General features: G+C 43.7%; 3 protein-coding genes across 3 annotated transcripts; 1 reads left to right on the top strand and 2 right to left on the bottom strand.

The window, feature by feature from the left end:
• The first annotated feature begins 14670 nt into the window (after positions 1 to 14670).
• On the top strand, positions 14671 to 17574 carry LOC124014587 (neuferricin). Its single transcript, XM_046329755.1, has 4 exons — positions 14671 to 15074; positions 15257 to 15397; positions 15865 to 16051; positions 16596 to 17574. Exons 1-4 carry the CDS (start codon positions 14819 to 14821, stop codon positions 16762 to 16764), a joined length of 753 nt encoding a protein of 250 aa, XP_046185711.1. The 5' UTR covers positions 14671 to 14818; the 3' UTR covers positions 16765 to 17574.
• On the bottom strand, positions 17180 to 56236 carry LOC124014579 (rabankyrin-5-like). Its single transcript, XM_046329741.1, is given in 26 exon segments — positions 17180 to 19258; positions 19476 to 19566; positions 19795 to 19941; positions 20231 to 20355; positions 20468 to 20558; positions 22170 to 22317; positions 25062 to 25238; positions 25448 to 25648; positions 25886 to 26042; positions 27023 to 27141; positions 27353 to 27502; positions 27505 to 27523; positions 29433 to 29586; positions 32678 to 32776; positions 32891 to 33092; positions 33979 to 34076; positions 38051 to 38256; positions 39693 to 39761; positions 40220 to 40424; positions 43021 to 43186; positions 44669 to 44818; positions 52927 to 53050; positions 53317 to 53452; positions 53665 to 53783; positions 54141 to 54357; positions 56132 to 56236. Coding segments are annotated over 26 exon segments (3513 nt in total). The 5' UTR covers positions 56142 to 56236; the 3' UTR covers positions 17180 to 19125.
• Positions 56237 to 58156: 1920 nt separating this feature from the next.
• LOC123995172 (ubiquitin-conjugating enzyme E2 G1-like) lies at positions 58157 to 67072 on the bottom strand. The gene is made up of 6 exons (XM_046298588.1): positions 66885 to 67072; positions 61140 to 61242; positions 60694 to 60791; positions 60178 to 60356; positions 59804 to 59928; positions 58157 to 59600 (listed from the first exon to the last, which is right to left on the bottom strand). Exons 1-5 carry the CDS (start codon positions 66928 to 66930, stop codon positions 59842 to 59844), a joined length of 513 nt encoding a protein of 170 aa, XP_046154544.1. The 5' UTR covers positions 66931 to 67072; the 3' UTR covers positions 58157 to 59600; positions 59804 to 59841.
• Between the last annotated feature and the right edge of the window lie 5017 nt (positions 67073 to 72089).

The following is a 72089-nucleotide window of genomic DNA, read 5'->3' as shown; positions in this document are numbered from 1 at the left end:
TCTAACTCCAACAGTGCAGTAATGCTGGTGTTTCTAACTCCAACAGGGCAGTAATGCTTGTGTTTCTAGCTCCAACAGGGCAGTAATGCTGTGCTTCTAGCTCCAACAGGGTAGTAATGCTTGTGTTTCTAGCTCCAACAGGGCAATAATGCTGGTGTTTCTAGCTCCAACAGGGCAGTAATGTTTGTGTTTCTAGCTCCAACAGGGCAGTAATGCTGGTGGTTCTAGCTCCAACAGGGCAGTAATGCTTGTGTTTCTAGCTCCAACAGGGCAGTAATGATTGTGTTTCTAGCTCCAACAGGGAAGTAATGCTGGTGTTTCTAGCTCCAGCAGGGCAGTAATTATTGTGTTTCTAGCTCCAACAGGGTAGTAATGATTGTGTTTCTAGCTCCAACAGAGCAGTAATGCTTGTGTTTCTAGCTCTAACAGAGCAGTAATGCTGGTGTTTCTAGCTCCAACAGGGCAGTAATGCTTGTTTTTCTAGCTCCAACAGGGCAGTAATGCTGGTGTTTCTAGCTCCAACAGGGCAGTAATGCTTGTGTTTCTAGCTCCAACAGAGCAGTAGTGCTGGTGTTTCTAGCTCCAACAGGGCAGTAATGCTGTTGTTTCTAGCTCCAACAGGGCAGTAATGCTGGTGTTTCTAGCTCCAACAGTGCAGTAATGCTGGTGTTTCTAGCTCCAACAGAGCAGTAATGCTGGTGTTTATAGCTCCAACAGGGCAGTAATGCTTGTGTTTCTATCTCCAACAGAGCAGTAATGCTTGTGTTTCTACCTCCAACAGGGCAGTAATGATTGTGTTTCTAGCTCCAACAGGGCAGTAATGCTTGTGTTTCTAGCTCCAACAGAGCAGTAATGATTGTGTTTCTAGCTCCAACAGGGCAGTAATGCTTGTGTTTCTAGCTCCAACAGGGCAGTAATGCTTGTGTTTCTAGCTCCAAAAGAGCAGTAATGATTGTGTTTCTAGCTCCAACAGGGCAGTAATGCTTGTGTTTCTAGCTCCAACAGGGCAGTAATTATTGTGTTTCTAGCTCTATTCTAGCTCCAACAGTGCAATAATGCTGGTGTTTCTAACTCCAACAGGGAAGTAATGCTTGTGTTTCTAGCTCCAACAGGGCAGTAATGCTTGTGTTTCTAGCTCCAACAGGGCAGTAATGCTGTGTTTCTAGCTCCAACAGGGCAGTAAATGCTGGTGTTTCTAGCTCCAACAGGGCAGTAACGCTTGTGTTTCTAGCTCCAACAGGGCAGTAATGCTGGTGTTTCTAGCTCCAACAGGGCAGTAATGTTTGTGTTTCTAGCTCCAACAGGGCAGTAATGCTGGTGGTTCTAGCTCCAACAGGGCAGTAATGCTTGTGTTTATAGCTCCAACAGGGCAGTAATGCTTGTGTTTCTAGCTCCAACAGGGCAGTAATGCTGGTGTTTCTAGCTCCAACAGGGCAGTAATGCTTGTGTTTCTAGCTCCAACAGGGCAGTAATTCTTGTGTTTCTAGCTCCAACAGAGCAGTAATGATTGTGGTTCTAGCTCTATTCTAGCTCCAACAGTGCAGTAATGCTGGTGTTTCTAGCTACAACAGGGAAGTAATGCTTGTGTGTTTCTAGCTCCAACAGGGTAGTAATGATTGTGTTTCTAGCTCCAACAGAGCAGTAATGCTTGTGTTTCTAGCTCTAACAGAGCAGTAATGCTGGTGTTTCTAGCTCCAACAGGGCAGTAATGCTTGTTTTTCTAGCTCCAACAGGGCAGTAATGCTGGTGTTTCTAGCTCCAACAGGGCAGTAATGCTTGTGTTTCTAGCTCCAACAGAGCAGTAGTGCTGGTGTTTCTAGCTCCAACAGGGCAGTAATGCTGTTGTTTCTAGCTCCAACAGGGCAGTAAATGCTGGTGTTTCTAGCTCCAACAGTGCAGTAATGCTGGTGTTTCTAGCTCCAACAGAGCAGTAATGCTGGTGTTTATAGCTCCAACAGGGCAGTAATGCTTGTGTTTCTATCTCCAACAGAGCAGTAATGCTTGTGTTTCTAGCTCCAACAGGGCAGTAATGATTGTGTTTCTAGCTCCAACAGGGCAGTAATGCTTGTGTTTCTAGCTCCAACAGAGCAGTAATGATTGTGTTTCTAGCTCCAACAGGGCAGTAATGCTTGTGTTTCTAGCTCCAACAGGGCAGTAATGCTTGTGTTTCTAGCTCCAAAAGAGCAGTAATGATTGTGTTTCTAGCTCCAACAGAGCAGTAATGCTTGTGTTTCTAGCTCCAACAGGGCAGTAATGATTGTGTTTCTAGCTCTATTCTAGCTCCAACAGTGCAATAATGCTGGTGTTTCTAACTCCAACAGGGAAGTAATGCTGGTGTTTCTAGCTCCAACAGGGAAGTAATGCTTGTGTTTCTAGCTCCAACAGGGCAGTAATGCTTGTGTTTCTAGCTCCAACAGGGCAGTAATACTGTGTTTCTAGCTCCAACAGGGCAGTAAATGCTGGTGTTTCTAGCTCCAACAGGGCAGTAACGCTTGTATTTCTAGCTCCAACAGGGCAGTAATGCTGGTGTTTCTAGCTCCAACAGGGCAATAATGCTGGTGTTTCTAGCTCCAACAGGGCAGTAATGTTTGTGTTTCTAGCTCCAACAGGGCAGTAATGCTGTGTTTCTAGCTCCAACAGGGCAGTAATGCTTGTGTTTATAGCTCCAACAGGGCAGTAATGCTTGTGTTTCTAGCTCCAACAGGGCAGTAATGCTGGTGTTTCTAGCTCCAACAGGGCAGTAATGCTTGTGTTTCTAGCTCCAACAGGGCAGTAATTATTGTGTTTCTAGCTCCAACAGAGCAGTAATGATTGTGGTTCTAGCTCTATTCTAGCTCCAACAGTGCAGTAATGCTGGTGTTTCTAGCTACAACAGGGAAGTAATGCTTGTGTGGTTCTAGCTCCAACAGGGCAGTAATGCTGTGTTTCTAGCTCCAACAGGGCAGTAAATGCTGGTGTTTCTAGCTCCAACAGGGCAGTAATGATGGTGTTTCTGGCTCTATTCTAGCTCCAACAGTGCAGTAATGCTGGTGTTTCTAGCTACAACAGGGAAGTAATGCTTGTGTGGTTCTAGCTCCAACAGGGCAGTAGTTATTGTATTTCTAGCTCCAACAGGGCAGTAATGCTGGTGTTTCTAGCTCCAACAGGGCAGTAATGCTGGTGTTTCTAGCTCCAACAGGGCAGTAATGCTTGTGTTTCTAGCTCCAACAGGGCAGTAATTATTGTGTTTCTAGCTCCAACAGAGCAGTAATGATTGTGGTTCTAGCTCTATTCTAGCTCCAACAGTGCAGTAATGCTGGTGTTTCTAGCTACAACAGGGAAGTAATGCTTGTGTGGTTCTAGCTCCAACAGGGCAGTAATGCTGTGTTTCTAGCTCCAACAGGGCAGTAAATGCTGGTGTTTCTAGCTCCAACAGGGCAGTAATGATGGTGTTTCTGGCTCTATTCTAGCTCCAACAGTGCAGTAATGCTGGTGTTTCTAGCTACAACAGGGAAGTAATGCTTGTGTGGTTCTAGCTCCAACAGGGCAGTAATTATTGTGTTTCTAGCTCCAACAGAGCAGTAATGATTGTGTTTCTAGCTCCAACAGAGCAGTAATGATTGTGTTTCTAGCTCCAACAGGGCAGTAATGCTTTTGTTTCTAGCTCCAACAGGGCAGTAATGCTTGTGTTTCTAGATCCAACAGGGCAGTAATGCTTGTGTTTCTAGCTCCAACAGGGCAGTAATGCTGGCGTTTCTAGCTCCAACAGAGCAGTAATGCTTGTGTTTCTAGCTCTATTCTAGCTCCAACAGGGCAGTAATGTGTGTGTTTCTAGCTCTATTCTAGCTCCAACAGGGCAGTAATTTGTGTGTTTCTAGCTCTATTCTAGCTGCAACAGTGCAGTAATGCTTGTGTTTCTAGCTCCAACAGGGCAGTAATGATTGTGTTTCTAGCTCTATTCTAGCTCCAACAGGGCAGTAATGTGTGTGTTTCTAGCTCCAACAGAGCAATAATGCTTGTGTTTCTAGCTCCAACAGGGCAGTAATGATTGTGTTTCTAGCTCCAACAGGGCAGTAATGCTTGTGTTTCTTGCTCCAACAGGGCAGTAATGCTGGTGTTTCTAGCTCCAACAGAGCAGTAATGATTGTGTTTCTAGCTCCAACAGGGCAGTAATGCTGGTGTTTCTAGCTCCAACAGGGCAGTAATGCTGGTGTTTCTAGTTCCAACAGGGCAGTAATGATTGTGTTTCTAGCTCTATTCTAGCTCCAACAGTCCAGTAATGCTGGTGTTTCTAGCTCCAACAGGGCAGTAATGCTGGTGTTTAAAGCTCCAACAGGGCAGTAATGCTTGTGTTTCTAGCTCCAACAGGGCAGTAATGCTTGTGTTTCTAGCTCCAACAGGGCAGTAATGCTTGTGTTTCTAGCTCCAACAGGGCAGTAATGCTTGTGTTTCTAGCTACATCGGCAGTAATGCTGGTGTTTCTAGCTCCAACAAGGCAGTAATGCTTGTGTTTCAAGCTCCAACAGAGTAGTAATACCTAACAATACAAATTAAAAGTACAAACATAAACCAGAAGGTAAAAAGAAATTAAGAATTATCAGAACAAGCAATGAGCCCGGAATAGATATACACAGTACCAGTCAACAAAACACACCTCCTCATTCCAGGGTTTTTTCTTTATTTTTTAAACTAATTTCTACATTCTACATTGTAGAATAACATTGAAGACATCAAAAGGAATTAAATAACACAAATATAATCATGTAGTAACCAAAAAAAGTGTTAAACAAATGAAAATATATTTTTTATTTGAGATTCTTCATAGTAGCCACCCTTTGCCTTGATGACAGTTTTTCAAGAACTGCAACACTTCTGGGTTTTTCACGCTTAACATGTTTCCTGTGTGTATCAAGAACGGTCCACCACCCAAAGAACATCAAGCCAACTTGACACAACCGTGGGAAGCACTGGAGTCAACATAGGCCAGCATCCCTGTGGAACACTTTAGACACCTGGTAGAGTCCATGACCCGATGAATTGAGGCTGTTCTGAGGGCAAGGGGGGGGGGTGCAACTCAATATTAGGAAGGTGTTCTTAATGTTTGGTAATGTTTGGTATATATATACATATATATATTTACAGTTGCAGTAGGAAAAGTTTACATACACCTTAGCCAAATACAACCAATTAACTCGGCAAAGGAGAAATGCTCACCAACAGGGATGTAACAAATTTGTGCACAGAAAAATACGATTTTTATGCATCTGGAACATTTCTGGGATCTTTTATTTCAGCTCATGAAACCTGCGACCAACACTTTACATGCTGTGTTTATATGGTTGTTTTGTGTACATAGTCATTGAACACTTAAAAAATAGTTTACACACTATTTTACCCACTTCATGTGTATACATTGGAAAGTATTCAGACCCCTTTTGGGATGTTTTTCAGTGACAGGGACTGGGAGACTAGTCAGGATCGAGGGAAAGATGAACGGAGCAAAGTACCGAGAGATCCTTGATGAAAACCTGCTCCAGAGCACTCGGGACATCAGACTGGGGCAAACAACACAGGAGTGGCTTCTGGACAAGTCTCTGAATGTCCTTGAGTGGCCCAGCCAGAGCCAGGACTTGAACCCGATCAAACATCTCTGGAGAGACCTGACAATAGCTGTGCAGCAACTCTCCCCAATCCAACCTGACAGAGCTTGAGAGGATCTGCAGAGAAGGATGGGAGAAATTCCCCAAAAACAGGTGTGCCAAGTTTGTAGCGTCATACCCAAGAAGACTCAAGGTTGTAATCATTGCCAAAGGTGCTTCAACAAAGTACTTTGTAAAGAGTCTGAATGTAAATTCGATATTGAAGTGTTTTATTTTTTATAAATTTGCAAACATTTCTAAAAACCTGTTTTTGCTATGTCATTATGGGTTAGTGTGTGTAGATTGAGGGGGCGGGGGGCTGAATCCATTTCAGGATAAGGCTGTAACGTAACAACATGTGGAAAAAGTCAAGCAGTCTGAATACTTTCCAAATGCACTGTATATTGCAAAGTTGGCTAGGAGCTAGAAAGAGGGTGGCTGTGTCTGTTGGCACCATCTTGTCTTTGTTTGTGTGCTGATGGCATCTCAGGACATCACTATGACACACAGTATGACTGCATGTGTGCAAGTGAAAAGTACTACTGCCCCCTGCTGTTAGAATAATACTACTGCCCCCCTACTGCTAGAATAACACTACTGCCCCCTGCTGCTAGAATAACACTACTGCCCCCTGCTGCTAGAATAACACTACTGCACCCTGCTGCTATAATAACACTACTGCCCCCTGCTGCTAGAATAACACTACTGCCCCCTGCTGCTAGAATAATACTACTGCCCCCTGCTGCTAGAATAACACTACTGCCCCCTGCTGCTAGAATAACACTACTGCCCCCTGCTGCTAGAATAATACTACTGCCCCCTGCTGCTAGAATAATACTACTGCCCCCTTCTGCTAGAATAATACTACTGCCCCCTGCTGCTAGAATAATACTACTGCCCCCTGCTGCTAGAATAATACTACTGCCCCCTGCTGCTAGAATAATACTACTGCCCCCTGCTGCTAGAATAATACTACTGCCCCCTGCTGCTAGAATAATACTACTGCCCCCTGCTGCTAGAATAATATTACTGCCCCCTGCTGCTAGAATAATACTGCCCCCTGCTGCTAGAATAATACTACTGCCCCCTGCTGCTAGAATAATACTACTGCCCCCTGCTGCTAGAATAATACTACTGCCCCCTGATGCTAGAATAATACTACTGCCCCCTGCTGTTAAATTTAAACCAAGACTCGAATTGAGAGGATATGACACATGCCTACTGTTTTTTTATTGAAGAACAGGCCCTTGTTACCTTTAAGATTTTAAATACCATAAAACCAATCCAATTATATAAATGTATGTATAAAAGCGCTTTGGTCCGCAAAGCTTTATTCTAGAAACAAACTGTAAAATTCCCGGGAACGACGTTGATAGATTCATGCAATGCCTTTTCTATAAAGCAGATGTTCCCACCCCTACTCTTGTCCACGATGGTTTGCGAACCCAAAGCCCTGTGCGGTTTCAAAACTCCCGCGTTACCATAGAAGCTAATGCTTAAAGAATGAAGAACCGTTTCTTAAACGGTATATCTAAGGTTCTGGTCTGTCCAGGAAGTGAGGGTAAATGGTAGACATGTTCTTTGCTATACACTTTCTATGTTTTAATTATTATTTGGGGTATAATAATTAATAATTAAGTTTGGGGTATAATAGTAAGTTTCACCAACTAATTATTACAGATCTACAGGAGTATAAAGTTTCACCGTGGCACTGAACATGGCGATACGTTGGCACTTGAGAACTATTACGATATGTCAAATATGTAATCGAGTAAATAGTCACTTATTGCATTCTATCCATGGTGTCTTTCACGGGCTACAGATACATGAAACAGATGGATGGGAGGGCATTCAGGCTGTCGCCAACATTGTTGTGCGCAATTTGCCGAAATGGGTAACAGAAACACTTCAACCACTTCCATTGTTATTCGCATTTTCGCACCAGTGCCTTTTCCACCAAACTGCCTTGTTGGAGATTTTTTTTTAAATCTGTGCGTGATGATGTAGTGCACACGAACTGTACTTTTTCGCTCAAGTTTTAATGTACCTAATAAAAATCTAAAATTCAATGTGTTTTCATTGCATTTTCGACTCTACGGATAGTTTTCTTCCAAAACTGTTGCTTTAAATAGCAGAAGCGACTACTTTGGTTTTGCCATATGCAGTGCGGGTAAACTAGTCTACATGATTACATTATTATGGATAATAGCTAGAATATTTTTTATTTGTTACCAATACCCTCGATATTTATTGTAAAGGAGCATCAATATCACCGTGCATTTTCACCAACCAAGTTCATCATAATTTATTTTATCTGTAGCAATAATAAAACTGGCATGACAACTGTGGATGGAAACGCGGTTATTGGTCGGCTACGTGAGGACATCAAGTGCCCCGCGTACCTTCAAAATTATTCGGCGATAATCATTTATTCAAAAAACTCTTGTTTCCATTGTCATTTGTGGCAATAAAGAAAGTTAGAAAAATAAATCAAATAAAATCCACCCCTGTAGACGGATAAAAATGTTGTTGATCTTCATAACATTTATCCTATCGCCTCTCTGTCGTTTCCACTAGGCCTACACGTCACAATGTTGATCTTCAGAACATTTATCCTTTAGCCTCTCTGTCGTTTCCACTAGCCCTACACGTCACAATGTTGATCTCCAGAACATTTATCCTATAGCCTCTCTGTCGTTTCCACTAGGCCTACACGTCACAATGTTGATCTTCAGAACATTTATCCTTTAGCCTCTCTGTCGTTTCCACTAGGCCTACACGTCACAATGTTGATCTCCAGAACATTTATCCTTTAGCCTCTCTGTCGTTTCCACTAGGCCTACACGTCACAATGTTGATCTCCAGAACATTTATCCTTTAGCCTCTCTGTCGTTTCCACTAGGCCTACACGTCACAATGTTGATCTCCAGAACATTTATCCTATAGCCTCTCTGTCGTTTCCACTAGGCCTACACGTCACAATGTTGATCTCCAGAACATTTATCCTTTAGCCTCTCTGTCGTTTCCACTAGGCCTACACGTCACAATGTTGATCTCCAGAACATTTATCCTATAGCCTCTCTGCCACAAGCCTCTCTGATCGTTTCCACTAGGCCTACACGTCACAATGTTGATCTCCAGAACATTTATCCTTTAGCCTCTCTGTCGTTTCCACTAGGCCTACACGTCACAATGTTGATCTCCAGAACATTTATCCTTTAGCCTCTCTGTCGTTTCCACTAGGCCTACACGTCACAATGTTGATCTCCAGAACATTTATCCTATAGCCTCTCTGTCGTTTCCACTAGGCCTACACGTCACAATGTTGATCTCCAGAACATTTATCCTTTAGCCTCTCTGTCGTTTCCACTAGGCCTACACGTCACAATGTTGATCTCCAGAACATTTATCCTATAGCCTCTCTGTCGTTTCCACTAGGCCTACACGTCACAATGTTGATCTCCAGAACATTTATCCTATAGCCTCTCTGTCGTTTCCACTAGGCCTACACGTCACAATGTTGATCTCCAGAACATTTATCCTATAGCCTCTCTGTCGTTTCCACTAGGCCTACACGTCACAATGTTGATCTCCAGAACATTTATCCTATAGCCTCTCTGTCGTTTCCACTAGGCCTACACGTCACAATGTTGATCTTCAGAACATTTATCCTTTCGCCTCTCTGTCGTTTCCACTAGGCCTACATGTCACAATGTTTTTTTTCTTCGTTTACTTTTGTGGAATAAACCTGGGTCAATGGAAACCTGCATATTGAACTCCGTACAAAAACTCTTCACTTGGTGAGCGAAATAAACTATAAAAACGCCTCACGCCGTAGAAGACAGATTGTTGGATCCAGTTATCCCTCTCTTCCTCGCCTCTTCCTCCTATGGATTTTAGAGGGTTTTTGGACAAATGCAGAAATAAGGTCTGTGGTAAACACAGGTTTAGGAGATCTTATAGCCTACATTTTGTTCTATGAGAAACTTCATCACCTTTTGTGAATTTTGAAGCATTTATGTAACCAAAACAAGCACATAAAGGCTTCATAATTTAATTATTTTTGGTGTTACAATCCTTACAACCCATTAATTTCCCAATAGGCTTTGACCAATGATTGAGATGATTAATATGTCTAATAGAGGGCGAGGTGCTGAAACCACCACACCTCCATCTTTGCACTCCATCACCGTTATTTAAAAAATTGGAAGCTACATAAATGCATTTATTAATGTCTACATTCATTTTGGCATGTTTATTAAATTACGAAAACCTTAATGCAAACTTGTAAATTATATTATATGAGCTAAACAGTAAAAAAATATATATATAAAAACATTTTCCTTGAAATATACATTTGTTGAGATACTAATGTTACTGTCCCCACTACAAAAACATCAACAAAAACAGCAATACATGTAATGTTGTCCTTGAAACATTGAATTGAAATACTGTAGAATTCCATTCATTCCTATGGAGGACTGCTCCTACTGGGGAGTACCAATATGGCCGACCGATGGCTTCATAAGCCTCTCATTGGCCAATACATCATCAGCAATCCAGGGTTTAAAAACGTCATTGGCTTTGACCGATCAGCCATGGCTAACTCATTACATTCTATGCCCAATAATAAACGGATTAAGGATTGCTAGATGAGCTAGAGTAGATGTATTTAGACAAAAATATTTGATGTAACTATAAAATTAAAATATTAATGATATAGCTGTATTACAAAGAGATTGTTCAGAACAAAAAAATATCAGATTCACTAATGATTATAATGTGTAATTGCTGAATGGGCACTCTTTGTCCATTTGACACCAATCCAAACCAAAAATGGTGGCTAGATGATAGTTCACTCAGACTGTTTACCATTTAAAAACATTTTTAGTTCCAGTCTTCTTAATGGGGTGGGTCTCCCATAGATACCAATGCAATCGGATCTGGGTCTGGTCTACTAAGTTCATTGACTAAAAGAACGAATGGGGTGTCTCGCTACCTTTTCCATCTACAGTGCATTCGGAAAGTATTCAGACCCCTTAACTTTTTCCACATTTTGTTACGTTACAGACTTATTCTTACATTGATGAAATAAATACAAATCCCCATCAGTCGACACACAATACCCCATAATGACGAAGAAAATGTATTACAATTTTTCAAATGAAATACCTTATTTACATAAGTATTCAGACCCTTTGCTATGAGACTTGAAATTGAGCTCTGGTGCATCCTGTTGTCATGATAATTTTCAATCGCAATGATAATAACAATGAATCAATAGCTTTGAACAATCCCCGAGGTTTGTAAGACCAGGGCTTTAATAATAATTAGTCAAAGACTCAGCTTATGCAAAAGGATGGTACAGTTTATTCAGAGAACGTTCTGAAGTCAAGAATACAAAAACATCTATTTTATAGCTGCGCACAGACTTCCACACAAACAGTAGGTATCCTACACACATACTTCCACACAAACAGTAGGTATCCTACTCACATACTTCCACACAAACAGTAGGTATCCTACTCACATACTTCCACACAAACAGTAGGTATCCTACACACATACTTCCACACAAACAGTAGGTATCCTACTCACATACAGTAGGTATCCCACTCACATACTTCCACACAAACAGTAGGTATCCTACACACATACTTCCACACAAACAGTAGGTATCCTACTCACATACTTCCACACAAACAGTAGGTATCCTACACACATACTTCCACACAAACAGTAGGTATCCTACTCACATACTTCCACACAAACAGTAGGTATCCTACTCACATACTTCCACACAAACAGTAGGTATCTTACACACATACTTCCACACAAACAGTAGGTATCCTTCCACACAAACAGTAGGTATCCATCACATACTTCCACACAAACAGTAGGTATCCTACTCACATACTTCCACACAAACAGTAGGTATCCTACTCACATACTTCCACACAAACAGTAGATATCCTACGCACATACATCCACACAAACAGTAGATATCCTACGCACATACATACACACAAACAGTAGGTATCCTACGCACATACATACACACAAACAGTAGGTGAGTTTTATCCTTCTCCACAGTTCTCAACACTCTGCATCCCTCCCCAGCCGACAGGTCCATTCCCCTGAGATTAGGGAGACCTTGAGAAGTACTCCCTGTCCTCTCCCAAGTCTCTCAGAGGCCTAGCTGACCTGAGACCTTGAGAAGTACTCCCTGTCCTCTCCCAAGTCTCTCAGAGGCCTAGCTGACCTGAGACCTTGAGAAGTACTCCCTGTCCTCTCCCAAGTCTCTCAGAGCCAAGTCGGTCCAGACACAGTTTTAATTGTTCTTCGTTATTTTACGAGGCACACACACACAAGTTCAAGTGCTAAGCTACGCCTTGCTCAGACATTCTGTGTTTTTCCACTATAGATTGTTTAACCTAATTCCGACTAAAACTACACACATCATCAGATTATAATTTTATGATTCTAATCAATTTCATACAGTTATAAGGTTTCAGAGTGGAATTATTTTATCATTATATTTCAACATATACATTATTTTATCACCTGTTTTCATTGATTATATAAGGTCCCACAGTTGACAGTGCATGTCAGAGCAAAAACCAAGCCATGAGGTCGAAGGAATTGTCCGTAGAGCTCCGAGACAGGATTGTGTCGAGGCACAGATCTGGTGAAGGGTCGAAAAAAACATCTGCAGCATTGAAGGTCCCCAAGAACACAGTGGCCTCCATCATTCTTAAATGGAAGAAGTTTGGAACCACCAAGACTCTTCCTAGAGCTGGCCGCCCGGTCAAATTGAGCAATCTGGGGAGAAGGGCATTGGTCAGAGAGGTGACCAAAAACCCGATGATGACTCTGACAGAGCTCCAGAGTTCCACTGTGAAGATGGGAGAATCTTCGAGAAGAACAACCATCTCTGCAGCACTCCACCAATCAGGCCTTTATGGTAGAGTGACCAGACGGAAGCCACTCCTCAGTAGAAGGCACATGACAGCCCGCTTTGAGTTTGCCAAAAAGCACCTCAAGACTCCCAGGCCATGAGAAACAAGTTTCTCTGGTCTGATGAAACCAAGATTGAACTCTTTGGCCTGAATGCCAAGCATCACATCTGCAGGAAACCTGGCACCATCCCTACTGTGAAGCATGGTTGTGGCAGCATCATGCTGTGGGGATAATTTTCAAAGGCAGGGACTGGGAGACTAGTCAGGATCGAGGGAAAGATGAACGGAGCAAAGTACAGAGAGATCCTTGATGGAAACCTGCTCCCGAGTGCTCAGGACCTCAGACTGGGGCGAAAGTTCGCCTTCCAACAGGACAACGACCTTAAGCACACAGCCAAGACAATGGTGGTGTGGCTTCTGGACAAGTCTCTGAATGTCCTTGAGTGGCCCAGCCAGAGCCAGGACTTGAACAAGATCGAACATCTCTGGAGAGACCTGATAATAGCTGTGCAGCGACTCTCTCCATCCAACCTGACAGAGCCTGAGAAGATCTGCAGAGAAGAATGGGAGAAACTTCCCAAATACAGATGTGCCAAGCTGGTGGCGTCAAACCCAAGAAGACTTGAGGCTGTAATCACTGCCAAAGGTGCTTCAACAAAGTACCGAGGAAAGGGTCTGAATACATATGTAAATGTGATATTTCCTTTGATTTATTTTTATACATTTGCACAAAAAAAAATCTATAAACCTGTTTTTTGTTTTGTCAATATGGGATATTGAGGGGGAGAAAACAATTTAATCTATTGTAGAAAAAGGCTGTAATGTAAGAAAATGTAGAAAAAATCAAGGGGTCTGAATACTTTTACAATGCACTGTATGTCAAACCACTGAGCTACAAAACATCTAAACAGATGGTTTGTAAATCTGTGGTGTAACAGAAGAGTCACTGTCTGTCCTTTTCTGTTTTGATTCTGAGTCTTTACCTGACAAAGTAATGTAAGGATATATCAGTTTGTTCCAAACCCACTACAGTGTTTCAGGTGTCAAGCGTATGTTTATCTTGCATGTGTGTGTAGGAACGAGATTCTTAGATATGAGGAGTGTGCAAGGGGGGCATGGAACAAAGGAATGCGTAGTTTCAGCAAAAACAATTTGACCTTTATTTAACTAGGCAAGTCAGTTAAGAACAAATTCTTATTTTCAATGACAGCCTAGGAACAGTGGGTTAAATGCCTTGTTCAGGGGTAGAATGGCAGATTTTTTTGACCTTTTCAGCTCAGCAGATTTGATCTTTTAACTTTCCGGTTCTTAGACCAACGCTCTAACCACTACGCTACCTGCCGCCCCAAATAAGTGGTATGAGTTCACTGCCAATGTTGCTGGGCGTCGGAAGTATAAATTGTAGACGTACGAATGAAATATGCTTCAGTCAGGATGGCGTTTTAGCATTCATTGCCATGGTTATCGTCTGTACCGCAGAAATGGAATGTAAAAGCATAGAAAATAGGTGATGTGGTGGCAGCTGCAGAGAGGTACTTGGGTGTACAATATTTTACTGCAGAGGAGTTACAGGGAGTGTTGAATGGTCGTGTCCCTTCCTCCCAGGCTGTTGGCCTGGTGTAGAGGGTCAAAGTGGTGGAATGAGGTGGTGGGTTTTATTTTGTATTGTATTTTTGAATAAGTGAAGGGTCATCCACATACTGTTTGTATTTATTGACTTTTCTGCTCTTTTGCACACCAATATCTCTACCTGTACATGACCATCTGATCATTTATCACTCCAGTGTTAATCTGCAAAATTGTAATTATTCGCCTACCTCCTCATGCCTTTTGCACACAATGTATGTAGACTCTCTTTTTTTTCTCCTGTGTTATTGACTTGTTAATTGTTTACTCCATGTGTAACTCTGTGTTGTTTGTTCACAATGCTATGCTTTATCTTGGCCAGGTCGCAGTTGCAAAACTTGTTCTCAACTAGCCTACCTGGTTAAATAAAATTGGCAGGTTAATTTGATTTACACTCCAGTCCAGTTGGTGGCGGTAATTCACCTTTTGGTTGCCAGCCGCCATTTTTTTTAAATACAGAAGAAGACATTTGTATATCTGCACGGATGTGAGCATGTGCCGTGGATGAAATGCATACCCGGAAAAACAAAACAACAGAATCGATGAAACATTTTGTCAATGACTGAACATTGGTCAAAGAGTAACGGCAAATAACAAGGAATAGCCTTAGACGTAATGTTAGGGTTTATCATTTCGTTTATTTTTGTATTAGTGGCAATACTATTACTGCGTCAGGACTGGGCCAACATTACTGGCGATGCACCTCAATCGACAGTTCCACCTGCGCGTCTCATAATCAAAGATGAGTTATCACTGTACACCGGAGAGGAGAACAGCAAGGGCCTTTATCTGGCCATTTTAGGACAGGTGTTCGATGTAGAAAAGGGGATGAAGCATTATGGTCCTGGTGGTGGTTATCGTTTCTTTGCAGGTGATTTAAAAAAAAAAATAGTTTTAAATCTACGTGCCAGGGTCCTTTAACAGCGGATTTCTTAATTGTGAACATGCCTGTAGATTATATAACATTCCATACACTTAAAAATAAGAGACGCAGATTTTGTCAGACGTGTGAATACATCTTTATGCTGCTTTCTATTCCCCCTTGTTTTCAAGGTAAAGACGCGTCTCTGTCCTTTGTCACTGGGGACTTCACAGATACTGGTCTGACCGATGACTTGTCTAGTCTGTCCCCTGCTCAGGTGGTGTCCCTGTACGACTGGCTGGCCTTCTATCACAAGGACTACGAGCCTGTCGGTGCGTATCATACAATGACCTGTGTTCGAGCGAATCACCTCTATTTTAGTCTACATTCGGTTACTTTTGCTTTAGCGCTCAAATGAGCCCGATGACTGTATGCCAGGCCAGGGTATCTTTATGTGAGGATCCGTGGTCCAGTTGATCAATGAACATTTGTCACACGGTTGATATTATTGCACCCAGTACCTGTTCAATACATTATACAAGTGAAAATACATGATACACTTTTTTTTTGTTGGTATAAATTCCCTTGCGGACTGAACGTTTTAAATACATAATTTCTCAGAATGGGGAAACTATCCAAGCCTGTGATATGGTTTAGTGTACAAGGGACTTCATAAAGAGATGTCATGTATTTTCACTTCGACATTGTTAGCTCACAGGATAGGCCTATATAGAGAACCCATTGACAGTATAAGGAAGGTAAGTCCATTAGTGTGAGATTAAAGTCCCCTATGCTACAGGCAGACTGGTGGGACGGTTCTACAGTGAGAGCGGAGAGCCCACCGAGGCCCTGCTACAGGTGGAGGCAGCCCTGGAGCAGGGGCGGAGACTCAAGGACCAAGCCCAGGCTGAGAAGCAACACCTCCCATCCTGCAACTCTGAGTGGAACGCTGCCAGGAGAGGACGGGTCTGGTGCTCCACCAAGAGGTACTGGCATCATGGTGCACAGAGAAACATTGGACTTGTTCGACATTGTAGCTGGCGACTGCCGACTCTACGAATCACCTTGCATCTTTGCAAAATGAGTAACTGCTCATTTTATTATTTGCAGATCAGTCACAATGCACCATGGATATGATACACTCGAACGCGGCCATTGTATTTATTAGCCTATGTGGTGGTGGAACAACGTGTGCAAGTCCAAACGGTCCCATACTGAAAGATTTCATTACACTTGGGGGAGCCAACATACATCTGTATTGTTTTCCTGCTGTAAAACAGACTGGATGGAATATTCACAGCCATTATAAGCAGTGTTTCCCACGTTTAGTTTTCCCCCCTAGCACTACAGCTGATTACAATAATCAAGCTTTGGATCATTTTAGTCAGCTGTGTAGTTAGGGCAAAAAACAAAACGTGCACTGAGTTTGGGGGAAGGCTGCATTACAGATATGGTCTCTGGAAGTATTATTAGGGAGTGAACAGTTTTTTTTTAAGCATGAACCTCTGATTTGACTTATTTTCTCCTTAGTGGTGGAGTGCAGAGAGACTGGGCCGGCGTACCTAGGAAGCTGTTCTCTCCTGGCTCGGGCCGCTCTCGCTGTGTGTGTGTCCAGAATTCCTCCACGCTGGAAAACCCAAACATTCAGGAGTACGAGGACTGCCCCCCTCACGCGGACTCATGTCCTGTCAGAGAGTAGAGGGTTCTGGGAAGGCTGAGCCTCTTGCAAAAGGACGATAGAATGGCATATATACTGTTATTTAAAACTCAGGGACTCTTCCCAAGGTGTCCTAATCAGAATTACTGGCTATTTGATTTATGCCAGTTTGAAAATAACCGAAGTTGATTTATTTCTGTTTTAGTTCTTTATGCATGTACATTTAAGTTCTGTGTAATTAATGTGCAGTATGCCAACTAACTAATCGACACTCTAATAACTAGGAATAGAAGGGTAATGTTTACTACTATATCTGTACAAAGAGACTAGATAGACAAATTAAATTGTTTCATACGTGTTTTGGTAATTGTCAGATGGGATGTGAAGACAAGGACAGAAGGGAAGTTGTACTGAAACATCATCTTAGAAATAAGTTCATGTTTTGTTGTATGAAAAGTAGAGTGAAAAACAAGATTCTGTGTTTTATTTTTGATTAACTTTATGAAAAGTCGTCCTCCCCCTTTTCTCTAAAAAAGGACACGGAAGGAAGAGTGGCTAGATATCTGCGCAGAGAGAACGTTCAGAAAAGATTAACAGGCAAACATTTCAGTTTTGTCACAAACAAAAAAAGCACAAACTGCATTAAGTACAAAACAGTTGTAGTGGTCAAAAATATTATACATTTCTGTACAATTTAACAATGCTTATAGTGGACCACTGACAGACCAATGGCCACCAACTCCTCTCACATTCTCTCCCCTTATGTCAGAAATGTCATGTGATCTTTGATAAAGTGCACCTGTTAGGTTTTGAAATCCAGACGCATTAAAACATACAGGCTGGTTTTCTGGACTAAAGGTCTGAACATGTTCATTGAAAGTGCTTTTTTTGTTGTCCTGGACTCATCTTAATCTGGGTCTGGGAAACTAGCCTGGCAGGTCAAGACAACACTTGAGGCAATACCAATTGGAGCATGTGACATATAAACCCCCCCCAACAACACCACCTTACTAAAGACCTAGATTTCATGGACTTGGAATGTACACTTTGGTGGTCTGGGAAACAGACACAATTCACAATGATTATAAGACAACACAAAAGTATAGGCTACAAATTAAATGACATGCATAAGCATAATAGGTATTTTATCATAAGTAAAATTTCAAAGCAATAATTATTTTGCATTTTGGGACTAACAAATCCTCAATGGTAAAGATGTTCTCAGCCTCTCCAGTTCTGATAGAAAATACCTCACATGATAGTTGAGTGCCTAGTCCCACTTACTGATGCTATAAACCTTTACCATGTGGTCAAGAAACACTTGAGGTTGTTTTATTCTGTTACATTTCAAATCATGTGAATATAATCTCAAAGATGTTTTTTTTTTAAGCAGAGGTCTCACTTTTAAGTATTGAGAGTTAATTAAGCGATATATTCAGCAATATATTTAACCCAATTAGTGTTTCATGAACATTGGAATCATTAAATCCAATAATTCCATCATTGAATCATCAATTCAAATAGATGTATTTTTTTGTATGTGAAAATAGTCAACTCCATTCCCTTAAAATCCAACCAACCCGTCTCTTGTTCATATAGAACCAGCCACACAGCCAACAGTTAGAGAAAATACAGCAGTCCTTTTTCTTCTGAATCCATGAAGGGAAGTGAACAAGTGCACATTTCGGGACAAAAGGTCAGCTGATTGTAACGCAGGGCAGGTCTTAAGAGGGCAGGAAGCTCGGCTGCTGTTTCCTGTCTCACCAGCACAGTGCAGTGATGGGTTCATTTGATGAGTAGGCCAGCTCGGCTGCTGCACGCATGCTGTCTGTCTGCTCTCAACCGAGACCAGGGTTAGGGCTCTGACACCATCACATTCATCACTGATTCTCATGATTCAATCTGACACCATTACAGATTCATCACTGATTCAATCTGACACCATTACATGTTCATCAATGATTCAATCTGACACCGTCACAAGTTCATCAATGATTCTCATGATTCCTTCAAACACCTGATGAATAATATCAGGGGTCAAATCATGACAATACGATTAACATCTACCTCTCCCCAACCAGTCCAGGAGTCATTGAGTCAAGCCAAGCTACTTTCATTTTATCCAATTTTCACTACGTGATTAATTTGATTTAAAAAAAACAAAAAAACATGTACAATGTTTTTATATTCTACTTCTTAAATCCTGTTGGAACATTAGCGAACATGTTTTGATAGACTGGAATGAATAGTACAGAGGTTGTGGTCTGTCTGTAACTCTGTCCGATAACTATCCCTGGCTGCCACTGCCGAGTCACTCGATCTCCTGTTGTTGCCCAGCCTATGGTGTCGGGGTGGTGGGAAGATGGAGGGAGAGAAGGATGGAGGAGCAGGCTGTCCACTGCATTAGGACACCCCACCCAGAGTCAGCACGTCGAAGCAGACATCACAGACCCTCACGGGCTTGTTCAGGTCAAACTTAATGATGGGGATCTCTTTTATAGAACACTTGTGGCAGAGCAAGCGGCCGCAGTGACGGCTGGGGTGAGACGAGGGGGGAGGACAAGAGGGGGGCCAGGGAGGAAAAAGAAGGAAAACGAGGGAGAATGGCGAGAAAGACGAGCAGAGAGAACATTTAGTGAGTAAGGTCTGATATAATAACTTGTCAAAGACAACAGGACTTGGAACTAACAATTTCACTTCTCTCGGAAGGATAAAAACAGTCTTTATTAAGAAACTGTTTTTCCGGTACTTACCAATGATGTTTCCTTGTGGTGACTCCAAACTTGGCAGCACATTCATAACAGTTTGATCCATCACACCACGGGGGCTCTTTGGACAACATATCTAAAAAATAAAATAAAAACACACACAAAACACAGTGAGAATGGCCCCACCATCCTCTTAAAAATACCTTTTCAAAATGTACTGAATCCATTGGATCCAATGTAAACTCTTCTCTATACCTAAATGATGTGTCAAAGCAGGTGACCTAATGTGAACTATGTGCTGTAGGTCCTCTACACTGAACTACGGTATGTAACACCAACAGCAGATTCATTCCAGGTGTCTAACCTAGGAGGCGGAAGAGCAGTTGCTTGGTGGCAACTTGGTAGTTGAAGATGTTGATTCCCTGGTTGTTGTTGAGGCCCATACGTGCACCAGACCTCACGATGGCACGACACAGGTTAGCATTGCCCTTCATGTAGGCCAACAACAGAACTGAGGAACCAAAAATAAAAATAAGATTGATGTTATTCTCTAGAACATATATATACCTCTTGGTTCCTTTAATTTAGTATTATTCGCCATTGTAAGAGAATGTGCTCCCAAATCATTTACCTGGTTAGATAAAGAGGATAAATAAATATCACTAGAATGGCTTATAACGAGTCAAACATTTGAGACTAACTAAGCAAGTTGTTAGTCAGGACAGACACACTAAACCCAAAGGGGCCTTAATCCAATCAGTCAGCTAGAGATTGAAGCAGAACCCTGCTCTCCTTCCTACCGGTGTTCCCTTCATTGTCAACTTTGTCCAGAGGGTACTCGGGCATACACTCTAAGAAAAGCTCAAAGATGGCCGCCGCATTCTCTTTCCCATATTGCCCCAGGACGTGCATCGGTGACTGGCCCCTACAAAACAGATAAGTGTTCAGTGAATGAAAACACAATAAACCTTTTGTGTAATGGCTGTTAAGAGCAGCGCCATGGCTGATGTTATGAACCGGAGAGAACAGGAGCGTACCGGAGATTGAAGGCCTCTGCGTCGATGTTGGACTCTGTGAGAAGGGCTCGCACATTATTAAGCCGACCCTGCATTACGGCCAGGTGCAGAGCTGTGGACGGACAGAACAAGAGAAAACAAAACCGTGAGGAAAAACAGGGAAAAGGAGTTTAAAAAGAGTCAGGAAGTAAGCCCGGAACAGCCCACTTGGGGCAGAAGCCCATCACATGTCCCATTTTTGTAGTGCGCGACAACTTGATGTCCACTAGAGTTAAAAAGGCCCTTATTTGTCAGGCAAGTATCATAAACAACAGATTAGGGGTGCTGACCTGATAAATCAGGAATGTTTTTTTCCCCAGCATGGGTAATAGTGCAGCAGAGTTGAGGACAGTTAAGTAGTAAAAAATCATTGTAAGGAGGGTAGTTCTGTGGCTTGAAACAGCCCCTTCTAACATTACGGCTCAGGGCCATTACGGCTCAGGGCCATTACGGCTCAGGGCCATTACGGCTCAGGGCCATTACGGCTCAGGGCCATTACGGCTCAGGGCCATTACGGCTCAGGGCCATTACGGCTCAGGGCCATTACGGCTCAGGGCCATTACGGCTCAGGGCCATTACGGCTCTGGTTTCCATATAGTGACGGAACTTATTTTAACAATGTATCTTTCCTACAACGCTCGACGATGTAACATGCGTTTCCCCAAAAACACCACGCAGACAGAACGTTCGCTAAGAGCACCGTTGAGCCATGTGTCTGATACTGATAGGATGCACTGCTCTCAGATCAGCTTTCTCCCTTTCAAATCTTACCTTGATATTATAATTATTCCACAGTACTGACGACGAATCAGCTCCTAGAGAGATATTATCACCTTATTCTAATGCCTACCATATAGTAACGGACTAACTCAAGATTTGAGGCATCGTTGATCACGTTATACATCATGAAATATATTGAATTCAAAAATTATAGTACCGTACAAATAGCTAAAATAAAACTCAATTGAATGAACATGAAATGTATTTCAATATATAGATCTATGTAGCCTACTCTGTGTTTGTCTTTTAATAGTCCTCTTGGTTTTCATTTGTCATTCGCTTGTTTGTAACCGTCTCAAAGACACTGGCAACTTTGTATTTGTAGTCATTCGTTCTGAAGTTAGAGGTCACAGAGAGACAGAAACATCTTGATGTTGTGTGTAGCAGAGACCCCGTGCGTAGCAGAGACCCCGTGCGTAGCAGAGACCCCGTGCTTAGCAGAGCTCTCGTGCTTAGCAGAGCTCTCGTGCTTAGCAGAGCTCTCGTGCTTAGCAGAGCTCTCGTGCTTAGCAGAGCTCTCGTGCTTAGCAGAGCTCTCGTGCTTAGCAGAGCTCTCGTGCTTAGCAGAGCTCTCGTGCTTAGCAGAGCTCTCGTGCTTAGCAGAGCTCTCGTGCTTAGCAGAGCTCTCGTGCTTAGCAGAGCTCTCGTGTTTAGCAGAGCTCTCGTGTGTATAAAAGTGACGCTGAAGGACAAATTATTATTATTATTATTTTTAATCACCTAACGACGCACTTCTCTGTTCTACGATTGGTCTGAGTCAGTCGTTAAATAACAAGCCGTTTCAAGTGCAACGTTAATAACGAGGGTTTTGGGAAACGGCTCTGAGATGTAACGATGTTCCTTCAAAAAGGTTCTAACGATGAACTTAGCCATAAAAAGATTTTGGGAAACCGGGGGCCTGTACCGTTGTTGCCATTCTCGTCCACAGCGGTGAAGTCCACTCCGTTTTCCAGCAGCACAGAGCAGATAGTGGCCAGGTCCTGCTGGGCTGCCAGGTGTAGAGCGGTCTGTCTGTGTTTGGTCAGCTCATTCACTTTGGCCCCGGCCAGCAGCTGCAGTGGACATACTAGAGTCAGACACCAGTCTCACACACTCACGTTGCATTCCAGGTTGTCTCTTTTATAGTTGCGTATCTCATAAGAGGATGTTAATGTGGTTCCGGTCGTGTTAAACGCTTCACCATCTGACCATCTGCACACCGCGGCTGCAATTAAGATGAAAGTCCCAGACAGACGTGTGGCTCTAAGACATTGGAGTTAATGACAACGTAACGACTGTCAAAAACACACAACTTTTTTTTTATCAAGATAGCCCTTTCACGCCACCGCCAGCTATTTCGCCCACGATTCCCGCTGTGTGATAATAGCAAAAATATTTCTGTCACTCATGGGAGCTATAGCGCCACGTGAGAGCACCAGAACTCTACCGTTATGCTTGTTCAAATAGAGCCCACAGACAGTCAGCTATCCTGACAGAAGAACAGCTACAGTGGTTTGTCCTTTAAAAGTTGCAGCGTACTGCGGAACAGCTTGCATGGTGCTGCAGAATTATATGCCAACCACTGGTACCATTAATGCTAGTTAGTGCTAGTTTGACCACCAGAGGGCATCTTTGAGAAGCATTTGATAGCCTTCAATAGTGGTTGAACTAGAGAATTTAAGAACATAGTGTATGGGACTGATTTTAAGAAATTTTGCTTAATTAATTTCATTAATATTATAGTGTTTTTATTCCAAGAAAAAGGTAAAACCCTCTGGGTTTCCGTGGCACTGTACAACGTGACGGTAGGGAGTAGGCTACAATACTTGGCTATTTAGCTAAAGAATCCCCGTGTTATGCGGGCATGTGAAAGACCAGGGTTCAATTCCCCGATGGGGAATGAAGGAGTAGGCTGTTCTTGTAAATAAGAATTTGTTCTTAACTGACTTGCCTAGTTAAATAAAATGGTTACACTAATAGCATAATATGTCTACACCCTAATTGTAGTCTAACCAATATCCAAAAGGAGATTCAGTGAAAATAAAAATCTCATTGATTTATCAAGACCAGTCCCCATGCTTGTCTCAAAGCAGCTCGAAACGTTGCTAAAATAGTTGAGGCTATTGCTTCAAATCCAAATTGCTTCTAACTTCAATATGCTCTTTAAATAAATAAGACCTACACCACTTTTAACAGCACATTACTCAACACTAGTGAGACTCATGTCGCCTACGGTAGGCCTACAGTATATCGGAAAAATACGACATGACTCTCCGTCAATAATTACATAATGGAGGATTGGAGGATTCTAAATTAAAACCAAAAGCCGCCTCACGGGTCTCCCGGTGGCGGACGGCACGGGTATCTGTAGCAACGCATTTTGCATTGCGGTGACTTCGACAGCTGCACCACCGGGGAGGCCCCATCCACCGGGGAGGCCCCATCCACCGGGGAGGCCCCATCCACCGGGGAGGCCCCATCCACCGGGGAGGCCCCATCCACAGGGGAGGCCCCATCCACAAAGCATCAAAATACAGAGAGGTGTTGGTAAAGGTATATTGTCCTGCTACCAGCCCATAATGGGCTATGATAATACTGTACATGTTGTCCAGGTCAGGATAATCAAAACATTTCTTTATTAGAAGACTATCAGAAAGAATGTTGGTACTTATTTATTTTGATCCAAAGCCATGAATGAGTGACTCACTCAAGCCTTATGTAGGCGCCGGTCTATATGTAGGCGCCGGTCTATATAACTGTGCCATCAACTTAATATATAATGATATTTTGGAGGTCATTTCGTTTAAAAAAAATATATGAAAATCACAGCCGGTTGTGATACAGCCAACTTAACAAAAATATACATTTGACAATAGAATTTTGCTATGTAGCGTTAGCTATCGTCAGTCTGCTGTACCTGCACCAAAACTCCACTATTTTTCATCCAATAGCTTGTTCATCTTGTTTTTAAATAGTGAGCCAACATGTTTTCAGTACTTTTAGTTCCATGACTGATCAAAAGTCATTTTCCCATGCTCTCTCTCTCGTCCCTCTGAAGCAGACGTATAGTGAGCTATTTGTTTGGAACATCGGATCGCAATACATATACAAATGCTGAGAATCACAATACCATATCGCGGCGCGCAGGGGCCGATACGATAGTATCGCGATGCGCAGGGGCCGATACGATAGTATCGCGATGCGCAGGGGCCGATACGATAGTATCGCGATGCGCAGGGGCCGATACGATAGTATCGCGATGCGCAGGGGCCGATACGATAGTATCGCGATGCGCAGGGGCCGATACGATAGTATCGCGATGCGCAGGGGCCGATACGATAGTATCGCGATGCGCAGGGGCCGATACGATAGTATCGCGATGCGCAGGGGCCGATACGATAGTATCGCGATGCGCAGGGGCCGATACGATAGTATCGCGATGCGCAGGGGCCGATACGATAGTATCGCGATGCGCAGGGGCCGATACGATAGTATCGCGATGCGCAGGGGCCGATACGATAGTATCGCGATGCGCAGGGGCCGATACGATAGTATCGCGGCGAGCAGATGGCCGATACGATAGTATCGCGGCGCGCGGGGGCCGATACGATAGTATCGCGGTGCGCGGGGGCCGATACGATAGTGTCACGATGCGTGGGGGCCGATACGATAGTATCGCGATGCGTGGGGGCCGATACGATAGTATCGCGATGCGCGGGGGCCGATACGATAGTATCGCGATACTATCATATGTGAGGTCCCAGTCACTGGTGAAAAACCCATTCAAGCTCCAGACGAGGAAGCAGGGTGTCATTACCAGGTTACGGACGATCATTTCGGAGGCAGCGTGAACAGCTAGATGTAGAGGGGTCTGCTTGGCAGCGTCTTGCACACGGGAGTTCACGTTGGCCTGGACACTGATCAGGAACAGAACACTCTCGATGTCCGAGTTCTGCACCGCCACATGCAGGAAGTTACGCCCTTTGTTGTCCACCTGAGGGGAAAAAAAGAGAGTGACGGATTGGAGAGAAGATTTGGTTTATATAAACAGTGTCAGATGGAGTACTCTGTAGTAAATGGGCCACAAGAGGAAGCAGTGTGTGTGTGTGTGTGTGTGTGTGTGTGTGTGTGTGTGTGTGTGTGTGTGTGTGTGTGTGTGTGTGTGTGTGTGTGTGTGTGTGTGTGTGTGTGTGTCGCTCTCACCTGTTCGGCAGCCCCAGGCTCTCTCTTGAGGATGGCCTCTGCAGCCTTGTTGTTTTTGTGGGTCATGGCGCAGGCGAAGGGGGTCATGCCCTGGCGGTCACGTACGTTCAGACGGATGTCCGGGTGGGAGATGAGCAGCTGGATGATGACGCTGTGCTGGCTGCTAATGGCAACGTGGATTGAAGCTCGGCCCTCTGCGTCCTGGGTTACACAGCTCATATTAGCCACAATGAACGGGCTCGGATAGGAGACACGAGATGCTCCTTACTCAACAATGAATCATTCTTTTAAATCGCAACTCTAAGTGGAGGAATCTATCACAGGGATGACCGTGTAAGATACCTGTGCTTAGAGGAGTGACAGTCAGTGAGACTGGATATTGGCCCAGGAGGAGTAATGTCCAGGAGTAAGAGTCCTAAGTAAGCGAGCGAGACGTACCTGTGTGTTGACATTGGCTCCAAACTCCAGAAGGCACTGTACCACCTCCTCCAGCCCCCAGCTGCCTGCCAGGTGGAGGGGTGACTGTCCGTCCCTGGCCTCCTCACCCCCCTCCCCGTTAGGGCCTGGCCGCCGCGGGCTGTTCACATCACAACCACTACAGAGACACACAGGGTTAGACTAGACCCACATATCAGCACTATGCCAGGAGGTTACAGCGGAGGAACTATGATATAACATATGACTTGACTAGAACCTAAATCATTACTGAAAACACTGTAGATCACCATTTTATATACGAGTCATCAGGCACGGGTCACACTGATTAACCATGAAACTACCTCCATTTATATTTTAGTCATTTAGCAGACGCTCTTATCCAGAGTGCTTACATTTACATACCTTCCCCGTTTTTTTTGTACAGTGGGAAACGAACTCACAACCCTGGCATTGCAAGAGCCATGCTTTACTAACTGAGCCACACGGGACCACCTTCCTCTTGCAGACTCTTTCCGAAACAAGATGGATTCCTGAACTAGATTAAACCAAGATGGATTCCTGAACTAGATTAAACCAAGATGGATTCCTGAACTAAATTAAACCAAGATGGATTCCTGAACTAGATTAAACCAAGATGGATTCCTGAACTAAATTAAACCAAGATGGATTCCTGAACTAGATTAAACCAAGATGGATTCCTGAACTAAATTAAACCAAGATGGATTCCTGAACTAGATTAAACCAAGATGGATTCCTGAACTAAATTAAACCAAGATGGATTCCTGAACTAGATTAAACCAAGATGGATTCCTGAACTAAATTAAACCAAGATGGATTCCTGAACTAAATTAAACCAAGATGGATTCCTGAACTAGATCAAACTGTAATCTGGAGAATTATCACTCTTATCATCAATAAAGAAGTGGAAAAGTTGGCCAAACTCTATAGATGACAGTGAAAGTAAAGAAACAATTTGAATTAGCAGCAAAACAAGCCTGAGCTTGACTATCAACCAGACCCACTCTCTGCTAAACAGCCAAACAAGAATTTGCAGTGAGTCCATGGTTAAGGGATGAGTGCGTTAGAAAGTGACACTGGCGACATTGATAAAGGAGGGTTGAGTGTGATCAGACGGACCTGCGGATGAGGAAACAGGCGGTGACCTCGTTGTTCTCATCCACAGCCCTGTGGAGGAGGGTCTGCTGACAGCCTGAGGGACCAGAGCTCCAAAAGGTGGCGTCACAACCGTGTCGGACCTACAGTAGCAGGGACAAAGCAGACAACATATTCAACATCTGTGGAACAGATCCCAGTCAAACCCGACCCGACTCCTGAGTCGAAGGCTCTCACATACAACGATCGTAGTATTCCACGCTCACTTATTGACATTCGTCTGTTGGGCTCCCATTACCACCACCACCTCCACCACCCTTCCTCTACCGCCCCTTCTTCCCCCTCAGGTCTCACCAGTGTGGAGGCGATATCCTCTAGGCCATTCTCCAGGGCCAGCCACAGAGGGGGGTTCCCCCTCTTGTCCACCACGGACATGTCCGCCCCCCGCGTGCAGATGGCGTCCACCACCAGGGGAAGCTGATTACTGATGGCCAGCTGCAGCGCCCTGTCTCTCCCTCCTGGGTCCTGCAGGGAGCGAGACATGGCGGTTTTATACACCTCCTGCTTACTTGTACTCACAGGGATATTTATCCAATGTGTAACACCGCAGGGCATATCAGGTCATATTGCATATGACTGGTGCTTTCACAAGGTTTTTTCTGGACCAGAAATAGGCTTAAGTGGTGGACATGACAATGATCCCGGTTGGCCAGTCAGTGTATCTACATAAATATGTTTTTTTAAATAAATGACAACAAGTTCTCAAGTTCTCATTTACAACTGCGACCTGGCCAAGATAAAGCAAAGCAATGCGACACAAACAACAACACAGAGTTACACATCGAATAAACAAACGTACAGCCAATAACACAATAAAGTCTACATACATTGTGTGCAAATGAGGTAAGATTAGGGAAGGAAGCAATAAATAGGCCAAAATGGCGAAATAATTACAATTTAGCAATTAAACACTGGAGTGATAGATGTGCAGAAGATGAATGTGCAAGTAGAGATACTTGGGTGCAAAAGAGCAAAAATAAATAACAGTATGGGGATGAGTTAGCTGGATGGGCTATTTACAGGTGGGCTATGTACAGGTGGGCTATGTACAGGTGGGCTATGTACAGGTGCAGTGATCTGTGAGCTGCTCTGACAGCTGGTGCTTAAAGTTAGTGAGGGAGATATGAGTCTCCAGCTGCAGTGATTTTTGCAATTCGTTCCAGTCATTGGCAGCAGAGAACTGGAAGGAAAGGAGGCCAAAGATGGTGTTGGCTTTGGGGATGACCAGTGCAATACACCTGCTGGAGCGCGTGTTACGGGTGGGTGCTGCTATGGTGACCAGTGAGCTGAGATAAGGTGGGGCTTTAACTAGCAAAGAGTTATAGATGATCTGGAGCCAGTGGGTTTTGCGATGAATATGAAGCGAGGGCCAGCCAACGAGAGCATACATGTCGCAGTGGTGGGTAGTATATGGGGCTTTGGTGACAAAACGGATGGCACTGTGATAGACTGCATCCAATTTATTGAGTAGGGTATTGGAGGCTATTTTGAAAATAACATCGCCGAAGTGAAGGATCGGTAGGATATTCAGTTAAACGAGGGTGTGTTTGGCAGCATGAGTGAAGGAGGCTTTGTTGCGAAATAGGAAGCCAATTCTAGATTTAATTTTGGATTGGAGATGCCGGGCGGGCAGGTGCGGACAGCGATCGGTTGAATAGCATGCATTTAGTTTTACTTGCATTTAAGAGCAGTTCGAGGCCACGGAAGGAGAGTTGTATGGCATTGAAGCTCGTCTGGAGGTTGGTTAAAACAAATAAATAAATAATCTACACATTTTTGCAATGCAGCTGAGAGTACATGTTGCAGTTTTAAAGGCTGTTCTATACATTTTGCAATGCAGCTGAGAGTACATGTTGCAGTTTTAAAGGCTGTTCTATACATTTTGCCATGGCTAACGCTGGGTTCTTTTGCTCAAACATACTGCTAATTTAATTGTTTTTGAATTTTTCTATTCTCCCGATGGTCAAGCTTTTATTTTGCTGATTGTTAGTTGTCAAAAGATTATATTATAAAAAAATATATATATATAGGTCCAGTATCTTTTCTACATACTTCATATCTCGTTTTAGTCTTTTCAGTTCACACTGAAAGCGTTTTTTTTTCAATCAGAAAATTGTCAGAAAAAGGTTGATTTAACAACACGAAAAACCACTTAGGTGGCCCGCCCAAGGATTACAGTGGCAGAAGAATCCCTGCTACTCTACATCTTCGCATTAGTGTATAATTCAGAGACTACACTGTTGTTTATGTCATTCGATATGTCATATGACTTTTAAAAACAGACGCCAAATTAACCCCCCCCCCCATAGGGAAAATAAATACTTGAGAAATGCATCTGCTGGTTTATGAAGCTCCTGATCTGTGACTCATTTACCTGACGTTGATGTCAGCCTGGTGTTCCAGGAGGAACAGAGCACTCTTGCTGTCCTGTCTGTGGATGGCCATGTGGAGCAGGGTCTGACCGTTGGACATGGTGTTGTTGATGGATGCCCCAGAACCCAGGAGCTGGGCTGCTATGGTGTGCATACCTGAGGGACAGACGAGAGACACAAAACAGGCAGACTTGTAAATGCTGTGGATTCAGTGAGACCAAACTACACTTTTAAAATCCTATTTAACATCCAGATGCTTGAACGTATCTGCTGTTGTATCTGGATATATCCAAGAGGAGCAGGTTTGGGGCAAAGCTTAGAAGGGGAGCTTCTGCTAGAATTCAGTATGGACTACGTCTATGGACTGTAGTAGGTTGGACCAGAGCCATATATTTGTATTCATACTAAATACATGGCTCTGAGTTGGACTATCATGACTAGAAAACATTTGGCTGCACATAGCCAGCCAAACAGAGGTGGTATCTCTCATCAACGGGGCTTCAAGTTCCTTGGTGTCCACATCCCCAACACACTAACCTGGTCCAAGCACACGAAGACAGTTGTGAAGAGGGCACGACAAAACCTTTTCCCCCTCAGGAGACTGAAAAGTTTTGGCAGGGGTCCTCAGAATCTCAAGAGGTTCTACAGCTGCACCATCTAGAGCATCCTGACTGCTTACATCACAACCTGATATGGCAACTGCTCGGCCTCCGACCAAGGCACTACAGAGGGTAATGTGTACGGCCCAGTACATCACTGGGGCCAAGCTTCCTGCCAGCCAGGACCTCTATACTAGGCGTTGTCAGAGGAAGGCCCTAAAAATGTCAAAGACTCCAGTCACCTTAGTCATAGACTGTTCTCTCTGCTACCACACGGCAAGCGGTACCGGAGCTCCAAGTCTAGGTCCAAGAGGCTTCTAAAAAGCTTCCACACCCAAGCCATAAGACTCCTGAACAGCAAATCAAATGACCACCCAGACTATTTGTGTTGACACCCCCCACCCCCTTTTACACTGTTGCTACTATTTTTATTATATACTATGCATAATCACTTTAATAACTATATATTGAAGCAACATCTCAAGACATCAGTCAAGAAGCTAAAGCTTGGTCGTAAATGGGTCTTCCAAATGGACAATGACCCCAAGCATACTTCCAAAGTTGTGGAAAAATAGCTTACCGACAACAAAGTCAAGGTATTGGAGTGGCCATCACAAAGCTCTGACCTCAAGCCTATTGAAAATGTGTAGGCAGAACTGAAAAAGTGTGTGTGAGCAAGGAGGCCTACAATCCAGACTCAGTTACACCAGCTCTGTCAGAAGGAATGGGCCATAATTTACCCAACCTATTGTGGGAAGCTTGTGGAAGGCTACCTGAAACATTTGACCCAAGTGAAACCATTTAAAGGCAATGCTACCAAATACACTCAATTAGTATGCAAACTTTTGACCCACTGGGAATGTGATGAAAGAAATAAAAGCTGAAATAATTATCTCTATTATTCTGACATTTCGCATTCTTAAAATAAAGTGGTGATCCTAACTGACCTAAGTCAGGCAATTTTTACTAGGGTTAAATGTCAGGAATTGTGAAAAACTGAGTTTAAATGTATTTGGCTAAGGTGTATGTAAACGTCCGACTTCAACTGTGTGTGTGTGTGTGTGTGTGTGTGTGTGTGTGTGTGTGTGTGTGTGTGTGTGTGTGTGTGTGTGTGTGTGTGTGTGTGTGTGTGTGTGTGTGTGTGTGTGTATATATATATATATATATATATGTGTAATAACGACAATTACAACAATACTGAATGAACAATGAACAATTATTTTAACTTAATATAATTACATAAATAAAATCTATTTAGTCTCAAATAAATCATGAAACATGCTCAATTTGGTTAAAAAAAAGTAAAAGTGCAATATGTGCCATGTAAAAAAGCTAACGTTCAAGAATATATGAAAGCTGGTGGTTCAATATTCACAGTTAAGAAGTTTTAGGTTGTAGTTATTATCGACCATCTCTCTATAGCATTTGTATTTCATGTACCTTTGACTATTGGATGTTCTATTGGGGCGGCATCCTTATTGCAGCCTAGTAGCCTAGTGGTTAGAGCGTTGGACTAGTAACCGGAAGGTTGCAAGTTCCAACCCCCGAGCTGACAAGGTACAAACCTGCCGTTCAACAGGCAGTTAAACCACTGTTCCTCGGCCGTCAGTGAAAATACGAATTTGTTCTTAACTGACTTGCCTAGTTAAATAACTGTAAAATAAATAAAATAATCTCAGGAGTTGATAGGCTTGAAATCATAAACAACGTTGTGAATCAAGCATTGCTAAGAGCTGCTGTCAAACTCCGTTAAGTTTGAATGAATGCTTACGAGCCTGCTGCCGCCTTCCACCGCTCAGTCAGACTGCTCTATCAAATATCAAATCATAGACTTAATAATAATAAACACAGAAATACGAGCCTTTGGTCATTAATATGGTCAAATCCGGAAACTATCATTTCGAAAACAAAACGCTTATTCTCTCAGTGAAATACAGAACCGTTCCGTATTTTATCGAACGGGTGGCAATCCTAAGTGTAAACATTGCTGTTACATTGCACCACATTCAATGTTATGTCATAATTACGTAAAATTCTGAAATAATAGTTCGCAACGAGCCAGGCGGCCCAAACTGTTGCATATACCCTGACTCTGCATTCAATGAACGCAAGAGAAGTGACAATTTCCCTAGTTAATATTACATTTTACATTACATTTAAGTCATTTAGCAGACGCTCTTATCCAGAGCGACTTAAAATATTGCATGATAACGTGGATTTTTTAAAATTAAATATGCAGGTTTAAAAAAATATACTTCTGTGTATTGATTTTAAGAAAGGCATTGGTGTTTATGGTTAGGTACATTCGTGCAACAATTGCGCTTTTTTTGCGAATTCGCATTCGTTAAATCATCCCCCGTTTGACGAAGTTGGCTGTGATTCGATGATAAATTAAAAGGCACCACATTGATTATTTGCAACACAGGACACGCTAGATAAACTAGTAATATCAACAACCATGTGTAGTTAACTAGTGATTATGTTAAAATGGATTGTTTTTTTTATGAAGTTGAATGCTAGCTAGCACCTTACCTTGGCTCCTTGCTGCACTCGCATAACAGGTAGTCACAGCCTGCCAGATCCTCCACAGACGTACCCAGTAGCTACCTATCTGATACGAGTGTCGTGTTGCTGATAATGAAGCCTACCTGTCCAGAGGGCTAGACCCAACGCAGTCTGGTCCATGGAGTCTAGGAGGCTGAAATCTGGGATGATCTGCAGGTTGTTGGTGGCATGAAGAGCATTGGCTGGAAACAACAGGAAATTAAGGTAACAAATCCAACCGGGGATAACTCATGTTTATTCATCCATCCATCCTCTAGTCTTATTAACATGGAGATACTGTCCACTAACTAACCAACCTTTCTGCTCCAGGATGACTGACACCACATCAGGGTGGTTGTGTACAATGGCCATGTGGAGGGGGCTCTGTAGGGACACCCCCTGGGCCTCATCGGGGAGGGCCTTCTGGGTCTGCAGGTTAGGGTTAGCCCCCTGTTGGAGCAGCTCTGCCGTCAGGTCCGCCAGACCACAGCGACACGCCGTGTGGAGAGGGGTTTCACCCTGAGGGGGGAGTTAGAGGGGTGGTAGAAAGAAATATACAGGAGAGACATCAATACAGAGAGACAAACAGAGGAGGATAGAAGGGGTTATAGGAGGATATATGATGATAGAGGGGGTTAGAGGAGGATAGAGGGGGTTAGAGGAGGATAGAGAGGGTTATAGGAGGATATATGATGACAGAGGGGGTTAGAGGAGTTTGTAGCAGTAGTTTGTGATGCAGCACAGTTTCAAGCAGTAGTTTGTGATGCAGCACAGTTTCAAGCAGTAGTTTGTGATGCAGCACAGTTTCAAGCAGTAGTTTGTGATGCAGCACAGTTTCAAGCAGTAGTTTGTGATGCAGCACAGTTTCAAGCAGTAGTTTGTGATGCAGCACAGTTTCAAGCAGTAGTTTGTGATGCAGCACAGTTTCAAGCAGTAGTTTGTGATGCAGCACAGTTTCAAGCAGTAGTTTGTGATGCAGCACAGTTTCAAGCGGTAGTTTGTGATGCAGCACAGTTTCAAGCGGTAGTTTGTGATGCAGCACAGTTTCAAGCGGTAGTTTGTGATGCAGCACAGTTTCAAGCAGTAGGTTGTGATGCAGCACAGTTTCAAGCAGTAGTTTGTGATGCAGCACAGTTTCAAGCAGTAGTTTGTGATGCAGCACAGTTTCAAGCAGTAGTTTGTGATGCAGCACAGTTTCAAGCAGTAGTTTGTGATGCAGCACAGTTTCAAGCAGTAGTTTGTGATGCAGCACAGTTTCAAGCAGTAGTTTGTGATGCAGCACAGTTTCAAGCAGTAGTTTGTGACGCAGCACAGTTTCTAGCAGTAGACTTTATGAAGTAGTCATTTGTGATCAACTAGCAGAGCTGTGCTGCATCACGTGATATTGCAGGACAACGTAACATACCCATTTGTTGGCATGGTTGACCTTTGCCCCATGTGTGGCCAGGAAGAGGGCGGCAGCCTCATTGCCTGCACCTGCTGCCCTCTGCAGTAGACAGTTCCCTGAGGGATGGATGGAGAAAAGGAAGGAGATAGTAAATATTGTAGTGCACTGGTCTCCCATTTGTATACATTTTTTATTTAACCTTTATTTAACCTTTATTTAACCTTTATTTAACTAGGCAAGTCAGTTAAAAACAAACTCCTATTTACAATGACTGCCTACACCAGCCAAACCTGGACGACGCTGGGCCAATTGTTGCGCCGCCCGATGGGACTCTCAATCACGGCCGGATGTGATACAGCCTGGAATCCAACCAGGGACTGTAGTGACACCTCTTGCACTGAGATGCAGTACCTTAGACCGCTGTACCACTCGAGAGCCCATTCCATTATCATTCATCCCATTTACTAATCATTCATAAACATGTAGGCATTGAGTGTGTTCCCTTCAATTAGGCATGGAGTGTGTTCCCTTCAATTAGGCATGGAGTGTGTTCCCTTCAATTAGGCATGGAGTGTGTTCCCTTCAATTAGGCATGGAGTGTGTTCCCTTCAATTAGGCATGGAGTGTGTTCCCTTCAATTAGGCATGGAGTGTGTTCCCTTCAATTAGGCATGGAGTGTGTTCCCTTCAATTAGACATGGAGTGTGTTCCCTTCAATTAGACATGGAGTGTGTTCCCTTCAATTAGACATGGAGTGTGTTCCCTTCAATTAGACATGGAGTGTGTTCCCTTCAATTAGACATGGAGTGTGTTCCCTTCAATTAGACATGGAGTGTGTTCCCTTCAATTAGACATGGAGTGCGTTTCTTTCAATTAGACATGGAGTGTGTTCCCTTCAATTAGACATGGAGTGTGTTCCCTTCAATTAGACATGGAGTGTGTTCCCTTCAATTAGACATGGAGTGTGTTCCCTTCAATTAGACATGGAGTGTGTTGTATTCTCAGGTCGTCATATATCACGCACCCCCTCAGAGAGAGATACAGCTTAATGTGAACTCACATCTTTCAACATGTTTACAAAAAGATAGATCAAACTTGGATTTTTCAGGATGCTACCCTCCACAGCATGGGCCTTTCTCTCCGGGTTAATTTTGGTCAAAATTAGGTTGTAGGCTTGAAGTTTTGATCTGAGCGATTACTGAGATTATTTTTCCAAGCTGTACAGAGGATACTCTAGCCAACAAACAGCAGAGTCCCGAGGACACTATTCCAACCTGAAACTGAGCCAAATACAAATTCAATTAGCACTAAAGGTGTGAAGTAAAAGGCCATTGGGCCCAACAAGTGTCAGGAGTCTTTGAAGCGTCCTCTGAAGCCCCTCACGCTGTGAGGGGCTTCTGGCATTTTCTACAAGAAATCTGACTCCAGCTTCTCCCAAGTGGGTGTGACACTTACTCCCACTGCCTGCTGCACTGCTGCTTGGTGTCCATCTGGCGATCTGTTCACCGTCTGCCCTGGTCTGTCTCCCCTGTCTGGTACAGGTACCTCCACCACACTCAACGCTCTCTCCCGAGCCCTCGCTTGCCTCCAGCACACACGCACTGTAGGGTCGAGTGATCCCCCAAGTCGTTATATATTTTAAGTTTTTTTATCTTGCGTAATTTGCCTCATGACTCCTGTACACTTTGTTGACTACAAACGTTCTTTACCCAACCGTGGGGACTGACTAGGTTTGTTCCCCACACTGACTCTCTATTGGTTACACAGACTCTTGGCCTCTCATCCCATTCTAACCGCCTCTCATCCCATTCTAACCGCCTCTCATCCCATTCTAACCGCCTCTCATCCCATTCTAACCGCCTCTCATCCCATTCTAACCGCCTCTCATCCCATTCTAACCGCCTCTCATCCCATTCTAACCGCCTCTCATCCCATTCTAACCGCCTCTCATCCCATTCTAACCGCCTCTCATCCCATTCTAACCGCCTCTCATCCCATTCTCTCATCCCATTCTAACATCCCCCCTCATCCCATTCTAACCGCCTCTCATCCCATTCTAACCGCCTCTCATCCCATTCTAACCGCTCATCCCTCATCCCATTCTAACCGCCTCTCATCCCATTCTAACCGCCTCTCATCCCCTAACCGCCTCTCATCCCATTCTCTCATCCCATTCTAACCGCCTCTCATCCCCTCTCATCCCATTCTAACCGCCTCTCATCCCATTCTAACCGCCTCTCATCCCATTCTAACCGCCTCTCATCCCATTCTAACCGCCTCTCATCCCATTCTAACCGCCTCTCATCCCATTCTAACCGCCTCTCATCCCATTCTAACCGCCTCTCATCCCATTCTAACCGCCTCTCATCCCATTCTAACCGCCTCTCATCCCATTCTAACCGCCTCTCATCCCATTCTAACCGCCTCTCATCCCATTCTAACCGCCTCTCATCCCATTCTAACCGCCTCTCATCCCATTCTAACCGCCTCTCATCCCATTCTAACCGCCTCTCATCCCATTCTTTGTATTCATATTACCTGATCAAATTGCTGTACAACATGATCTTGTTGCCATCTGATGTACATTGATGTCATAAATCAGCACGGCAGAGCTCTCCCTGTCCTCTGCCGTGCCCTGATTGTATTACTGTTGATGATATCTGGAAATGTGCATGTACACCCCGGCCCAACTACTGTTGTCATCTGGAAATGTGCATGTACACCCCGGCCCGTCTACTGTTGTCATCTGGAAATGTGCATGTACACCCTGGCCCGTCTACTGTTGCCATCTGGAAATGTGCATGCCATCTGGAAATGTGCATGTACACCCTGGCCCGTCTACTGTTGCCATCTGGAAATGTGCATGTACACCCCAGCCCGTCTACTGTTGCTATCTGGAAATGTGCATGTACACCCTGGCCCATCTACTGTTGCTATCTGGAAATGTGCATGTACACCCTGGCCCGTCTACTGTTGCTATCTGGAAATGTGCATGTACACCCTGGCCCAACTACTGTTGCTATCTGGAAATGTGCATGTACACCCTGGCCCGTCTACTGTTGCCATCTGGAAATGTGCATGTACACCCCGGCCCAACTACTGTCATCTGGAAATGTGCATGTACACCCCGGCCCGTCTACTGTTGCCATCTGGAAATGTGCATGCCCAACTACCATCTGGCCCGTCTACTGTTGCCATCTGGAAATGTGCATGTACACCCTGGCCCGTCTACTGTTGCTATCTGGAAATGTGCATGTACACCCCACCCCATCTACTGTTGCTATCTGGAAATGTGCATGTACACCCTGGCCCGTCTACTGTTGCCTATCTGGAAATGTGCATGTACACCCCACCCCATCTACAGTTGCTATCTGGAAATGTGCATGTCTACTGTTGTCATCTGGAAATGTGCATGTACACCCCGCCCCATCTACTGTTGCTATCTGGAAATGTGCATGTACACCCTGGCCCGTCTATACTGTTGATAGCCCCAATTCTGACTTGTGCTCTAATATCTGCTTCACTGATTTCTGCTCTCGTAAAAGCCTGGGTTTTCTACACGAGAGACAACACTGTGCTTCCAACACCTGCATTGCTTGCCGTTTGGGGTTTTAGGCTGGGTTTCTGTACAGCACTTTGAGATATCAGCTGATGTACGAAGGGCTATATAAATACATTTGATTTTGATTTGATTAGAAGCTTATTACCTCAAATGGACCAATTGAAAGTGTGGGTTCACAGCTCCAATCCAGATGGGTTGGTCATTACTGAGACGGGGTTCAGGAAGAGTGTTTTGAACACTGATGTTAACCTTTCTGGTTATAACCTTTTTCAGCAAGACAGATCTTCCAAAGGTGGTGGAGTGGCAATCTTTACAGTCTCTCTTTATGTAGTGTTGTCTCTCTTGTTGTGATGTGTGTTTTGTCCTATATTTATATTGTATTTAAAAAATAAAAAATCCCAGGCCCCCATCCCCGCAGGAGGCCTTATGCCTTTTGGTAGGCCATCACTGTAAATAAGAATTTGATCTTAACTGACTTGCCTAGTTAAAAAAATTAAAATAAAATGTCAACTCAGTTTTGGAACAGTACCTGTGGCGGTGTCTGGTGCGTCTGGGTTACTGCCTCTCTGCATGAGCTGGGCTGCAAAGCTGTTTTCATCAAACGATGTTCCGTTCTCCACCACCAGAGCTTCGTCCTCGAAGGGGTTAACGTTTGGGTCAGAGGACACGGTGATGTACTGCAGGGCCAGCCACAGAGCTGTGCTACCCTCATGGTCCTTCAGCTCCAGGTCCATCCTGAGGAGAGGCACAGGTGAAAAGGGGGGGGGACAGGTGACAACGTTACACCAGGAAATACAGGCGGCTACTCAGGGTGTTTTTAAAAATCAGGTCAACGGCTTAGTGTTTAGTAAAGGCTTTCCTGTTTTTGAACCTTTATTTAACTAGGCAAGTCAGTTAAGAACTCATTCTCATTTACAATGACAGCGTAGGAACAGTGGGTTAACTGGTCTAGGAACAGTGGGTTTACTGGTCTAGGAACAGTGCGTTTACTGGTCTAGGAACAGTGCGTTTACTGGTCTAGGAACAGTGCGTTTACTGGTCTAGGAACAGTGCGTTTACTGGTCTAGGAACAGTGCGTTTACTGGTCTAGGAACAGTGCGTTTACTGGTCTAGGAACAGTGCGTTTACTGGTCTAGGAACAGTGCGTTTACTGGTCTAGGAACAGTGCGTTTACTGGTCTAGGAACAGTGGGTTTACTGGTCTAGGAACAGTGGGTTTACTGGTCTAGGAACAGTGGGTTTACTGGTCTAGGAACAGTGGGTTTACTGGTCTAGGAACAGTGGGTTTACTGGTCTAGGAACAGTGGGTTTACTGGTCTAGGAACAGTGGGTTTACTGGTCTAGGAACAGTGGGTTTACTGGTCTAGGAACAGTGGGTTTACTGGTCTAGGAACAGTGGGTTTACTGGTCTAGGAACAGTGGGTTTACTGGTCTAGGAACAGTTTACTGGTCTAGGAACAGTGCGTTTACTGGTCTAGGAACAGTGGGTTTACTGGTCTAGGAACAGTGGGTTTACTGGTCTAGGAACAGTGCGTTTACTGGTCTAGGAACAGTGCGTTTACTGGTCTAGGAACAGTGCGTTTACTGGTCTAGGAACAGTGGGTTTACTGGTCTAGGAACAGTGGGTTTACTGGTCTAGGAACAGTGGGTTTACTGGTCTAGGAACAGTGGGTTTACTGGTCTAGGAACAGTGGGTTTACTGGTCTAGGAACAGTGGGTTAGGAACAGTGGTCTAGGAACAGTGGGTTTACTGGTCTAGGAACAGTGGGTTTACTGGTCTAGGAACAGTGGGTTTACTGGTCTAGGAACAGTGGGTTTACTGGTCTAGGAAACACTGGTCTAGGAACAGTGGGTTTACTGGTCTAGGAACAGTGGGTTTACTGGTCTAGGAACAGTGGGTTTACTGGTCTAGGAACAGTGGGTTTACTGGTCTAGGAACAGTGGGTTTACTGGTCTAGGAACAGTGAGTTTACTGGTCTAGGAACAGTGGGTTTACTGGTCTAGGAACAGTGGGTTTACTGGTCTAGGAACAGTGGGTTTACTGGTCTAGGAACAGTGGGTTAACTGCCTTGTTCAGGGGCAGAACGACAGCTTTGTACCTCGTCAAGCTCGGGGATTCCAACTTGCAACCTTTCGGTTAACTAGTCCAACGCTCTAACCGTTTTAACTCACTGTTTGCACTGTAGGAGCTGGTTGAACACAGGCTCGTTCCCCGACACCACCGCTTCATGCAAAGGAGTTCTGGGGAAACAAAAACAATCAATGTATAGCGCTACAGTATTGGGACAATTAGAAGAAAAAAACTCAGGTAACTCACACACAAACAGATCAAAACATTCAGCAGGGGCCAAAGCAGACAAACTGCCACGACTGAAACTTCAGTCGATCTCAGATCCATTTGTCTGGGGCCAAGTTAACCTCTCCTTTCGTGTCAGAAGTCCTGACCATCATGCTTTTAGGGATTTTAGGGGATTTATTTCGTACACGGTCAAACTCACAGTTTAATACAATTCCAGTCCTCTTTTCAATATCGGAAATCAAATCAAATAATCCATATGACGGAAGAGAAATTTAACCCCCGTGGAACAAAATATAGATTAGAGGCCGATTTCAAGTTAAAGAACAAATCAAAAACATTTTAATAGACCTTTGTTATACATCACACCAGATGAGGTCATTGAAACAGGATGCCCACCCACCTTCCTTTGCTGTTCTGCATGTTGGGGTTGGCCCCTGTCTTGAGCAGAACCTCAGCGATGTGGGCCATGCCACTCATCACGTCCCCAGAGTGCTTCCTGGGACTGAAGGAACACACCAGGTGCAGGGGGGTCTCCACCGCGCCGACCGTGGCCGCGTTCACCTGGGCCGAGTGGCGGATCAGGAAAGTGGAGGCAAACTCGTCACCTGTGGGGGGGAGAGAAGGGATGAGTGGGGGGGGGAGAAGGGATGAGTGGAGGGGGCGGCGGGAGAGAAGGGATGAGTGGAGGGGGGGGGGAGAAGGGATGAGTGGAGGGGGGAGAAGGGATGAGTGGAGGGGGAGAAGGGGGCGGGAGAGAAGGGATGAGTGGAGGGGGCGGCGGGAGAGAAGGGATGAGTGGAGGGGGGGCGGCGGGAGAGAAGGGATGAGTGGAGGGGGCGGCGGGAGAGAAAGGATGAGTGGAGGGGGGGGGGGAGAAGGGATGAGTGGAGGGGGAAACATTATCTACATCTCCATTCAACGACTGGTTATGTAAAGGTCACAGGAGGCTGGTGAGGGAAGGAAGGCTCATAATTAAGACTGGAATGAAGTGAATGGAAACCATGTGTTTAATACTATTCCACTCCAGCCACTACTATGAGCCCGTCCTCCACAATTAAGGTTCCACCAGCCACCTGTGGCGCAGGTGCTGTAGTGCACAGGTGTGGAGAATCAGAACACACACTGTGGCGTGTCTTAATCTCAGCACTCAACACGCTTTATCTCTAGCCCAGCGTTGAGCGTTGATAGGGAGGGTTGTGTTATTGTCTCTGGCCCAGCGTTGATAGGGAGGGTTGTGTTATTGTCTCTAGCCCAGCGTTGATAGGGAGGGTTGTGTTATTGTCTCTAGCCCAGCGTTGATAGGGAGGGTTGTGTTATTGTCTCTAGCCCAGCGTTGATAGGGAGGGTTGTGTTATTGTCTCTAGCCCAGCGTTGATAGGGAGGGCGTTGAGCCCAGCGTTGATAGGGAGGGTTGTGTTATTGTCTCTAGCCCAGCGTTGATAGGGAGGGTTGTGTTATTGTCTCTGGCCCAGCGTTGATAGGGAGGGTTGTGTTATTGTCTCTAGCCCAGCGTTGATAGGGAGGGTTGTGTTATTGTCTCTAGCCCAGCGTTGATAGGGAGGGTTGTGTTATTGTCTCTAGCCCAGCGTTGAGCGTGAAGCAATATACACTGCTCAAAAAAATAAAGAGAACACTAAAATAACACATCCTAGATCTGAATGAATGAAATATTCTTATTAAATACTTTTTTCTTTACATAGTTGAATGTGCTGACATCAAAATCACACAAAAATTATCAATGGAAATCAAATTTATCAACCCATGGAGGTCTGGATTTGGAGTCACACTCAAAATTAAAGTGGAAAACCACACTACAGGCTGATCCAACTTTGAAGAAGTCAAAATGAGGCTCAGTAGTGTGTGTGGCCTCCACGTGCCTGTATGACCTTCCTACAACGCCTGGGCATGCTCCTGATGAGGTGGCGGATGGTCTCCTGAGGGATCTCCTTCCAGACCTGGACTAAAGCATCCGCCAACTCCTGGACAGTCTGTGGTGCAACGTGGCGTTGGTGGATGGAGCGAGACATGATGTCCCAGATGTGCTCAATTGGATTCAGGTCTGGGGAACGGGTGGGCCAGTCCATAGCATCAATGCCTTCCTCTTGCAGGAACAGTCCAGCCACATGAGGTCTAGAATTGTCTTTCATTAGGAGGAACCCAGGGCCAACCGCACCAGCATATGATATGGTCTCACAAGGGGTCTGAGGATCTCATCTCGGTACCTAATGGCAGTCAGGCTACCTCTGGCGAGCACATGGAGGGCTGTGCGGCCCCCCAAAGAAATGCCACCCCACACCATGACTGACCCACCGCCAAACCGGTCATGCTGGAGGATGTTGCAGGCAGCAGAACGTTCTCCACGGCGTCTCCAGACTCGGTCACATGTGCTCAGTGTGAACCTGCTTTCATCTGTGAAGAGCACAGGGCGCCAGTGGCGAATTTGCCAATCTTGGTGTTCTCTGGCAAATGCCAAACGTTCTGCACGGTGTTGGGCTGTAAGCACAACCCCCACCTGTGGACGTCGGGACCTTATATACCACCCTCATGGAGTCTGTTTCTGACCGTTTGAGCAGACACATGCACATTTGTGGCCTGCTGGAGGTCATTTTGCAGGGCTCTGGCAGTGCTCCTCCTGCTCCTCCTTGCACAAAGGCGGAGGTAGCAGTCCTGCTGCTGGGTTGTTGCCCTCCTACGGCCTCCTCCACGTCTCCTGATGTACTAGCCTGTCTCCTGGTAGTGCCTCCAAGCTCTGGACACTACGCTGACAGACACAGCAAACCTTTTTGCCACATCTCACATTGATGTGCCATCCTGGATGAGCTGCACTACCTGAGCCACTTATGTGGGTTGTAGAGTCCGTCTCATGCAACCACTAGAGTGAAAGCACCGCCAGCATTCAAAAGTGACCAAAACATCAGCCAGGAAGCATCGGAACTGAGAAGTGGTCTGTGGTCACCACCTGCAGAACCACTCCTTTATTGGGGGTGTCTTGCAAATTGCCTATAAATTCCACCTGTCTATTCCATTTACACAACAGCATGTGAAATTTATTTTCAATCAGTGTTGCTTCCTAAGTGGACAATTTGATTTTACAGAAGTGTGATTGACTTGGAGTTACATTGTGTCGTTTAAGTGTTCCCTTTATTTATTTTTTGAGCAGTGTAGTACATGACATACTGTAGGGAATGTGCGGCCCCCTACCTCTTTGGATGGCTTTGTGCAGAAGGCTCCAACCACTCTGGTCCACCATGTCCACATCTGCCTTGTTGTTGACCAGCGTTGTGGCGATACTCTCCAGTTTACCAGACAGAGCCAGGTCCATGGCCAAGTCCCCATTGTTGTCCAGTTCATTCAGCTTCCCAGGCAACTAGGAATGTGGAGAACAGAAGAACATGTATTCTCTACTCTACACTGAACAAAAATATCAACGCAACATGTAAAGTGTTGGTTCCATGTTTCATGAGCTGAAATAAAAGATCCCAGAAATGTTCCACAGGCACAAAAACATTTAGCTCAAATTTTGAGCAAAAATTTGTTTACATCCCTGTTAGTGAGCATTTCTCCTTTGCCAATATAATCAATCCACCTGACAGGTGTGACAAATCAAGATGCTGATTAAACAGCATGATCATTACACAGGTGCACCTTGTGCCGAGGACAATAAAAGGCCACTAAAAATATGCAGCTTTGTCATACAACACAATGCCACAGATGTCTAAAGTTGAGGGTGTGTGCAATTGGCATGCTGACTGTAGCAATGTCAACCAGAACTGTTGCCAGAGAATTTAATGTTCATCTCTCTACAATAAGCCGCCTTCAGCATCGTTTTAGAGAATTTGGCAGTATGTCCAAATCAGCCTCACTACCGCAGACCACGTGTAACCACGCCAGCCCAGGACCGCCACATCCGGCTTCTTCACCTGCGGGATTGTCTGCAAACAGCCATTCGGACAGATGAAGAAACTGTTGGTTCGAACAACCAAAGATATTCTGCATAAACTGTCAGAAACCGTCTCAGGGAAGCTCATATGATTGCTCGTCATCCTCACCAGGGTCTTGACCTGACAATGGCACTTTGAATGCACAGAGAAACCGTGACAAGACCATGAGGCCCATTGTCGTGCCATTCATTCGCTGCCATCACCTCATGATAATGCACAGCCCCATGTCGCAAGGATCTGTAAACAATCCCTGGAAGCTGAAAATGTCCCAGTTTTGTGTTCTTCCATGTCCTGCATAATCACCAGACAGGTTACCCATTGAGCTGGTTTGGAATGCTCTGGATTGACGAGAAGAACAGCGTGTTCCAGTTCTTGCCAATATCCAGCAACTTTACACAGCCATTGAAGAGGAGTTGGACAACATTCCACAAGGCCACAATCAACAGCCTGATCAACTCAATGTGAAGGAGATGTGACGCGAAAAGCTGCATGAGCTGCATGAGGCAGATGGTGGTCACACCAGATACTGACTGGTTTTCTGATTCACGCCCCTACTTTTTTGTTTTGTTTAAGGCATCTTTGACCAACAGACAGAATATTTGTCTTCCCAGTCATGTGAAATCCACAGATTAGAGACGAACACATTTATTTCAATTAACTGATTTCCTTATATGAACTGTAACTCAGTCAAATCTTTGAAATTGTTTCATGTAATATTTTTTGTTCAGTGTAGATAGAAAGACATCTAGTTAGCTTCTCAACACTGATCTGTCAATCAGCACCCAACAGACTCTAAATTCAGGCCCTGCTCCAGATGACATAACAGGATATTAGTCTTCAGTGAAACCGGTTACACTGAACATACTTAGGGTTGCCTCCGAGGCAAACGTGTGTAAGTGGTCGCTCACCTGCGAGTCCATCTCAATGAGGTAGAGGAAGACCACGTCTTCCCTCTCAACCTTGATGGCTTTGTGAAGAGGGAACTCCGTTTTAGACTTAATCATCTTGTAGAGCAGCGGAGCACTCATAGTGCTGAAGTCCTCTTTCCTCAGGTCATCCTGTCGAGAGAAAGATTTTTGTTTAAAATGTTTTAATGCTCTGTCATCTAGGTTATAGAAATATAGTTTCTAGAACAGACATTCCCGTTAAAAGGTTGTGTTTCCAATACTTCATTTCTTTATATTTTCCTTTGGGGCTGGACGAAATGGACTAAACTCCATGTCTCGATTTTTCAAATTTATAGGCGATTCACAAGATATAGAGATATATAGATATATATATCTTGTGAGTGTGAGGTTATATATATATATCTTGTTGAGTGCGAGGTTATTTTCCTGACACCACACTCCGAGGGCCCTCACCTCCTCCCTATACATACACTTAATATATCTCTTTTTAATTTTTATAAAGGTTCTCTAAATATGCTTTGTTGAACAATTAAAAAAGTCAATACACTATTTCAAACAGTCAGGAATAATGTAATTATAATAATAATAATAATAATGCAATTATAATAATAATAACTGTATTTCAGGGCTTGTAAAGTTATACAGAGGTTAAATATAAGCCTAGAAACACTAAGACCCACTAATAATTTTATCAAAATAGTTTAACATGCTTTTTTGTTGTTGTTGCAATAATCACTGATCGTGGCTTTCAAGACGGACGGTGAAAATGCAGTTTTTTGATACAAATGTATCCAAAACCATGAACATTTACTAATAATGACTAACTTCCTGTAGCAGGAATAAGAGAAAATATACACAGGTCTCATAAACAAGCTCTCAAGCACAAGCCCACCTGCTAGTAAGTAGCCAGGTAATCTTTATATCTCAAGTTCAGCCAATTATCTATTTTCTAGCTAACAAACTAGAACTTATGAATACACCCTCCTCTGCAACTGTTTTAGATGTTGAAATCAAGTGGCCGACCTGGATAAATTGCTTATTTCTCAGAATGAGAACGAGTTGTCCGTTAATTTTTTAATTTTTTTATGTATTGTTATGCTCATTACACATTTAGAAAAACAGACAACTAGAACACAACTGTGTTTGTCTAAAATGCTGCTAGCTGTACCGTCAAATCAAATTTTAATTTGTCACATACACATGGTTAGCAGATGTTAATGCGAGTGTAGCGAAATGCTTGTGCTTCTAGTTCCGACAATGCAGTAATAACCAATGAGTAATCTAGCTAAGAATTCCAAAAACACTGTCTTATACACACAAGTGTAAGGGGATAAAGAATATGTACATAAAGATATATGAATGAGTGATGGTACAGAGCGGCATAGGCAAGATACAGTAGATAGTATCGAAGTGCAGTATATACATATGAGGTTAGTATGTAAACAAAGTGGCATAGTTAGTGGCTAGTGATACATGTATTACATAAAGATGTAGTAGATATAGAGTACAGTATATACGTACACATATGAGATGAATAATGTAGGGTATGTAAACATTATATTAGGTAGCATTGTTTAAAGTGGCTAGTGATATATTTTACATCATTTCCCATCAATTTCCATTGTTAAAGTGGCTGGAGTTGAGTCAGTGTGTTGGCAGCAGCCACTCAATGTTAGTGGTGGCTGTTTAACAGTCTGATGGCCTTGAGGATGATAGCGGGGTGAACAGGCAGTGGCTCGGGTGGTTGTTGTCCTTGATGATCTTTATGGCCTTCCTGTAACATCGGGTGGTGTAGGTGTCCTGGAGGGCAGGTAGTTTGCCCCTGGTGATGCGTTGTGCAAACCTCACTACCCTCTGGAGAGCCTTACGGTTATGGGCGGAGCAGTTGCCGTACCAGGCGGTGATACAAGCCCGCCAGGATGCTCTCAATTGTGCATCTGTAGAAGTTTGTGAGTGCTTTTGGTGACAAGCCGAATTTCTTCAGCCTCCTGAGGTTGAAGAGGCGCTGCTGTGCCTTCTTCACGATGCTGTCTGTGTGGGTGGACCAATTCAGTTTGTCTGTGATGTGTATGCAGAGGAACTTAAAACTTGCTACCCTCTCCCCTACTGTTCCATCGATGTGGATAGGGGGTGCTCCCTCTGCTGTTTCCTGAAGTCCACAATCATCTCCTTAGTTTTGTTGACGTTGAGTGTGAGGTTATTTTCCTGACACCACACTCCGAGGGCCCTCACTTCCTCCCTGTAGGTCGTCTCGTCGTTGTTGGTAATCAAGCCTACCACTGTTGTGTCGTCCGCAAACTTGACAATTGAGTTAGAGGCGTGCGTGGCCACGCAGTCGTGGGTGAACAGGGAGTACAGGAGAGGGCTCAGAACGCACCCTTGTGGGGCCCCAGTGTTGAGGATCAGCAGGGAAGAGATGTTGCCTACCCTCACCACCTGGGGGCGGCCCATCAAGAAGTCCAGTACCCAGTTGCACAGGGCGGGGTCGAGACCCAGTGTCTCGAGCTTGATGACGAGCTTGGAGGGCACTATGGTGTTAAATGCCGAGCTGTAGTCGATGAACAGCATTCTCACATAGGTATTCCTCTTGTCCAGATGGGTTAGGGCAGTGTGCAGTGTGGTTGAGATTGCATCGTCTGTGGACCTATTTGGGCGGTAAGCAAATTGGAGTGGGTCTAGGGTGTCAGGTAGGGTGGAGGTGATATGGTCCTTGACTAGTCTCTCAAAGCTCTTCATGATGACGGAAGGGAGTGCTACGGGGCGGTAGTCGTTTAGCTCAGTTACCTTAGCTTGCTTGGGAACAGGAACAATGGTGGCCCTCTTGAAGCATGTGGGAACAGCAGACTGGGATAGGGATTGATTGAATATGTCCGTAAACACACCAGCCAGCTGGTCTGTGCATGCTCTGAGGGCGCGGCTGGGGATGCTGTCTGGGCCTGCAGCCTTGGGAGGGTTAACACGTTTAAATGTTTTACTCACCTCGGCTGCAGTGAAGGAGAGGCCGCATGTTTTGGTTGCAGGCCGTGTCAGTGGCACTGTATTGTCCTCAAAGCGGAAAAAAAAGTTATTTAGTCTGCCTGGGAGCAAGACATCCTGGTCCGTGACGGGGCTGGTTTTCTTTTTGTAATCTGTGATTGACTGTAGACCCTGCCACATACCTCTTGTGTCTGAGCCGTTGAATTGAGATTCTACTTTGTCTCTATACTGACGCTTAGCTTATTTGATTGCCTTGCGGAGGGAATAACTACACTGTTTGTATTCGGTCATGTTACCGGTCACCTTGCCCTGATTAAAAGCAGTGGTTCGCGCTTTCAGTTTGGGAATGTTTTAATCGTTGCTATGGGAACGACATATTCAACGCACGTTCTAATGAACTCGCACACCGAATCAGCGTTATTTGTCAATGTTGTTGTCTGACGCAATACGAAACATATCCCAGTCCACGTGATGGAAGCAGTCTTGGAGTGTGGAGTCAGCTTGGTCGGACCAGCGTTGAACAGACCTCAGCGTGGGAGCCTCTTGTTTTAGTTTCTGTCTGAAAGGCAGGGATCAACAAAATGGAGTCGTGGTCAGCTTTTCCGAGAGGAGGGCGGGGCAGGGCCTTATATGCGTCGCGGAAGTTAGAATAGCAGTGATCCAAGGTTGCCAGCCCTGGTTGCGCAATCGATATGCTGATAAAATTGAGGGAGTCTTGTTTTCAGATTAGCCTTGTTAAAATCCCCAGCTACAATGAATGCAGCCTCAGGATGTATGGATTCCAGTTTGCAAGGAGTCAAATAAAGTTCGTTCAGAGCCATCGATGTGTCTGCTTGGGGGGGGGAATATATACGGCTGTGATTATAATTGAAGAGAATTCCCTTGGTAGATAATGCGGTCAACATTTGATTGTGAGGAATTCTAAATCAGGTGAACAGAAGGACTTGATTTCCTGTATGCTTGTGTGACCACACCACGTCTCGTTAGCCATAAGGCATACGCCCCCGCCCCTCTTCTTAGCAGAAAGATGTTTGTTTCTGTCGGCGCGATGCGTGGAGAAACCAGCTGGCTGCACAGACTCCGATAGAGTCTCTACAGTGAGCCATGTTTCCGTGAAGCAAAGAACGTTACAGTCTCTGATGTCCCTCTGGAATGCTACCCTTGCTCGGATTTCATCAACCTTGTTGTCAAGAGACTGGACATTGGCGAGAAGTATACTGAGGAGTGGTGCACGATGAGCCCGTCTCCGGAGTCTGACCAGAAGACCGCTATGTTTCCCTCTTTTACGAAGTCGTTTTGTTTGGGTCACCGGCTGGGATCCATTCCGTTGACCTGTTTGTAAGGCAGAACACAGGATCCGCTTCGCGAAAGTCATATTCTTGGTCGTACTGATGGTGAGTTGACGCTGCTCTTATATTCAGTAGTTCTTTTCGACTGCATGTAATGAAACCTAAGATGACGTGGGGTACTAATGTAAGAAATAACACTTTAAAAAACTGCATAGTTTCCTAGGAACGCGAAGCGAGGCGGCCATCTCTGTCGACGTGGTACCTCAATGCCGTGCGCAACAGAAACAGAGCGTAAATATTCACAATCGGGTTCACTAATACCGCAGTTTAAGTAGGGTCGGCTCTGTTGTACATTTTGGGAATTGAGACATAAAAAAAGAGTATCGTTACAAAGTACTACTCAACTTTAGTAAAATAACATCTCAATGTGTTTCGGCGCACATGAGTGATTATGATGGACCAAACCTCAAGAGCAAATAGCGAGTTGAAACTGCTTATTGTCAGAGAGGAAGAGATTATATTTTGTCTTTGTTGTTGTGAACGGCAGGGGGAGGGTCTTGGTGTGGGAATGTGCACAGGGCACACAGCATGGGAGGGGCTTGGTGTGGGAATATGCACAGGGCACACAGCACGGAAGGAGGGTCTTGGTGTGGGAATATGCACAGGGCACACAGCACAGAAGGAGAGGCTTGGTGTTGGTGTGGAAAGGTACACAGGGCACACAGCACGGAAGGAGGGGCTTGGTGTGGGAATATGCACAGGGCACACAGCACGGAAGGAGAGGCTTGGTGTTGGTGTGGAAAGGTACACAGGGCACACAGCACGGAAGGAGGGGCTTGGTGTGGGAATATGCACAGGGCACACAGCACGGAAGGAGGGGCTTGGTGTGGGAATATGCACAGGGAACACAGCACAAGGAGGGGCTTGGTGTCACAGCACAGAAGGAGCGAAGGAGACGAGACCAAAACACTTTAAAAAACATAACAAATGAATAAAAACCTATTTTTTAGCGATACAGTGTTAAGGTGTAACATACAGTCATTTAGAACATTGCACTAATACATTCCAGTTAATTTGATATATCACCCAGCCCTAGTTGTCTGTATTTAATGAAAACACTTCGAAGGTGTCAAATTGTATTCCTATTGAAATGAGATCAATCTCCTCCTCACTCCAAAACTCTAATCAAACTGCCAGAGTAGTAAAGGTAGAATGACGCAACAGATTGAGCAGCAGCATGAAAAGCAGTCGGTCGGTCGGTCAGTCAGTCAGGTGGCTGAGGATGACCAGACATTTCCTGAGTCCTGGTCATAAACGTAACCTTGAGAATCACGGGGCTCCGGAAGACGAGCGAAGGGATTTACGAGGTTATAAAACGAAGGGTTTTCTTGACACAGCAGGGCGAGAGAAAAGAGAGATAACTCCAGTCTGGGCTCAGGACTAAAAGACAAGGTGTATTACCCCCAGAGACTGGACAAATGGATACAGAACAGAGGACTTGTTTCCATGGGGGACGTAGTGATACCTTCCAGAGATTCAGCTGCTGGGAACAACTGATAGATTATTGAATGCAATCACCTCCATTGAAGGCATTTTAAAATACATGTATCTTTAGACGAGCTAAAGGACAGTTAAGGAGACAGTATAATCCGGTCTACAGTTGGGACAGTCAGTGTAGTGTTTATCCTATATTCATTTAGCAGCCAGAGGCCCAAATTATGATGTCATTTTTTATATAGATATATACACAGGGCACGAAACATTATGAACACCTGCTCTTTCCATGACATAGACCAGGTGAAAGTAGGGCTGGGCGATATAGCCAAAATATATTGCGCTATTTATTTTTAAATATAAACAAAAATGGATGGTATTCGACAGGATTTTTAGTGTTTTAATAATAAAAGCTCTACATTTGCTTTATGGGTAGTGAGTGATCCCAGGGTGCTTTACGAGTAGTGAGTGATCCCAGGGTGCTTTATGAGTAGTGAGTGATCCTAGGGTGCTTTATGAGTAGTGAGTGATCCTAGGGTGCTTTAGGAGTAGTGAGTGATCCTAGGGTGCTTTAGGAGTAGTGAGTGATCCTAGGGTGCTTTATGGGTAGTGAGTGATCCTAGGGTGCTTTATGGGTAGTGAGTGATCCTAGGGTGCTTTAGGAGTAGTGAGTGATTCCAGGGTGCTTTAGGAGTAGTGAGTGATTCCAGGGTGCTTTATGGGTAGTGAGTGATCCTAGGGTGCTTTATGAGTAGTGAGTGATCCTAGGGTGCTTTATGGGTAGTGAGCGATTCCAGGGTGCTTTATGGGTAGTGAGTGATCCCAGTGTGCTTTATGGGTAGTGAGTGATCCTAGAGCCTAGGGTGGCAACACATACATTCTAAGTGGTTTCAATGAGTCTCTCCATTCTGATTGAACAGTATAAAACAATTCACCTTCAACCAAAACTAATTTCACCACTTTTATCATTTCCTGCACCCAATTGCAGTGGTGGAAAAAGTAACCAATTGTCATACTTGAGTAAAAGTAAAGAATCGTTAATAAAAAATTACTCAGATAAAAGTTACTCAGTGAAATACTACTTGAGTAACAGACTAAAATTATTTGGTTTTGAATATACTTAAGTATCAAAAGTAAATGTAATTGATCAAATATACTTAAGTATCAAAATTATAAATAATATCAAATTCCTTATATTAAGCAAACCAGACAGCACCATGTTCTTTTCATTTACAGATAGCCAGGGGCACACTCCAACACTCAGACATCATTTACAGATAGCCAGGGGCACACTCCCAACACTCAGACATCATTTACAGATAGCCAGGGGCACACCCCCAACACTCAGACATCATTTACAGATAGCCAGGGGCACACTCCCAACACTCAGACATCATTTACAGATAGCCAGGGGCACACTCCCAACACTCAGACATCATTTACAGATAGCCAGGGGCACACCCCCAACACTCAGACATCATTTACAGATAGCCAGGGGCACACTCCAACACTCAGACATCATTTACAGATAGCCAGGGGCACACTCCAACACTCAGACATCATTTACAAACAAAGCGTGTGTGTTTAGTGAGTCCTCCAGATCAGAGGCAGACCAGGGATGTTCTCTTGACAAGTGTGTGTCCCTGTCCTGCTAAGCATTCAAAATGTAACAAGTACTTTTAGGTGTCAGGGAAAATGTATGGAGTAAAAAGTACTGTATTTTCTTTAGGAATGCAGTGAAGTAAAAGTAGAAGTTGTCAAAAAAACTAGTAAAGTACAGATACCAACAAAAAAAACCTTCAGTAGTACTTTAAAGTAGTTTTACTTAAGTACTTTACAACACTGCTCAATTGAGATAATTTCCACACTGCCACATAGGGCTGCACGATAGGCAAATAATCTAGGACTTATTTTTAACCAAATGTTGCAATTGTGATTTGACTTGCGAATTTGAGCAAAACTGTTGGAATCATGGAAATAGAATGACTATTCTAATTATATAGTTAGAATATAATAGTGGGCACTTTGAATATAGTGTCGTTTGAGATGACAACGAATTAAAATGCCAGGGACGAGTTAATGTGACAGGGTAGGAACTGAAGTGTTGATAAGTGATTCCTAGGGGACTCTATAAGCTTTTGCATGTTCTCTTAGCTACTTCATTCATGTAGCTAACATATTCTTCTTTGATTTGTTAGATACTAGTGCACAAACATGCTGATTTAGGTCTACACCATCACTGGTATTATCAGGCTTTATTAGCTAGCTACGTTTGCTCTTACTCAGTACATTTATTAGCTAGCTACGTTTGCTCTTACTCAGTACATTTATTAGCTAGCTACGTTTGCTCTTACTCAGTACATTTATTAGCTAGCTACGTTTGCTCTTACTCAGTACATTTATTAGCTAGCTACGTTTGCTCTTACTCAGTACATTTATTAGCTAGCTAATAAAAGTCAGTGGAACAGTGAACAGTCCAGTTGGACAGCGTAGACTCACCCAGTGGCTGGCGATGATCTCTCCACAGTAGTTCATGAGGGTTGTGGCATCCAGCTCCTCGGCCGTCTGGTAGAACCGGATACAGTTTCTCACGTTCACCGATGACATCACCCCTTTCTCACACCTTTTCCAAGAGAACAAAAAGCAATATTTGAGGACATCGACGTCAATGGGAGATTTCGTACAATGCATTCATAGCCTAGAAGATAGGAAAACACAAAGAGCATAGAGGGACTGTGACTTTTAGATGACAGTCGGTAACAGTGCAGTCACCAACTAATCTACAAACCGTAACGAGTAGTCATCTACGAGGCAAGGTCATCAGTGACTGAGCAGAACTGATTCTCTCAAACACGGACAGTGTGTGTGTGTCGGGCAGCCCCTGCCTACCTCTCTCGAAGCAGCTGCAGCTGGAAGCGGTTGGCCAGCTTCATCAGGTCGATGAGGAAGGCATCGTCCTCGCTGAGCTCCAGGTTGTCTGTGTAGGCCCAGCGCAACATTGCCATGGCAACCTCCGGTTTGGCATCTGGAACACCCAGCATGGTCGAAAAGACAGTGTTAACGACCCAGAGTGTAATGAAATGTAACTTTCCTTAACTGTAGCTACACTATCAATAAAATGATTTTAATGCATTTGTTGGAAGACAGTTTGTAGAGCATTTTCCAAAAAACAGTGGACTCGTCTATTTTCTTGGGGTACATTCGGTTGTGTGACAGCAGGGAGGATGCTCAACTCACCAGACAGGTCCAGTTCTGAGGTGGAGGCCAGGTTGGCCAGGCTCCAGGCATCACTGCGAGCAGCCAGGACAAACTTGTGAGCGTTGAGTGTCATCTCTCCAACCGTCACCTTCAGATCACTACAAACATGGCAACAGTCGCAACATAAGTGAGAAAGAATATAGCCCATGTCCATAACTACAGTAACTAGGTGTTGCATATATTTTCCCAGGATTTCTGTAGAAAGCTGTGAATCGTAGAATATAAGACCTTGGTATAACCACCGGAAATAATTGATAATTGGGTGTCATTGAACAATGAATATGACATCAATAAAACAATGAATATCACATCAAGTGCAATTTTTCCTTTTCTTGGCTTTTCCACATAAAAAAATATTAAAAAACCCAGCTGGTCCTCTTTCCGACTGTAACCATAGCAACAGAACATGTTGCTGCATACATTATATCACACCTCTCCCCTCCTGCTGCCCTCACCTGTACTGGTCCTGCTGGTAGAGCTGGGCCACGATGTCAAGCAGACGGCTGATGAAGGTGTCTCCTGCCCCGGTTCCGAAGGTGTTGGTGGAGCCCTGGCCAGAGGTTTGAGCAGCCAGCACGGCACATCGCCTCTCTGTGTCAGCCAGCTTCTGTTGCATCTTCACATACTCCTGCCTCAGCAGGGCTAGGTGCTTCTGCAGCTTGGCCACCTCCTCTGTCACACAGAGAGAGGGAAGAGACAGAGTGAGTTGAGAGGTAGAGAGGCAAATAGAGGAGGTGAAGAGAACAGGGAAGCTAGTAGAGAGCCTTATGCTGGATTAGGGTTGCATTAAGCACATTCTGGCTCACAATGCTTTGTGTTGTTTGTCCAGATTAGGAAATTAACCAAAATAGACGTTGTACAACCAAACAGTAAAACTAACCCGTCTAATTTTCTCTTACTATAGTAACCCAAATGAGAGTTGTATTGTTTCAAGGATGCCTAGTATTTCTCAAGGCAGGTTCCTGCCTAGATATAAGCTAGGGATGTTTCTCTTTAAAGCATATTACATGTCAGAGCCCACTCAACCCAGGAGTGCACATAACTTCCCACTTTCATTTCCTTCCCATTTCTGCTTACATTAGAGCGAAGACTGAATGCTGAGGCAGCACATAACTTTGCCCTCCCACGGGTCAGAGGGTTAACTAGCTGACTGGCTATAGCTTCATATACAGTCATTGGGCTATTGTCATGGGGAAGGGACGGCTGCCACTACCACCTGATCAACGGCCACAGGAAAGGAGCACTGCTGCAACAGCAAGATAGGCTGAGCTGTTTAACGAAAAACAGTTTCAGGGTCACATATATTACCACAATGCAACTTATTGTCACACTTCATTCATAACGTTCCATTCATTTTGAAAAGGAGAGGATATGATTGCCAATGTTGTGCATGTTATAAGCTTCTTTACCTTCAACTCAGCACTTTTAGACATCTTTAAAATCAACTTTATAGGACCAATATAAAAATATAGCTTTCTCTAAGTGTCCACAGCACTTGGGACCACAATGGAAGAGTGACAAGCTTACGCAATCTAGCTAGTGAGAAATGATTGACTGACTTGACAAAAAAAAAGGGAAATAAACGAAATCAATGCATGCAACAGTTAAAAGGCAGTACACACACCAACTGGTATATCATTATCATTTATACCGAGTAATTAGCAAGCTAGTACTGTAGGCCTACTCTACATTCACTCTTCGATGAGGCTGCAACCACACACAGCTGAATGTAAACATGTTTAAACTGGCTGTAGTCACAACTAAACAACACATGACCGAGGCACTGACAGTGCTGTCAAAGCAAGCAAATTAACCAAGTCATCTTGACTGAAGACAAATTGATATCACACTCGTCAAAATACTCAAACATGTTCGCTAGTTACAAGAAAAATACGTGCTCAATGACACAACAGCAATTTTGCATTTGGTTACAATGCTTAATTTAACTATCTAGCATGGTACTGTAGCCAAAGATAGCTAACTAACGGTACATTGTAACATTGTAATGCTCATCATAAAAAAAATGAACCAAGGGTCGATTTGCTAAGTTACAAAAATAATAACGTTTGGTAATATCAAATGGTCGCGTGGAATAATCACCTTCCTTATGCATTCTGCGTTAGTAAATTCTGCTTTCTTCAGTTACCAATCCCGTTCATTGAGTCCAACCACCCGGCGAATTAAGTGGCTGGCCTGCTAAACTAGCCAACGTTTAGTTGCCTTCTCCGCCCAACCCAACATACCCACCCGACGAGCCAGTGAGTTGCAAGTGAAAATTAGCAACTAACTGTACAAGACGAAGGGAAGACAGTCGTTTATGATTTTATAACATTGCAAATCCCAATTAAATCAAATACAGTATAGCCATTAAAATAATGTATTTAATTCGAGGCTTAGAAAGAAAGGGCGTTAAAAAAAAAATATGTTCAACAAATCAGTCACATACCCTCAGCCATGATGGTTCCGTGGCTTTTTGGTTTGGTATCGCGAGATCACAGAGATGAAAGTAGGCGGTGACAATATATTTTCTATTCGACAGGTGTACCAGCATCTTTCCAAAGTTGCCTTGAAAGGTAACTGGCATTTTTGACTGATATTCCTTGTGAAATAACACACTGAGACGTTTCCAAATCTGTATTGACTGCGTACACACACCTTGCATATTGTTTCAGATCAATTCCACTTGTTCAGATTTATGAGAATGCATGCATTAGGTACTTGTGTTTAGCTATACCTACATGTTATTATGAATGATCTTCATAATCATTTGTGATTGGTTGAAAAGCGTGAGACATTTGCTGGGCATAAGGTTAAGTGGTACTTGCATTGTCTAGACTGGAGCCTGTTCTTGGCACAGATCCCCGAAACCTGCTTTTCTGAGATCTCTGCCTGGCCAGCAGTTCATGTGGGGAAAGGGAATAAGTCTGTGGCAATCACAACACCTCACATTGTGTGAAAGTGATACTTGTCTTTCTTCTGAATATGAGAAACTACTAACACACACACTATTCCCACATTTGTGCCAAGTGACAGTATTCAATTGTTAATTGTTAATCTGCAAAATTGTAATTATTCACCTACCTCCTCATGCCTTTTGCACACATTGTATATAGACTCCCCCTTTATTCTACTGTGTTATTGACTTGTTAATTGTTTACTCCATGTGTAACTCTGTGTTGTATGTTCACACTGCTATGCTTTATCTTGGCCAGGTCGCAGTTGCAAATGAGAACTTGTTCTCAACTAGCCTACCTGGTTAAATAAAGGTGAAATAAAAATAATAAAAAATGATATCAATGAGTCACAGATACTTGCTAAATCTAGCTTAATGTGTTTTGTGACAACTACATGATACACTATGTATACAAAAGTATGTAAACACCCCTTCAAATGAGTGGATTCGGCTATTTCAGCCTCACCTGTTGCTGACAGGTGTATAAAATTGAGCACACCGCCATGCAATCTCCATGGCCAAACATTGGCAGTAGAATGGCTTAACTGAAGAGCTGTGACTTTCAACGTGGCGCCATCATAGTCAAATGTTTGCCCTGCTAGAGCTGCCCTGGTCAACTGTAAGTGCTGTTATGGTGAAGTGGAAACGACTAGGAGCAACAACGGCTCAGTTGCGAAGTGGTAGACCACACAAGCTCACAGAACTGGACCGCCGAATGCTGAAGCTCGTAAAAATAATCTGTCCTCGGTTACAAAACTCACTACATTGGAGGCAATGTCAGCACAAGAACTGTTAATATGGAGCTTCATGAATTGGGTTTCCATGGCCGAGCAGCCACACACAAGCCTAAAATCACCATGTGCAATGCCAAGCGTCGGCTGGAGTGGTGTAAAGATCTACACCATTGGACTCTAGAACAGTAGAAACGCGTTCTCTGGAGTGACGAATCACACTTCACCATCTGGCAGTCCAACAAACATCTGGGTTTGGCAGATGCCAGGAGAACACTACCTACCCGAATGCATAGTGCCAACTGTAAAGTTTGGTGGAGGGGGAATAATGGTTTGGCTTGGCCCCTTAGTTCAAGTGAAGGAAAATCTTAACATTCTAAATTATTCTGTGCTTCCAACTTTGTGGCAACAGTTTGGGGAAGGTCCTTTTCCTATTTAAGCATAACAATGCCCCCCATCAACAAAGCGAGGTCCATACAGAAATGGTTTGTCGAGATTGATGTAGAATAACTTGACTGGCCTACAGAGTCCTGACCTCAACCCCATTGAACACATGTGGGATGAATTGGAGTTTCTAACATCAGCACAACTTCATTATTGCTCGAGTGGCTGAACGGAAGCAAGTCCTCGAAGGACAAGTTTGGGATTACCTGACCTAGGGGTTCAGACACCACATGATAACATGCTAGGAAGTAAGATCATGTGTGTAACAAAGAAGTAGATGTCTGGTAATATGACAAAACATTGTACACATCATTTTCATTAAATGAAAATACCCCAACAATTATTGGAGGAGGAATCATATTTTAGAAGAACTCACTACACAAGGTGACAATTTTCATAACATGAAAAATATACATCAGAATTTTGTCTTTGTCCATTAGTAAACTGCAATAGTCCATCAGAGCCAGAATAAAATCATACACCAGGACAAATTCGAGGATCAGGGGGGGGGGATATAAAACATGGCACAAACATACATTTTAAATCAAAACCCAGACACTACTAACAGCATGGAAACCTAATGTTAAAGCATGCACAACAAATCCTACCTACGACACCACACAAAGGAAATCAAGCGTTGTAAATTCACGTGTTTCATCAAGGTGACTCTTAAGAGAAATAGCTCCCCTAAATCTCATCAGAATATTAAAACAAATATAAGACCGTACACCACACATCTGGGGAAGGTTATTGCTACACCAAATGGTTACCAATATGTTTGATTATACATTGTACTGGTGTGAAGGGTTATAAAATAACACTTTAGCGGTTAACCATTTCTCTGACGTCTCTGAAACTAACTCTGGTTCAATACAGGGTGCAATTGCCAAGCAATTTAATAGGAGGCACTTTTTGAAAAATGTATAATTAAAAATCTAACTACGAGCTCAATTTGTGAATGCATGACTTGTAATGGCTATGTCCATCTCCAAAGAAACACACCTGAACTTGACAGATGAGGTATGTGATCAATTCGGGGTGCACCACGGTAGGGGAACTTCCTAATGGTGTTAAAAATCCTAAATAAAGACTTGCCTCTATAAACGTATTCATATTTTAAAATGGTGACTTACAGCAAATTTTCCTGAAGTGCTAAGGGTGAAGGAACCTAACATGACAAGCATGCTACAGAATGTGTCTATTCTAGTGCACCCTCTGCCATAAATTCCAATTTGGCCCGATATTCCGGTCATTCTAGAACCAGAACTCCGCTGTTCTCCTATAGTGGGATTCTACAACAGCATCGCATTCTTACCATTCTGCCTTCTTCAAGGCTTCCTGTCCATCAAAGCAACCTGTAACATACCTACACTAATACACACTAGAGTGGATGTTGAACGGGGAAGAGGACTAAAAACTTCCAATAACTCACAGGGCTCAAATTCTACCTACAGAAGCCCTACTTATTTGGTACTATGTGTCTTGCTGGATGGGTAGGAACAGTTTATATATTATCCAGTTTTAGGTCTGTGCTATATACAGATCTTTACAATCTCTTCCTGAAAAGTTCATAGACTTCAAAAAAACGTGTTTATTCATCTTCTGTTTTGTTGTTTTCGAGTTGGCACTTGTGTGGCAGTTTTCGGTCAGCATGTGGCAACAGCTGTTAAGTTCTATTGCGACCTATTGTTGCCAGACGGTTTCTGCCAAATGCAATGAAGACGAGCCTGGCAATCGGGTAGTAGAGTGCAGGAAAACAGTGCCGTGTTGTTTCTCAAATTGGAGACCTGTGGAAGACAAGAACTTGAAACTTAGAATATATTGATATACTGTAATACACTTCCAGTAGAGTGTCTTCAGAAAATGCAACGGGTATAAACAAAGTGTGAACAGTTGGATAAGTGACTCAGAGATGCAGTATAATAGCATTGGGACCTCTTCAAAACTACAAGACATGACCTGTGAGAGACCAAAAGTCCACTATTCTTACCCTGAAAAAGTGAAGCTAGATGCAGCTTGATATAAAATTCACTCAAAGGCAGTCTCTTGGCTCTTTCTTACACAACGGGCCACTTTTCTTTTGAATTCCCCATGTCTGTCTTCACGCCACTCTTTCTGCAGGGGGAATCAAACGTGCAAAAACATTTAAGTTCAAAAGATGACAGTTCTGCTCTCCACAAAAATACAAATTTGATGTTTGAGAACCTGCAACGTTCAGAATATATTCTGAATTATGTGCACTAAAGAGACATAATCGAAATCCCCATTTAGTCCTTTTGTCCCAAACAACAATCCACCGATTGTCTATGCATAAAGAACTAATCCGTGTGAGCTTAAACCGGTGATTTGGCCCCTGAGACTCACTGCAGCGTCAACATTGGCAGGCGAGTCTCCATTCGGGTCCGCCAACATAGAGATAACACTAATCATGATGGTTTCCACTGTGTGGATGGGCAGCCAGCGCTCCTCAGGCTTCTCATAGCCGTACTTATCCTCACCAGGCTCGTGTAAAATAGATATACATACGTCACCGTTCTTGTCAACTGCAAACAGGACAAGAGACATGAAATTAGACTTGTGTTCTATTGAAACCTTTCATGTAAACATCTATTTATGTATGTATGCATGTATGCATGTATGCGTGTGTGCGTGTGTGTGTGTGTGTGTGTGTGTGTGCGTGTGTGTGTGTGTGTGTGTAAACAAGAATTTTGGTGCATTCCATAAAAATCTTTACTTTAATGAGAAACACAACTGATCCTCCAGAGGGATAGCTGACATTTCCCAAACAGTAAAACAGACCCCCGCCCCCAAAGGGTACTAACACTTTGAGGTGAAGGAAAAAAAAAAAAAAAACACCCAGTACAATTGACCCATACTTACCATTAGGGTGCCATATATCTGTGATAAATGTCATTTTAGGTGGCCTGAGAGGGTAGTCTTTGGGAAAGGTGAGATGTGCTTTGAACACACCACCTTCACTGTGAACAGGAAAGCAGAGAGAAATGCCTGTCGTTATGGTCAAATAGCAGGAGGTTGGTAAGATCAAGACATTTTGACAGACAACTGTTGTACATGACGTATACATTAGTGGTGCGTAGACTCATAACCCGCAGTCCCCGTGGTTATGGGGAGTTAGGTCTACTGCATTTTCTCCCTGCTCCCTAAACGTCTTTGCTTCGAGACTGAAGCAGAGAAACCAGATGGGTTGTTAGCGATAGCTGAACCGCGCACCCCTGAAATACATACCCACATACAAATACTCCCCAGCTGACTCATCAACCCATCCACACAGCAAACTCAGAGTGGAACTGGGCTGGCAGACTTACTAGCATGTGTCTGGTGGGCCGATGATTAAGACTTCCCATCTGTAGAGGTCGTTATCGTCTATCAAACCTGCTGAGAATCCCTCCACTGGGTTCTTATTGAGCTCTGGGAAATCAAGAGAAAACATTTGAACAGTTTTTTTCAATCCGAAATACACACAAAAAATATAGTAGTGTCTCTACGGTGACGTTTGATAGTGCCGTTCTACGGTGATGTTTGACAGTGCTGTTCTACGGTGATGTTTGACAGTGCTGTTCTACGGTGATGTTTGACAGTGCTGTAATACGGTGATGTTCTACGGTGATGTTTGACAGTGCTGTAATACGGTGATGTTCTACGGTGATGTTTGACAGTGCTGTAATACGGTGATGTTTGACGGTGATGTTCTACGGTGATGTTTGACAGTGCTGTAATACGGTGATGTTTGACAGTGATGTTCTACGGTGATGTTCTACGGTGATGTTTGACAGTGCTGTTCTGCGGTGATGTTTGACAGTGATGTTCTACGGTGATGTTTGACAGTGATGTTTGACAGTGATGTTCTACGGTGATGTTCTACGGTGATGTTCTACGGTGATGTTCTACGGTGCTGTTTGACTTTTGAACTCTATCCAGTCAATAAAGTGAGACATCCATCTCACTAATTAGTATGTGGAAAATGCAGCCTTCTCAGACTGAAAATGTTCCTCCGTGAACATAAATCTTTTAATCCACAAATCATCCTTATCCCTAAAAAAATATATAATAAAAAGTGATATCCCTATAAAGTGTCCATTATACCAAATAAACAGCTTCCTAAGTAGCAGTTTACACTGAACTCAGAAGTTCACTGTGGTTTAGATGTGCTGTTGCCGTGGCAGCCAGTCTCCTGCTGTGCTGAAACACCAGCACAGTCAAACAACTGTACCCATCTGTCACATACTGGGCTCTGGTCCTAAAAGAATCAACTTGGTATGTGGATTTCAACCACTTCATTTCCTCACGAAACAACCATCTCAACAGTGAAGTCAACCTATAGAGGGCATATTAAAATGATTCCCATAACGCACCTCTTATTGTGTAAATAAGTAGTCAAGCATTCTAAATAAAGCAATTTTTCATAAACGCTAACTTGATCAGGGCTTGCTCAGCTCCACCTTCACCTCAAAGCAGTACACAGTGACTACTGCTGTTACTGGGGGGTGAGAGGCTATGACTACGACTGCTGTTACTGGGGGGTGAGCGACTATTACTACGACTGCTGTTAATGGGGTGTGAGCGACTATTACTATGACTGCTGTTACTGGGGGGTGAGCGACTATTACTACGACTGCTGTTACTGGGGGGTGAGCGACTATTACGACTGCTGTTACTGGGGGTGAGCGACTTACTACGACTGCTGTTACTGGGGGGTGAGCGACTATTACGACTGCTGTTACTGGGGGTGAACGACTATTACTACGACTGCTGTTACTGGGGGTGAGCGACTTACTACGACTGCTGTTACTGGGGGTGAGTGACTATGACTACAACTGCTGTTACTGGGGGTGAGTGGCTATTACTACGACTGCTGTTACTGGGGGTGAGCGACTATTACTATGACTGCTGTTACTGGGGGTGAGAGGCTATGACTATGACTGCTGTTACTGGGGGTGAGCGACTATGACTACGACTGCTGTTACTGGGGGTGAGCGACTTACTACGACTGCTGTTACTGGGGGGTGAGCGACTATGACTACGACTGCTGTTAATGGTGGTGAGGGACTGACTATTAATGGGGGTGAGCGACTATTACTACAACTGCTGTTACTGGGGGGTGAGCGACTATGACTACGACTGCTGTTACTGGGGGGTGAGCGACTATTACTACGACTGCTGTTACTGGGGGGTGAGCGACTATGACTACGACTGCTGTTAATGGTGGTGAGCGACTATGACTACGACTGCTGTTAATGGTGGTGAGTGACTATGACTATTAATGGGGGTGAGCGAGGAGTCAAAGGAAAACAGATGTAGAACCAATGGTGTATAAACCCTGGACTGATAGGGTCGCTGTATTGAAGCCAAAAGGGTAGCCATCTTGGCACTCAATTTAAAAAATATATTTTTGAAGCTCTAGTAATGCATTTATTAACATCTACACTAGTTTTTGCAATGTTTACTAAATATAAAAATAAAAAATATATAAAAACATTTTTCTTTAAAGCATTTTATTTTGAGAGTAGTAATGTTACTGTCCCCACCACAATAGAAAATATGCAATTGTGTCCATGAAACATTTAATTGAAATACTGTAAAACTCCATTTCTAGAGGACTGCTATCCTACTAAGGCGTACCAATGTGGCCGACTGGTGTCTTCAAAGCCAATCACTGGCCAATACATAGCATCGGCAATCCAGGGTTTATATACAGTACCAGTCAAAAGTTTGGAAACACCTACTCATTCAAGGGTTTATCTTAATTTTTACCATTTTCTACATTGTAGAATAATAGTGAAGACATCAAAACTATGAAATAACAGATATGGAATCATGTAGTAACACAAAAAAAGTGTTATACAAAATGTATTTTATAGTTGAGATTCTTCAAAATAGCCACCCTTTGCCTTGATGACAGCTTTGCACACTCTTGGCATTCTCTCGACCAGCTTCATGAGGTAGTCACCTGGAATGCATTTCAATTAACAGGTGCCCCTAGTTAATTTGTGGAATTTCTTTCCTTCTTAATGAGTTTGAGCCAATCAGTTATGTTGTGACAAGCTAGGGGTGGTATGCAGAAGATAGCCCTATTTGGTAACAGACCAAGTCCATATTATGGCAAGAACAGCTCAAATAAGATAAACAACAGTCCATCATTACTTTAAGACATGAAGATCAGTCGATGCAAAACATTAAAGAAAGAACTTTTAAAGATTCTTCAAGTGAAGTCGCAAAAACCATCAAGCGCATGATGAAACTGACTCTCATGAGGACCGCCACAGGAAAGGAAGACCCAGAGTTACCTCTTCTGCAGAATAAGTTCATTGGAGTTAAATACACTTCAGATTGCAGCCCAAATAAATGCTTCAGAGTTCAAGTAAGACACATCAACTGTTCAAAGGAGACTGTGTGAATCTGGCCTTCATGGTCAAATTGCTACAACAACAACAACAAAAACTACTAAAAGGACAATAAAACGAGCCAAGAAACACAAGCAATGGACATTAGAACTGTGGAAATCTGTCCAAATTTGAAAATGTTGGTTCCAACCAACGTGTCTTTGTTAGTCGCAGAGTAGGTGAACGGATGATCTCCACATGTGTGGTTCCCACCGTGAAGCATGGAGGTGTGATGGTGCTTTGCTGGTGACACTGTCTGTGATTTATTTAGAATTCAAGGCACACTTAACCAGCATGGCTACCACAGCATTCTGCAGTCATACACCATCCCATCTGGTTTGTGCTTAGTGGAACTATCATTTGTTTTTTTAACAGGACAATGACCCAACACATCTGCAGGCTGTGTAAGGACTATTTGCCCAAGAAGGAGAGTGATGGAGTGCTGCGTCTGGCCTCCGCAATCACCCGATCTTAACCCAATTGAGATGGTGTGGGATGAGTTGGACCACAGAGTGAAGGAAAAGCAGTCAACAAGTGCTCAGCATATGTGGGAACTCCTTCAAGACTGTTGGAAAAGCATTCCTCGTGAAGCTGGTTGAGAGAATGCCAAGAGTGTGCAAAGCTGTCATCAAGGCAAAGGGTGGCTACTTTGAAGAATCTCAAATATACATATAGTTTGATTTAACACTTTTTGGGGGTTACTACATGATTCAATGTGTTAATTCATTTTCTTTATGTCTTCATAATTATTTTTACAATGTAGAAAATAGTCAAAACTAAAACCTTTGAATGAGTAGTTGTGTTCAAACTTTTGACTGGTAGTGTACGTTATGAAGTAATTTACATCCCCTTTGAACAGCAACCCTGGCGATCATGTTTAGGGCCAGCGAAGGCCACTGGAACACAGCCACATGGGGCTTCAGATTGAGCTGTTCTCAGCTGAGAAAACTTGGCACGGTGCAGCAATAGCCAAGTAAAACACAACGATAAAGTGCAACTCAGACTACACCGAGTCACTGTCAGTCGCTACGAGGAAACAGACGGTGGTTGTATTTTACGAACGATTTAATGAAAAGTATGGATTGCAGCAAACAAATTAAGGCACACCGCTACGGAGTTTCAACAGATGTTCACGGTAAGGGTTTAAATTCCGACCTTCGGCGACTCGATGTGTGTGTGGACTGTATCTCCGCTCAACTTTAATTGAAGTCAAATACATCGCGGAGTTTAATTGTACTTGGCTAGAAGCAGCAGTATGTTTATGCATGTCTGTCTAGCTTTTACATGTGTATGAAAAAGGAAATAAAGCATGGTGAAATCATGGGCTATTGTACACAATTTATTTCTATATCCCCTTCAACATAAAAATTAAATGGAACAATATAAACATGGTATCTATCACTCTGAATAGGTCATTGAAGTTTGACAGGCACAGCCATATTAGGCTAGCTAGGTACATTTCTGAATGTACACCAGGCACCTCGGTTATTTGCGGTAGCTAGCGAGCTACGCATTGCCGTCAATCCAGGAAATCGGTGGCGTGGAGGGATTATGCCATGCCTAGTTAACCAGACATTATGCTGCCCTTTAACTGTGAAGAGACAATTTGTTCTACATGGAGGGAAAAACATTAACACACACACATGTATGTATGTATGTATGTATGTATGTATGTATGTATGTATGTATGTATGTATGTATGTATGTATATATATATATATATATATACACACACACATACATATATATACATACACATATATATATATAATATATATATATATATATATATATATAATGTGTGTGTGTGTGTGTGTGTGTGTGTGTGTGTGTGTGTGTGTGTGTGTGTGTGTGTGTGTGTGTGTGTGTGTGTGTGTGTGTGTGTGTGTGTGTGTGTGTGTGTGTGTGTGTGTATGTGTATGTGTATGTATATATATATACACACACACATATATATATATATACACACATATATATATATACATACACATATATACACACACACACACACATATATATATATATATATAATAACGGGTGGTTCAGTAAAACTCCTGCACAGCCCTTAATTTAAAAATCAAGCTGCCAGCTGTCCAATGACCACCGACTGGTAATTGACGTGTGTCTGACAACGTTGAGTTAGAAATCGACATCACGTTCAAAACAAAGGGGTGGGATATTACACACGTTACGTTTAGCTTGCTATCTAGTTAGCATAGCTAAAGTTGAACCATATAAAAACGTGAACGTTATCCCCAAACACACACGTGGATGGCTAGACTAAATATGACCCCAAAACTTGGTGGAAAGATAGAAAATAGCGTTGCGATGTTAGTTAAATTTACTGCCAACTGTAACGTTAGTTCGCTGCCACTGGTTAGCTAACGTGAGATGATTTAGCTTAACGTTGACACAACGACCACACATTTTATTTGACTCGCTATATTCAACTATCAAAAATGAAGTAAGCCAAGATGTGACATTTCACACCAATATACACGATAGTAGTTAGATAAAAAAAAAAGATTTTACTTGGGCCAAATGAGATGGATTAAGCTAACGTTAGCTAGCATAGCAACCCGACCAGCGGAAAAATAAATAAATAAACCGTTTATAACTAAATATAACGTTTTAAATGAGTTGACGTTAGCCACCAGTTTTATAAATTACCTGCCAGCTGTCTCCTGAGTAACAGTGCTGCCTGAGGCTCCGTCATGGTTTTTTCTTTTAACAACAACAAGGATTACAAAATGAACAAATGTTAATATTGCTTGGTGAGAGAATTAGCTGGCTATCTATTTTCAATAAATAACGACAGCGCCGGTGCAGTTCTTCTTCTTCTTCTTCGATATAACAGCAGTCCGTAAACAAACGTTAGCGGTGCATATGCCACCACCTACTGTGCTGGAGTGTGTGATTAATTCCGGTCTACAAATCTTCTTCTTCTTCATCTTCTTTGATGAGGTTTAACGGCGGTTGGCATCCATATACATGTTACATTAGCGCCACATACTAGACTGGAGTATAACTCCCTTACACTTTGCTTGAAAATAATAATAATTAGAAATACTCCTACTTAATTTAGTACTTCTAAAAACATTTTTTTTTAAAGAGCCCTACTAACTTCTAATAGACCCTCCCCCGTCCTAGAAAAAAAATACAAACCCGTCCAACCTCAATGATCCTACACTTTCCTTCTCTTCAACATACTGTAATGATATAATACTTACAACAATATAGCAACACTTGCTCCACTGTTTCATCGACCATACACTCCAGACACAAACCACTCACGTGCTGCCAATCAGATGTAATGACGAGTTCAATGAACAATGTCCTAAACGCAATCAAGCAAACAACACCTCTTCCTTCCTAAACTGACCTTTCAATCTTTGTCCATCCACCTTTCTTTGTGAGGCATATAAATGCCGGCCCTTGGGCTCAGAGTCCCATCTCTTCTGCCACACATCAATCAAAATGGCTCTGATCTTACATTTGTTCTCACCTCTGCTCAGTGGAACATTAATTATCAATTATATCTTGTTTCAAAGCTCTTTTAGCTAACTGGTCTACAATTCCATTCCCTTCCACACCCGAATGTGCTGGGACCCAACAGAATCTCACTAATACACATATTCTCGCAATTCCCCATAATTACATTAATAACCTCCAACAGAAGGTCACTCCTATCAGATTTACCAGATGATCAACTATTTAATCCAGACAGAGAATCTGAGCAAACTATAATTCTAACAGGTTGTACGTCCTCCACCCACTGGAGGGCAACTACTATGGCCAACAGTTTAACTGAGTATACCGACAGTTCATCTGTTAGTCTTCTACATATCAGCACATCAAATTCAGGAATGTAAACGCCTGCTCCTGCGCGCCCACTGTCTGGGTCCTTGGATCCATCTGGGGCCTTGGATCCATCTGGGTCCTTGGATCCATCTGGGGCCTTTGGATCCATCTTTGGCCTTTGGATCCATCTGGGGCCTTGGATCCATCTGTGGCCTTTGGATCCATCTGGGTCCTTGGATCCATCTGGGGCCTTGGATCCATCTGGGGCCTTTGGATCCATCTGGGGCCTTGGATCTATCTGGGGCCTTTGGATCCATCTGGGGCCTTGGATCCATCTGGGGCCTTTGGATCTATCTGGGGCCTTGGATCCATCTGGGGCCTTGGATCCATCTGGGGCCTTGGATCCATCTGGGGCCTTTGGATCCATCTGGGGCCTTTGGATCCATCTGGGGCCTTTGGATCCATCTGGGGCCTTTGGATCCATCTGGGGCCTTGGATCTATCTGTGAAAAGTGGTAAAAAAGCATAACTCTACCAATGTAATAGTCAACCAGTTTCCCTATATCAGTGGCTTCGGACCAATCTTTATTTTTCTCTACCAAGGTTAGATGGACAACAGGATCTGGGAGTAACCATGGAGGAACATCCCCTATCACCACAGAAGGGCCAACCTCCAACTCCCCCAAACCACTCTCATAAGCAAGCTTTCCAACTGTCCAACCAAAACCACTGCCTTGTCTACTAGTATATTCCCAACAGTCATCTAGAACAGTAGCAGTGGGATGCTCAACCTCACAACATTCGACCTAACACTATAAGCAAATTACAGTTTTGTTGTGCCGTATTTTCCATCTACGGACTAAATATACTCTCCTGCAACCCGCCTCAACCAATGAGGTACGGATCTGCTGTTTTTATACTTTAGAACCGGAACCCCCATCAGAAGCTAGCCAGTAGTCAGTTAGCCACTGATAGCGGTCTTCACTGTTATCTTGGATGCCTGCCGCCTCAGTTCGGTCAATACCTGCCAGTCTGCACAGCGCGATATCAACCCAGAGCATATAGGACTGCTTTTTCTCTACCACATCTCTGGATTCCTAACGCAAGCTCTGAACCTTTACACCGGATCGTCGCAGCTAGCGAGCTGCAATCCAAATGGCTGACACCTCTGCCCCGAAGCAAGCACCAGTTAACCTAGAGCTAGCCTCGAGCTAGGCCCATCTCCCGGCTTGCCGTAGAGGTCCACCAGCTAATTCTCAGACAGAGTTCAGTGTGTCAAATCGGAGGAGTGCATGTTGTCCGGACCTCTGGCAGTCTCGTTGGGGGTGTCACAGGGTTCAATTCTCGGGCCGACTCTTTTCTCTGTATATATCAATGACGTTGCTCTTGCTGCTGGTGATTCTCTGATCCACCTCTACGCAGATGACACCATTCTGTATACATCTGGCCCTTCTTTGGACACTGTGTTAACAAATCTCCAAACTAACTTCAATGCCATACAACACTGCCTCCGTGGCCTCCAACTGCTTTTAAATGCTTGTGATTGCTGCCCGCACCCACCCGCCCGACTAGTATCATTACTCTGGACGATTCTGAGTTAGAATATGTGGACAACTGGAAATACCTAGGTGTCTGGCTAGACTGTGAACTCTCTTTCCTTACTCACATTAAGCATCTTCAATCCAGAATTATATCTAGAATTGGCTTCCTATTTCGCAACAAAGCCTCCTTCAGTCATGCCCTCGTAAAACTGACTATCCTACTGATCCTTGACTTCGGCGATGTCATTTACAAAATAGCCTCCAACACTCTACTCAGATTACATCCAGTTTGCTATCACAGTGCCATCCATTTTGTCACCAAAGCCCCACATACTACCCACCACTGCGACCTGTATGCTCTCGTTGGCTGGTCCTCGTGTAACAGTATAGCTTCCGTCCCTCTCCTCGCCCCTACCTGGGCTCGAACCAGGGACCCTCTGCACACATCAACAACTGACACCCACGAAGCACCGTTACCCATCGCTCATCAAAAGCAGCGGCCCTTGCAGGGCAAGTGGAACAACTACTTCAAGGTCTCAGAGCGAGTGATGTCACCAATTTAAACGCTATTAGCGCGCACCACCGCTAACTAGCTAGCCATTTCACATCGGTTACACTCGCTACATATTCGTCACCAAACCCCCTGGCTCCAGGTCATCTATAAATCTTTGCTAGGTAAAGCTCTGCCTTATCTCAGCTCACTGGTCACCATAGCAGCACGCGCTCCAGCAGGTGTATTTCACTGGTCATCCCCAAAGCCAACACTTACTTTGGCCGCCTTTCCTTCCAGTTCGCTGCTGCCAATGACTGGAACAAATTGTGAAAATCACTGAAGCTGGAGTCTTATATCTCCCTCTCTAACTTTAAGCATCAGCTGTCAGAGCAGCTTACCGATCACTGTACCTGTACACAGCCAATCTGTAAATAGCAAACCCAACTACTTCATCCCCATATTGTTATTTATCTTCTTGCTCTTTTGCACCCCAGTATCTATACTTGCACATCATCATCTGCACATCTATCACTTCAGTGTTAATTCTAAATTGTAATTATTTGACCTCCGTGGCCTATTTCTTGCCTTACCTCCCTAATCTTCTACATTTACACACACTGTACATATATTTTTCTATTGTGTTATTGACTCTACTTTTGTTTATGTGCGACTCTGTGTTGTTTTTGCCGCACTGCTTTGCTTTATCTTGGCCAGGTCGCAATTGTAAATGAGAACTTGTTCTCAACTGGCCTACCTGGTTAAATAAAGGTGTTCTCAACTAGCCTACCTGGTTAAATAAAGGTGTTCTCAACTGGCCTACCTGGTTAAATAAAGGTGTTCTCAACTGGCCTACCTGGTTAAATAAAGTAGTAGGCCCATACAGACATTGATTTAAATGCATATCAACATATATCCGTAAAGCTATATACTGGATTTTGTCCAGCCTGTGAAGCCATTTCTTCGCCGCTTGTTCCATGAACTAAACAACCGTCATAAATTATCGTCCTGATCAGAGCTCTTTAAATATCCCCCCATGACGGTCTATCATCACCCCGTTCATAACCAGAGACAAAGCACATAAGATTCACCACCTTCTTACACTATGATTGAACATTTAGGTAATACTACGGGTAATATTACTGCGTGTTTCCAACCACAAGGTATAACCCCCTCACTCCAAATCTTATTAAATAATCCCAGGGGAACATGTATGATGACCTCGTCAGGTAGACGCTGAAACATTGCGTAGCCCAACTGATCATGACCTGGGTCTATATATCCACAGCATATTAAGGCTGAACACATCTCATGTATGGTTAAACCAGAATCCAAAGAAGAGTCAACAGTATCCCCTTTGTTATACACATAAACATAAGCGTTTAAAATCTCAAACCTGCTTCGCTTATATACATCATCCAGAGTCACCCCACCATGTATCCTAGCAAATGTCTCCCCCAACAAGTCAGTTTTTTCTTTATCAGATCCCGGACCTTTTTTGACCCATAACCAAAATTGGAAGTCGAGCATCTTCCAGTCCTCTTCTTCAACATAGAGCATACATCCCCCAGCTCAGTACCCTGCCTATTGTAGAGCAGAACTGTCTCCATGCATTTCTCCCGACAGACTTAATGACCCTACCTAGTAAAGCTCTCTTCCTTTGAAAATCAACTAGATTCTCAGGAGTCATATTTGCACACAACACTCTGTAAACCCTATTTAGTTCTCTTATAGCAGCAGTCTCTTCGGCCCACCAAGGAACCACCTTCCTTTTCTCACCCACTTCACACACTGGCACATATACATTTGCAGCACTCAAAATCAGAGGTCACAGAAGGCAGCACATACATCAACCCGGCCTCTCTAAAGACAAACTGTCCAACAGACTTTAAGTAATGATCACCAAACTTTTCCCATTCTGCTTTATGAAATCACCATCTTCTGAATGGTATTCTATCTGGGGGTGGCAGGTGGCCTAGTGGTTAGAGCGTTGGTCCATCGAATCCCCGAGCTGACAAGGTAAAAATCTGTCCTTCTGCCCCTG

The sequence above is a fragment of the Oncorhynchus gorbuscha genome, linkage group LG02 (genome assembly GCF_021184085.1).
Source record: "Oncorhynchus gorbuscha isolate QuinsamMale2020 ecotype Even-year linkage group LG02, OgorEven_v1.0, whole genome shotgun sequence".
In the NCBI taxonomy this organism is placed as follows: domain Eukaryota; kingdom Metazoa; phylum Chordata; class Actinopteri; order Salmoniformes; family Salmonidae; genus Oncorhynchus; species Oncorhynchus gorbuscha.
This window is presented reverse-complemented; position numbering and strand designations above follow the sequence as displayed.

What these genes read in the sequence shown, in the direction of transcription:
- LOC124014587 (XM_046329755.1), top strand. Translation starts at nt 14,819, where the DNA reads ATGTTAGGGTTTATCATTTCGTTTATTTTTGTATTAGTGGCAATACTA. An exon ending in CAAGGACTACGAGCCTGTCG is followed by an intron (nt 15,398 to 15,864) that starts GTGCGTATCATA and finishes CCTATGCTACAG; the next exon opens with GCAGACTGGTGGGACGGTTC. An exon ending in GTCTGGTGCTCCACCAAGAG is followed by an intron (nt 16,052 to 16,595) that starts GTACTGGCATCA and finishes TTTTCTCCTTAG; the next exon opens with TGGTGGAGTGCAGAGAGACT.
- LOC123995172 (XM_046298588.1), bottom strand. Translation starts at nt 66,930, where the DNA reads ATGACGGAGCCTCAGGCAGCACTGTTACTCAGGAGACAGCTGGCAG. An exon ending in GGCCCACCAGACACATGCTA is followed by an intron (nt 60,792 to 61,139) that starts GTAAGTCTGCCA and finishes TCCTGTTCACAG; the next exon opens with TGAAGGTGGTGTGTTCAAAG. An exon ending in CTGCCAATGTTGACGCTGCA is followed by an intron (nt 59,929 to 60,177) that starts GTGAGTCTCAGG and finishes TTCCCCCTGCAG; the next exon opens with AAAGAGTGGCGTGAAGACAG.